The 61849-nt window shown below is 40.9% G+C and overlaps 2 protein-coding genes across 2 annotated transcripts in view; both read right to left on the bottom strand.

Annotated features, from left to right (window-relative positions):
• The window catches only part of LOC108795400 (claudin-10-like), a 12725-nt gene extending 6231 nt beyond the window's left edge, over positions 1 to 6494 (bottom strand). Inside the window, exon 1 of the mRNA XM_018566647.1 lies at positions 6198 to 6494. Coding sequence (XP_018422149.1) covers positions 6198 to 6417 — 220 coding nt within the window. The 5' untranslated portion in view covers positions 6418 to 6494. The remainder of the gene's footprint in view (positions 1 to 6197) is intronic.
• Positions 6495 to 16882: 10388 nt separating this feature from the next.
• Positions 16883 to 54799, bottom strand: STYK1 (serine/threonine/tyrosine kinase 1). The gene is made up of 10 exons (XM_018566646.1): positions 54572 to 54799; positions 40404 to 40502; positions 38455 to 38583; positions 32287 to 32529; positions 31761 to 31942; positions 27412 to 27495; positions 23998 to 24206; positions 18843 to 18883; positions 17595 to 17691; positions 16883 to 17344 (listed from the first exon to the last, which is right to left on the bottom strand). Exons 2-10 carry the CDS (start codon positions 40471 to 40473, stop codon positions 17140 to 17142), a joined length of 1260 nt encoding a protein of 419 aa, XP_018422148.1. The 5' UTR covers positions 40474 to 40502; positions 54572 to 54799; the 3' UTR covers positions 16883 to 17139.
• Between the last annotated feature and the right edge of the window lie 7050 nt (positions 54800 to 61849).

Genomic DNA, 61849 nt, shown 5'->3' with positions numbered 1-61849 from the left:
CTTTAAGGCATTTTGGACAATTTCATGCTCCCAACTTTGTGGGAGGAGTTTGGGGACGGCCCCTTCCTGTTCCAACATGACTGCGCACCAGTGCACATAGCAAGATAGCAAGGTCCATGAAGACATGGAGTGGGGAGGGGGGGGGGGGGGGACGTGAAAAAAGATCAATTTTTCTACACCCTGAAAGTTTCTGTTTAGTGGTAAATAAAACTACAGTTAGCCTTTACAATGTTATCTGAGCATATTAAAAAAAAGAATAAGTGGTTAAAAGTGAAGTTTATCAATTATTAAAATATCAAGGACATTTCCTGGAGAAAAATGAGGGCCTATGATTTACTGGAGCACAGTAAGAATTACCACCCATAATATCACCAGTTCACAAAACCATATTGAATGCCTTTTTTTAATTGCCTTGTGCTATTTTCTCACTTTAAGGCCCAAATAAATCAAAATCAATGAAAGGTTTTATGGTACTATTTACTCCATCCATGCTGTCAATTTACAAAGATTATTGCATGGGAATTGCAAGAAAGTGAAGTCAAGGGAATTCTCATTCACTTTAAACATTTACATGGTTATTCACAAAAGGGTGGAGGGTTTGGAGAAGGCAGGATAAGTGAACAATCTAGGACAACATAGCTGATTTGGAAAAGTTCTCCAATTCAGCTCACTTTCCAGTTCAACTATGTTGTCCTAGATTGTTCACTTCTGCCTTCTCCAAACTCTTCACCTTTTTGTGAATAATCCTTTTAATCACATGCAGGAGAGTTAAAAAAAAAACAGAGCTTCTATTACACATAATTGGATGGTTTGCTGTGAACTACAATTGCATTTATTTCACTGCACTTTGCATTGCTTCTCATTTTAGTAAGCCATTTTAATTTTCTCATTGTTCTAATTTTTTTTAATTTTATGGAAATGTTTTAGTAAATAATAAGTAACCACAAGTTGAAATAGAAACATAATTTGTCATAACATTACATTACAAATTGTTTCATGCATAAATTATTTAGACATATTTATTTAAGACCAGTGTAGGTTTCACATGACACGTTCTTTGTAATGACTGGCAGAAAGCTTTGCTGGTAATACCTCATATATTACTGACTTTTTATGAATGAAGTCAAAACTGTCACTGAAAAACAATACAGTTGGCAACTTAGCATTAAAGGGTTACTTCAATTGTAATTTTGTTTCCATTAATATTACAGCTTACAAGTAATAACAAAATGCTGCCTTCTGTTTTTAAAAATCATGTTGATTTTTATTATTGCTGCTCCCCCTCTCCTTCCCGCCTACATGGCAGAATGGACTGACCATTGGGTGCATTACCCCAGCTCATCATGATCGAACACTCTGCAAGGAGAACCCAGGCTGCCAAACTGCACGTGGGCAGTCCGCTTTCTCTCTCACCCACAGAACACTGACCTCAGCTGCTACTGTAAGAGAAAGCGGACTGTAGCGAGTTCACAGTGCTGTATTCTACATAGTCCTGACCCCTACACTGTATTTACTATGCTGTACAATATACTCCTGTCCCCTGCACTGTATATGCTATGTTGTACATTGTACTGCTGACCCCTGCACTGTATATGGTATATGCTATATTGTCCCTTAAAGTCCTGACCCCTGTGCTTTATATTCTATGATGTACGTCATAATCTTGACCTCTACACTATGTTGTACAATATACTCCTGTGCCCTGCACTTTATTCACTATGTTGTACACTGTGTAAACTATGTCGTACAATATACTCTAGATCCCTGCAATGCATACACTAAGTTATACATAATAGTAAGCTGGGCGACAGAATCCTAAATAGTTTTATTACTCAGGATTTTTGCCACTTACAAAAACCTTCAGCCCATCAGCAGACACAATAGATGTAGCAGCAAAAAAGGTAAATGGCAAATTATGTTTTCTAAATACTTTATGCCAAATGTGATTGCAGTGTAATTGGTGTTTATCAATGTATTCTCTGCAAGAACTGTTGGGTTGCCACACTTTAAATTGACTATACAGTTTAAAAAGTTGTAATTAGCAAAACAAATACATACATGATTTTACTCATGAACATTAATTGCCTTGGTTGTGTCTCTGTGCCATTAGTATGATACATCTTCCCGTATATACAGTGTTTTAAATTTAATTTGTACAAAGAGTAACAATATTCTGCCTCTTGTAGAACCACTCCCATGTTAAATGAATGCACTGCCCCTAATTAATGTACTTTCTCCACCTACAATGACTTGCTGGACACACAGCAAAAAAAAAAGGTGTCTCTGGAAATGTCTTTGAAAAGTTGGCAACTATGAAAGGGCTGTGTATCCAAGAGGCAGGAGGAGGTTCAAACAATAAGAAGATAAAACAAACCTAAATGTGTGCTAGAGTTAGAAATTAACAGACCTATTAAATGACTCACTAACTTCTGAGCCTCCAATAATCAAACATTTACTGAGAACGCTGGCAAAATCACATGCATTGTATCAATTTATGGAAATAATAATGATCTCATCCAAAGTTCACATTTTTTGCTTAATTTATCTGCATTTTAGTTCTTATTTTGTACTGCAATTTATAGAAAGTCAACAAGAAAAAAAGAAGCACTGCATTTTACATTTGTGCTGTAACACTTGGTTTCAGCAGATGACTCTGAAGATTAGAGCCGTATTTACCATGATGACACTCGTGGGCCAATGCCTAGTTATAACTTATTTTGTTGTACTCTTCTGTTCATCTAAAGTTAACAAACGAACTGTAGGCAGAAGGGGGTGTAAGACGTTTTGAGAAGAATCAGTAGTCTCTTTATAGTTCAGGAAACATGAAACCATCTCTACCTTCTCTTGTTTGGTGGCCTGTACAGTTGTAGACAGAATGAGATCTCCTTTATATGCTAAGCTGCTCTTCAATAGCATATTCTAGCAGTAGTTTTAGTTAAAATAATAACAAGACTCAATGGATTAGGCTTGTATGAAAGGGGATCATCATCCAGGTGCAAATCGAACAGCGTGATGTCTAAATATGGCTGTGATACAGTGACACCCAGGGCTGTAAGAACTGGACTAAATCCTCTGTCTTTCAGTGCTATTTCAGATCATACTAAGGAATAAATTGTTTTCTAAAAATTAATATTATGTTTACATAATAGAACAATAAAGGACCTAATGCCTGACTTTGGCATCAAATAAGGCTTGAACATCCACCTGGTAAAACTTAGAAAACATGTGAACAGAAGACCAGGTGGCAGCCTTGAAAATCGGGAAAACAGTTGCCTTATGGCAAAAGGCCCAAGGGACAGTCACAGATCTAGTAGAGTTTGCTTTTACAGGAAATGGTGGAACCCAGATTTAGACCATAAGCATGATCAATGATCTTTCTGAGCCATCAAGAGATGGTGGAGCAAGAAGCTGGTTCCCTTTTATGGGGACCATCAGGAATTACTTTTTCAAATGGAAGCAGTGACAGTCAGGTAAACCCGCACAGCACGAAATGCATCCAGACAGAGAAGAAAAATGTAATTCTGATGTACTGGAGCCAGGCAGAGAGATGGAAAAACCATGTCCTGGTTGACGTGAAAGGCCAAAAACATCTTAGTAAGGAAAGAGGCTCTGGGCCTCAAGATCACTTCATACTTTTGTAAGACCAGAATTGTTCTTTACAGCACAATGCTACCAGCTCAGACTTGAATATTTTAGCAATTTAACATGGTGTGTAGCAGCAATTTAAGTGAGTGGATCTTGGCTTTTGTCAATAATAAAGTGGTAATAAATTGTATTACACTATGCTGAGATAGGGCTTGACACAGTTGTCTACATACACAGAGTGACGGATTGTTTCATGGCACAGTAAAGTTAAATGTTCCACTGATATTATGTACTGTTACATTATTTTCTCACGAGATCATAATTTTGCTACAATTGTTTCTTGGATACTTTTCTGCAATAGTTTATGCACATAAATTTCACAGGATTAATGTATTTACTAGTATACATTTTTTAGGCTGTGCTTTATTAATTGTGTTAAATGTTTTGTATTACATTATTTCAACACTTTAATTTATACACTTGTTGAAGGATTCATCATATATGATTTTGCCTTTTCAGGGTGTGCTTAATTGTTTTGAGTTTTAAAGTGCAGAGAGAACCAAACTCAAATCCCACAAAGTCACAAGTGCTTGCACAGGAGCATCTAAATGAAAGGTATCCTGTACAAAACTATTAACTGAAGATTTGGAGGCAAGTGATCTTTGGACCAAGATTGCCAGCACCGAGATTTGCCCCTTGATGATACTCACGGCCAAATGCTGATACAAACCTGATTGGAAAAAGGTCATGATTCTTTCCATGGTGCATTTTCCAGGGTGAAAAGTGGGGGAAAGTAGCACTGAGGATGAGAAGGAATGTAGCTTTGATAGCATGGAGGAATGCACCACTGAAGATAAGAGGGAATGTGGCACTGAAGACAATGGAAAATGCAGCACTGAGGACAAGGAGGAATGTAGCACTGAGGAAAAAAGGGAATGTAGCACTAAGGATAAGGAGGAATGCAGCACTGAGCACAACAGGGAATGCAGCACTAAGCATAAGTATGAATGCAACACTGAGGACAAGAGGGAACGGAGCACCAAGTACAAAGAAGAATGCAGGACTAAGGATAAGGAGGAATGTAGCACTGAGGATGAGGGAATGCAGTACCGAGGATAAGGAGGAATGCAGCACTAAGGACAAGAGGCTATAGAGATCGAAGGACAGGGAAGAATGCGGCACTAAGGATAAGATGGAATGCAGCACTGAGGATGAGGGAATGCAGTACCGAGGATAAGGAGGAATGCAGCACTAAGGACAAGAGGGAACGGAGCACCAAGTACAAAGAAGAATGCAGGACTAAGGATAAGGAGGAATGTAGCACTGAGGACAAGAGGGAATGGAGCACCAAAGACAAGGAGGAATTCAGCACTGAGGACAAGGGGGAATATAGAACTGAGGACAAGGGAAATACAGTATTGAAGACAATAGGAGATGCAGCATTGAGGACAAAGAGGAATTTAGCACTGAGGACTAAGGGAAATTTTAAGGCCAAAGCAGGGGGGGTGGGGGGGTGCCGGTGCAGCCCTGAGAACAAGGAGGAATACAGCACTGAGAACAAGAAGGAGTGCAGCACTGAGGAATAGGAGAGAGAAATCAGGAACAAGGTCAAGTAGAGAAGCAGTAGATTGGAATAGGTCTGAGTAAATCAGCAGATAGGAAAAGCAGAAACTAACGTAGCAGATATATTCCAAAATGAAGAAATCAGCTTAAGATGGAGTCCCCTATGAGATACCATTGTCTATCTGAGATATGCAGGTTTCCTTGTAAAAAATATTTGCAAATGTAATGTTAGTTGTTTTTAGCAGTACATTAATAGCTAATCAATTTTACAGAATGTTTGTATATTTGCTTCACAGCATATGTGATTAAAATACATGTCTGGCCACAAATCTTAGAGCTTTCTGAACAATATTATATAGTGTGACTGAGGCAATGCTTCAAGCTTGCCAAATAGTTAATTGCTGTATGGCCTTGTTTTTATTAGCTAAGCAGTCGTGTTCAAATAGAAAACCCTTTAAATGTGAATTCTATTTAGTGGCGTTGGAATGAGTGGAAGCTGAGGATCTCACTAAGCTGTGTGCTCTTAATGAACTGTCATTATGTAACTTTAGTTTCAGTCTACTTCAGGCTCCCACTGCCAATTGTAAGAGATATAAATTGGAAAACCCTTACACTTCGGCAGAGTGTGGTACATTTGGCAGGACTTTGTAGTGGAATATATTGAAAACCACAATTAAACCTCTACACTCAGTTAAGTAGAGTCTACTAATGGGTATAAATGCAATTCTCAAACATACAACCGCATGAAGATGAAAACAAATTCATATATTAACATAGAACTGCCTATTTTCCTTGGCAAAGCACTTGAATGAGTGCAGGATTCTTCTACACTGTCATTATAATGAGTTTAATTTAGACTTATTACACATAATGCAGCAACCTATGACTTAACATCTGTATATTACATTAATGTCAATATTCCAATGATATGCAATAATGTCTATTTCTCTAATTGTGTTGTGTATATATATTTTTGTATTTGAATGTTAACTTAAACATTCTCATATCAGCTTTACAAAAGCCACATCCTAAAGGTCATTGGTTCTTACCTTCTAGAGCCAGCATAGAGGGGAAATCCTTACAGTTAGACACTCCGGTTGAGTCGGTAACACATGTTTTCCAAAGGTTGGACCAGAAGGTTGCAGTGGTGATAACAGTGCCGTCAATACTGGAGACCTTCCAGTAGTCCGTTGGTAAAGTAGAGCTTACCAATATCCATCCTGACACTGAGAGCACAAAAGCTATAATCTCAGTTGCCATGTGTGGCATGGTGATAGAACCAGATGGAAGCAGAAAATGTATAAAGAACAAACTTATGTAAAAAACAAAAAGAGGAACTGGTGATGTAAAAAAATAGATGTTCAGATAAATGTGATTTAAAGAAGAAAAATATTAAGAAAAAGTTTAGTTATGATAAAAAATCCCCCCAAAGAGTGAGAGATCTACAGTCCAACAGAATGACCCAGAAAGTGGTAGAAATAACACACCATGGTCATGAAAATCCCTCCCTGTTCCTTAGGTGGCCCTCCCTAATTAATTCACTTCATTTCCAGGCAGAACCTAAAACACGCACTGCCAACTTCTCGGGATTAATGCTTCTCACGGATGTATTGTTTTTATAAGCTCCCATGAATCTTGAGTCCTTCCTTAATTGACATCTGGAATAGCCATAGCTTGACATAATGGCACATTTAAAAGATGCTAAGTACTGGAGATTGTGTTGCCTTTTTAAGATACATGGATCTGTTCAGGAAAACGCATGGCAGCTTAGTGGCAAATTAATAAAACCTAAAAAGTGTAAAAACTAGAGGTATTTTTAATTTTTTAAATCTGTACTTTAAAATAAAATGTTCAGGTAGTACATGTAAATGGGTACAGTACATGGGCTTGTGATACATGTGCTGTATGTACACAGTTATACAGTTAGTAAGTATTCCCTATGTGTCCCATTCCCTAATTTTAAACCTAAACATTAAACCCCTTTACCTGAACCCTAAAATTTACAAAAATCCCAAAAAATTAGCCTTTAACAACAAACAGTCAAATATATTTATATATACACTCACTAGCCATTGTATTAGGTACACCTTGCCAGCACTGGGTTGCACCCCTTTTATCTTAATTTTAATTATTTGTGGCATTGATACTGAACCATTGATACAAGGCAGGATGGATCCATGCTTTCATGTTGTTTACATCAAATTCTGACCTCGACCATCCGAATGTCCCAACAGAAATCAAGACTCATCAGAGCAGGCAACATTTTTCCAATCTTCTATTTTACAATTTTGCTGAGCCCTTGCAAACTGTAGCCTCAGTTTCCTGTTCTTAGCTGATAGAAGTGGTACTCAGTGTGGTTATCTGTGGCTGTAGCTCATCTGCTCAAGGTTCCATGTTTGTGTGTTCAGAGATGCTCTTCTGCATACCTTGGTTGTAACGAATGGTTATTTGAGTTACTGTTGCATTTCTATCAGCTTGAACCAGTCTGGCCACTCTCCTCTGACCTCTGGCATCAACAAGGTATTCTTGCCGAGAGAGTTGCCACTCACTGGATATTTTCTCTTTTTCGGACCATTCTCTGTAAACCCGAGAGATGGTTGTGTATGAAAATCCCAGTAGATTAGCAGTTGTTGAATTATTCAGACCAGCCCGTCTACCACCAACAACCATGCCACGTTCAAAGTTACTTAAATCACCTTTCTTCCCCTCTCTGTTGCTCGGCTTGACCAAGTCTACATGCCTAAATGTATTGAGTTACTGCCGTGTGATTGGCTAATTAGTCTTTAGATTTACACAGCTCTACCACATGCCGCAGCCTTATGTGACAGGACAGGAGACTCAAGCTTTCTCTTCTGCACCTTACATATACTTACAGATCTGCTTCCCACACTGTGATGTTGAGAAGGGTTCTGAGGCAGTGTTTTCACAGCTACAGTATCTACAGCACTCTGTCGGCGCATCCCACCATTCATGATCTGCCTGCGTGTTATACAGAAGCTCAGGGATGACATTATTTGGTCTAAAATAAGGTATGAAATTAAAACTTAAATGTTTTATTTCATAATTTATTTTGCATGTTGATGAGAAAAGAAATGAGAAACCAAGGAAGACTAAATAGAAGTAGAGTATACTTAAACTTTAACCTTAACTCCAGAACTCACTATAACCCCTAAAATCCAAGATATTAGTCATTGAGCACTGTACCGGCTCTGAGTGTTACCAAGTCCTGTGCCCGATCTGACACCAAAACTGACTGCTTCAAGTATTCAGGCCAGCTTACCTATATAAAGCATGAAGGGAATATGAGAATAACTGCAAGCCTATCCCTGTTATGTAGAGCTCCATACTGCTGCTCTGCTTACTTTACCTCTAGGAGATGGAGCATCTGCTAATAAAAGCAAGGAAAAATAATACACTAATAGTAAGTTACCATACTAAAGGTGTATGGGAGTGCTTGACCCGCTTTTCTGGCAAAATAACTGGTAAATGTTTGAGTAAGCTATGTATCATTGAAAGATAAGTGTTGTTTTAAATTACATTACATTTTTTAACAGATAGATCTGTGTGCGTGTATGTACATTTCTGTATCTTATATGTCCTTCAGTGCAATGCAAGTCAGAGTTACCCCTCTATGTGGGCTGTCATATAAATCTTTTTTATGGATTACTGTTGACTAATGATCCTAGAAGTGCCACATTAACAAGTTAATTAGCGACTAGAAGGAGATGTGACTGAAACCTGTTAGAAAAAAAATACATTCTCTATGTAGAGAAAATAGCAAACAGCTAAAGATATACTTGAGTGGGTCTGACATCTATCACCCAGCTTGCACAGGAAATGAGGAATGGATCTTTCCAGAATCTGGATCACTATACCAATTGTATATTTTAATGAGTCTTTTCAAAGTTCTCACAGCTCCCTTCAGTAATCCCATTTGCAGCACACAGCAGATATACAGTATATAGAATGGGGAGTCCATTTCTAAAGCAGCAGTATGGCTTTACGACAGGGGTGGCCAGCTCCCGCCCCCTCTAGCTATTGTGAAACTACAAGTCCCATTAGGCATTGCAAGGCTGACAGCCACAAGCATGACTCCGAGAGGCAGAGGCATGATGGGATTTGTAATTAAAGTATAGCTGGAGGTCCAGAGATGCCCACTCCTGACTTACCGAGTATATGCCGCTGCTATCAATATAAAAGCGCAGCAAATTTATAAAGCACATCAGTGTGCATTGGGTCTTCCAGGCCAGAAGAGGGCTATTAAAATGAGTGATAAAAAAAAAAATCAAGAGAGTCCAGTTATGTGACGTGCCACAGTCATGTGACCAGCTCTATTCCAATGCTATGTTAAGCAGAAAGAAAAAGGCTCAGGCTCCACACCATAGCCTATATTTTATGAATGGGCCACAAAAGGTTGGCTGCAGTATGCAGGGAAATTATGGGCGATCATTGCTAAACCGCCCCATTGCCCTCAATTTTGTAGAAGTCTCAGCCATTTCAGGACTGTCTCCATTTCATGTCTAACATTATTTTAATGTAAAAACAAGTCTCAGCAAGTCTAAGAAATCCAAACTTAGTAAACATGCTTGTGAGGGGAATTTTGTAACGTCAGCGTCTCATATTGCCAAGGACATCCCCAGAGATCGAGAGCCACCAGATGGATCAACATCCTGTCAACCTTATCCTGGAGAATACATCTGATGTACCTGAACTGTAATTTTATATAAAGTAGTATTAAACTTTCACATTTTTCTTTAATAATGAATCCAGATCAACCAATTATACATTGATCTGCAAAGCATTTCTTTACATTTTTGTCCAAGCACTTACAGTCATGTTTTCAAACAACTCCAACTCTCTCAGCTCAGCTTCCCTAAACTTCCTGTCCAGTACAAGATCACAAGGGACTGGACACTCTACTAGCTTGGAGAAGGGAGTAGAAGGAAGGGGAGCAGGAAGGAGGAGAGTGGCTTTCCTTGCTGTGCCTGTGTTTTTGTGGACACACACACAGCTTAATAGCACACACAAGTGTGGCTCCATAGGACCCTGCAAGGGAAAGGAGGCACCCTACAACAGGATAGCAGGGCCAGTGCTCAGAAGACCAGCTGATTCTGCAGGAAACTAAAACTTATAAACATCAAGGAGAAACATCCATTGTAAGTGGTTTCATCAGAATTTGAAATAGCTAAAAAATCTGTTGACTTTAAAGGAGAACTATGGGGTTAAGTCTTTTCCCCATAGTACTGCCTCGCCTTCCCCTCCGCTTAACAGCTCTTCAATCTCCAACTGCGGCCGACAATTCTCACAACTCCTTCAGCCTTCGACCCTGGACCACTCGATCTTCCTGCAAGGCCGCCCCTCTCCTGGTCCCCACAAATGTAAGTGTAAGCACCCTTCTTTACACAATTTCCTAGTACATCTTGTCAATACCAATGTTTAATCATCCACCCTACCAGTTTTGCGCCCTGCTGTGAGTGTTTTTATGCATTCGGCAGTGTTATCTTAAGCAGCATTATCAGCCCTGCCCAATTCACTTCTCTGGACTACAAAACACTTCCAGACTAAGATATGGAGTTCGGGAGAGGTAGAAGATTTCTGACATGTCCTGTCCTAGGGTGACAGTTCAGTTCCTCTATAGAAGAAGTGCAGAGAGTGAGTGTTGTCACCCTAGGAAAGGACAGGATCACCAGATATACAATAAAGGTGTCAGGATCCAGAGCACCCCTAGGTGGCGCTGGAGCCAGGTCCTGCAGTTCCTGTGCTCGCCTGCGGTTGTCTCCAGCAGCCAGTGACTGTAAGGAACCTGCAGCTCCAGTACTCACCTGCGGGTGTGCCCCAGCTGTGAGTGATCATCCCATCACCTGGTGCTTCCTGGGAGGGTATTTAGGCCCTCCCTGCAGTCAGGAAGCTGGCTCAGTATTGTGTCGCCTGCACTTGACTGCTTCCTGAACCCAGCTTCCGGAACCCAGCTTCCTATCTGCAGACCTGTCACCGACCCGGCTTGTTACCCGACCACTCTTCTTGGATCCTGTTTCTGTACCGTGCTGCCCTCCTGTTAACCCTCCTTGTCACTTCACTGCTAAACCTGTGGGGGGTTGAGGGGGTTAGTAGTTTTGTTTGATGGTAACAAATAAACTGTGCATAGAACCCTATCCTGTGTGGGCATATTAATTTGGTCATCCTGCGTGGGTACCTGCATGAGGTGTGAGGACGCCTGTACACGGTACCCTGATAAAAGGAGAAAGTCCTCGATGGATATCCCCACATAAGCCTCTTCTTTCTCTACAGGGGAACCCCCTGTTCCCTCCGGGTTATGAACATCCCTCAGCTTTTCGTAAATGGGCAGCTCGATCTTTAGCTCAAGCTAGACATTTTTATACAACTGCAGGGATTGTATCATTCATGGAATTACAGGGGAAACACCAACTTACATCCAGAGATCTTTTCCAATTCATGCAAATTACACACTTTTTGAGGCAGTGCACTGGACCGACCAGGGACCTGACGGTTATGACCCCGTTTGAACAATTATTGACGCTTCAACCTCGAGGCCCAGATCTCATTTCACATTTATATACGTCCTTGATGGACTCTCTATAGACTGATCTTCCTCCATAAGCCCTCAAGTGGGAACAGGAACTGGGAGGACCTATTGGAGAGAACACATGGTCCCAAATTTGGAGCACGACCTCAAAAAGTTCTTCATGTGTACGGGCGGTGGAAGCGAGTTTTAAGATCCTAATGAGATGGTATTTGGTTCCTCTGCGAATCGCCGTGCAGTTCCCTCCAGATCCCCATTCTGCTTTAGGGGTTGCCAGACTGACGGGACCTTCCTCCACATATGGTGGGAGTGCCCCAAGATCAGGTGGTTCTGGTCTAGGGTGTATCAGCTAATTTACACGGTAACAGGTCGTTCCTTCCGTAAGGATCCAACTGAGGCGTTGCTCGGGAAGAAACCGGGTTCATGCTCGTGGACTCAATTTAAACTAGTCACTTACATACTAACAGAAGCCAGGAGAGTGATTGCACGCTCTTGGCGTACTACCTCGGTCCCATTTGCAGCAGTCAAACCAAGAGTCTCACAGATTATGTTCCTCGAGAAACTGTCGGCTATCCAGTCAAACTCATTGCCCAAATTCGAAAAAATATGGGAGCCCTGGGTTGCCTCCTATATGCCCCCAAATTTCCATTTGGATTCGCTCACCATTTAACTCTCCGTCAGACCTGTAGCCCCTGTCACCCATCCTGCTTTCTCCCACTCCTCCCTCTCCATCCCCTTTTCTTTGAACTGTGTCTCCTTCACAAGTTCACTGTGTTCAGGCGAAGCCTGAAAGGTGGTGTGACCACCGCTTTATAGTTTGTAACAGAAGACTGATTAACATACACTGTGTGACTAGCTGTGTACGGTTTATTTCCTGCGACATGCATAACACAGATTGTAATGTGCTTAAGTCCTTCTTGATTTATAGGGCTGTATGTACAGCCTCGATTTCATTGTTTATGATGTTTATGTACGCTGGAATTTCTTTATTTCTTTATTTTGGAAAACAATAAAAACTTTTGAACTAAAGGAGAAAGTCCTGAAATAACATAACTAAAGCCGCCACCAAGTCTAAGGAATGGTAAGCTGCAATAAATGATGTTTTTGTTCTTGGGTGTAAATGTGCTTTAAATTGTAGCAGTGTCACACTACACATGCTTTGCATACTGGGGCCTATCTACCAGCTGATGGCATTGCATGGTCTGACAGTACTGTTGTATAACCCAGTAGAGTATCTGATTTTTAGCAGGTCATCGGGCTGCACTTGTAGAATGCCTGCTGCCCTAAACCTCTACCTGTGTGTCAAATATATCAACCTAAGTTTGAGCATGACTAATTAAAAACAAATAAAAACATAACTGCATGGATAACTGTAACAGTTAACAAACAAAAATATTTTATTAAATATAACATATTTTAAAAAATACAGAAAATGTGCAACATTGAGTTTTTTTACAATATTTCAAGGGTAACTCCACTTTCAAAATAAAAAAAATCTTTAAAGCAGAACTCTTTAGCTCTTCTTGCATCTCTCCCCCTCTGCTGCAGCAGTCGAAGGTCTCATCACATTCTATACACAGTGTAGTGGACATGATGTTCCGACACTGCAGCTTTCCTTTTTAAAAGAAGCCCACCAGCTAGTTATGAAAAACCCAGACCCTCCCATTCAGAAATCAGTTTGGAAAGGACATGCTGCAGCAAACAGCTTTTTCTTCAGAACAGAAACAGGTAGGAAACTGCAACAAAGTTGGTTAAAATCCTTGTAATGTACAGTACATTTATCACCAAGAGAGGATTCATTTTTTTCTCTACAAAAGTGGAATTATTATTTAAAGGAGAACTATGGGGCCAGTGTTTTTCCCCATAGTTCTCCTTAGGGTAACGGGAGGACACAAGCTAGCATCCTCCCATTACCCTAAGCTCAGTATACCGCGAGCTACAGCTCGCGGTATACTGAGACGCCGACGTAGATGACGGGATCCGCCCAGCTGCGTGAGTGACAGCTGGCTCTGCCTATCTAGAGGCAGAACCAGCTGTACCCGCCCCCTCCCCCGTCCGTTCCGCCAGTCAGCGCTGGCAGATCGGAGGGGGGAGAGGGGAATCCAGCCCCTCCCCCTGTCAAGGCAGAGAGCCGTGACAGGATCGAGAGGTGAGCGAACCAGGTATGTGTTCGCTCACCTCCCAATCTACTGAGCCGACCTGTGACAGTCTCATTGTCACAGGTCGGCTAGAACTATGAGGTGATTGGAAATCACTCATTTCATAGTTCTCCTTTAAGCAGTCTGAGATTAATGTGCCTAAGATTGTGGTCTCTTCCTCAGCAACTGAAGTGGCATTAATCATGTTGCATATACATTTTAGGTATATGTAGTAATGTTGTTAGGTCTCTATTATATAATAGAAAGTATTCAATAGCTACTCAACAATGTTTTGGACTCCTCTACGTCAAAGGGCTCCCTCCTCTCATTCATTTTTGTATGTAGTGCCACCTGCTGGAGTATTCTGTAACTGCAGCTCCTCTGGTCCTCAGTGGTCCTTAATGTGTGGGTCAAGTGAATGGGGAAGGGAGGTCGCGACTAAAAATCAGAATCCCAGGCCAGGGCCACCATCAGGGGGGGTACGACCAGTCTTTGTGTGAGGGCCCAGGGGGGCCCGGGCTCCAATCAAGAATTTTTTTATTATAGATTACTATGTACAGTTGAATTGGTAAGGTGAAGCAGTGACTAAATTTTAAGGAAATCCTGAATACCCGTTTGAATTTTATAAGGTGCTGAATAATAAATTCCACTTAATTTAACAGTTGTAACATTATACATAACTTGATTTACAATCTAAATATGCTCACCCTACTTTATTGATGTGTTGCTGAAGGTTGAAGACAGCCATTTTGTGAGCATTTATCATGAAGAACCATAAAGAGCCAATCCATTCACAAGAAAAAGTGCCCATGTGCATTAGAAGGTAGGAGGTTTAGGCAAGATTCCATGACCCTTAGGACAACATATTTCACAAGTGCTGGAAAGATGGGGGACTGGGCAAATAAGCACTGAAAACATCTCATCTCAGGGGGGAATAAAAGCAAATGGAATAGGTTTTCTAACCTGCTTGGTCAATTTTTCCTCCCAGACAGTAGCCAAACAGCAGCAAAGCCATGAACTTCAACCTCTTCCTGCCGGCATAATGCATGCATGATGCAGCACATAGGGTGGGCCCTAACAGTGAGCATATATATGTGTCATATATATGTGTCAGCCAGTACTGCTGCTCTGTGCCGAGAGCATGCTCACAGGTGTGCTTCAAGCACAGTGACTGTGCTGTCACTGTCACCATTTAGGATCAGCAACTTGTGGGACAGCCTTCCAACCATGTGGCCGCAGTGGCAGCCACTCACAGTAAGCGCATGACTGGGAAACCTGCCTCCAACTAACTGCTTTAAGATCCCCTTAAAGGGCCCCTGGGAGTAGCTGCAGGTACTGTTGAGTAATTCATTCGTAAAGATCACAAATGAGATTCTAAGGTGGAGTTCACACATGCTATTTGTTTACATTAGAAGGTTGGCAGGCTACCAGGTTCCTGCTGCCAGATTGGGCAAGGGGAGAACAACTTTCATTCCAATGCCTCTGTTGTAAAATTTGAGGATGCATTGTACCACTGTGGCTGTGTCTACAGAGGTCAGTGTGGGCTTGATTTGACGCTTATGTGCTGCTTGTTAAAAAATATGTAACATTTTAAAATTTATATAACCTGGTTACAGCTTCAATTTAGGGAAGAATTGCCTGTTAAATAATATGTGCATAGTCTGATGTAAAATGGAAATAAAAGGTAAACCGAGAAAAAAAAACCTGACCTATATGCGATGCTTTTCATAAAAAGATGACCACTAACAAAAGCCCATTAAAGGAGTATAAATCATCTTACTGTTAATTATTCAAAGGTGTATGAAAACAAGGAGCTCATTTAGAAACATTTACATTAAAGACACATGATTTAATGTTTATGGACTTCAGATAGTAAAAAAATTAAAATTTTATTTCTTGCAGATATATACAGTTCAAGAGGTGTTCTGGTTTCCAGAACAATGGACCCCCAATTAAGATGAATTGTAACCAGACTTTTTTGTGACTTCCATTGAAGAAAATCTGCGTTAAAGTGTATGTAAACTATAACAATGAACTTCTCTTATTTGCTCCCTTTTGGTCTGCTACATATACCACTGAAAGTGCTTTGTTATATCTGTATGATAATGGCAAAAATACCTGTTGATGTTGACAGAATTCTTGTAAGCTGATGCTGTACTCTCATCCTGTGCACAAGGAGCGGCTATGGAGATAAGGAGGAGGTGTAGGGGGATGATGAGAGGTCTGCATTCTTTCTAATCCATCAGGAATCAGGTAGGCAGGGCTAATACCATGTGCTTTGTAAGAAAGATATGAGCATACTATGTTTCTGGCACATCAACAGTTATTTTTCTGTACTTGCAGGCTTTAAAGGGATAAAGCATAGGGGAACTTGCATGTATTGCAGAGATGAACTAAAGGTGATTTTTATTTTTGCCTTGACATAAACTTTAATGGGAAATGGTAGGCTGACATTGTTAAGCTTTTTTTCTGAAAATTGTACTTGCTGGTCTGTCATGTTGATTTGGTGGCTTCAATATTTGAATATTTTCTTAATCAATCACGTGCTTGTTCCAACTTCTCTCTGACTTCACCGTCTGAGTGCTGGTTTTGGGTCCATTAAAGCCAGTGGGGGCCAGGCAACTGGCACACAGTCATGGAAAACTAATTCCAGTATATAAAATTGTCCACAGGACAATATACATAAGCAGATGAGCTGTTGTCAGAGAAAATGCCTGGGGGGACCTCTGTTGCGACAGTGAAGGATCAGGTTCCAACTGTTCTTGAAAGTGCAAAACACTTTTAATTATTGTAGTCTTTTATAAAGTTTAAAGCAAAGCTTTCCACGGCTCTAAGACAGGAACATCATTGTAAAGCAGGTACGTCTGGTATATACCAGATACCAGACCAAGCTTTTTTTTTTTTTAGTTTAGGACAGCTATTGTTGTTTTATAAACGCTGTGGAAAAGTATAAAAAATAAAATATTTTTGTAAACAGAGATAAGAATAAAATAAAAAGTTACTAGAAATGTAACAGTAGAGTGTAGTTGTATCCTCCGATCAGCATTCGTGGTGACAGAGATTTTTCAGAAGGGAGTATGGTCTTTTCTTCACTGCCCAGGGACCGTTGGAAAAAAAGATTAGAAATGTTAATGTAACATTCCCATGATTAGATCAGAGTCCTTTTTATATTTGTCTTTCTTATTTCATAGTACATAAAAATATCCCTTCATATATTAAAAAGAAAAAAGAAAAAAAAATGATGATTCACGAAAATAAATAATTTCAAGTCATTTTGTAACCAGCCAGGTCAATCTCTGATTGGCATTGCTGTTAAAGAACAGTGTAATCAGTCTCCATTTTGACAGGTTCAGTCCCAGCTACGCCCTCATACAGCTCGTGAATCACCAGCTCAGGGACCTGCAGCACCGTCCTATCATTCGATGTTTTCTTCCCATTTTCTAGGCGTTTACGTAGTTCAGAAAGGGAAATTCTGTCAGATACCTTCCATGCCCAACAAGACTTCATAATGTTGTATCTGCAAAATAAATTATAAGACAATGGCGACATGAAACAAAGAATGTATAACAGACAAACATAGAACAAACAGACCCAGTTGTCATTCTTCTAGACCAAATTAGTAAATGAAAGCTAATTGGCCATCACTGAATCATCACCACCACATTCTCTTACATTTTTTTCTATTTGCCTGATATATCAAAGACATTAACATAAAGTATATGTATTTAAAAACAATAGTAGAAGGGAAAAAAAAGGTATTCCCTTACAAATTCTGTTTACAGCTGGAGGGCCTCTTCATGATGTTACCACGCTGCAAATGCTGCAAGATGCTGGAAGGAGGAACCTCTGGGAATGGAGGAGCACCTAAAAAAGAAGAGCAAGAAGATATGATTAGGCGCATATTTATCAGTTAAACATTCACTGCGGCTAAAACTTCCAGGTACACATAAATCAAAATGTGCCACACTCCACAGACCTTTACCAAAGATAAAGTATTTTTTGTAAGACAGATACCTACTGTTTTCTCTCCAGATAAACCTTAACCTCTAACACGTTTCACCATAAGGGCTTCCTCACATGAGTAAGCAGACATGGTGAAACACGTTAGATGTTAAAGTTTATGTGGAGAGGAACAAGCAGTATTTATCTGCCTTATAAATAAATATTTTATCTTTGGTAAAGATCTGCGGAGTGTGGCACATTTGGAATTATATTGCTAAGGGCAACAACGCACTTCTTTGCAGCCAGAGTGACTTTTTACTTTGCTTATTAAATGAGGTTAGGTTCTGCTGAATCATGTGCTAACAAAAATGCTGTTTTTGGTCAAATATGGTAAAAAATGGTATGATGTTAAGAAGGTTCATTTTTGGCATTATTGACCCAAAACAAACTTTTACAGATATTTGCAGGGTAAGGGTACACTGCTAAGTATTTATATATAGACTCCTAAGTGTATTTTCAATTTATTTTATGCTACTACCATGAGACAGGTGAAATTCTGTGTAGCTTTTATTTAACCCAAAAAAATTAAGGGCTGGTAAAAATAATGTGAAAAAGGATAAAGGAGATTAACTGGGATGTAAATTATACAAGGTTGCAAAGGTGATTCATATTAAAGTGGCAGCTAAATGCACTAGTGATTACATTCCCTTCCAACTACTTTGTAGTTCTGTATTGACCATGTTATAATTTACATCCCTATTTCCTGGTTGCAGCTTCCTATGTCATCTGCATTCCTTCAGCCTCCTCAATTGACCAATTAGTAGCACAGTAATTCGATCACATGTGCTGGAAAATTACACCTGTAATTTTTAATGTAAACTGGGTTGCTATGGCCAGCACAGACACTTTTCTTTTTCCAGTTTTTACACATAAGATAGTATTTATGCTCAAATTGGTAGTAATAATAATAATAATACTCATAGTAACAATAATAATTACTAACACTATAGCTATCACAATGATCATCATAGCTAAATCTACAAGTATCTTATTTTACAGACATCAACACTTACCTAAAGTTACCAATTCATAAAGTAGAATTCCAAAGGACCATCTAAATAAATGAGAAGAAATAATTAAAAAAATACCCTTTATATGAAATATTAAACAGGCATCAGTACAAAACTAAATTAATAAAGATTTAAAACAGTTTATAAGCAATACATGAAATGGTATATACTGTACATCTGACCATTGACCATACAACCATTCACGTTCAAGATTTAAAAATTTCCATAAAACTTTCTATCTATCTATCTATCTATCTATCTATCTATCTATCTATCTATCTAGACAAACAGAGGAGGGAAGGGTATTGTCCGTGATTTCTTGGATGGTGTCCCATTCTACTGAGAAGTAAACAAAAAGTAGATAATGACAGTAAATATATCAATGCTATTCCCTTATATAAGGATTACAAAACAGAAGATGTGATTTCATAACCAACCCCCCTTGGGTGTCATGGACTCACTTCCCCATCCCATGTGAGACTTCCTTACACCCCAAAGAATCCACAAGGGAAATAAATAGGCCCAATCATCCATGCAACCATAACCAAGATAACAATGAACAAATTCACATATTGTTTCTACTAAGAAAGGAATATAAAATTAGGACCCAACATCTGTAACCACTTGCCACAGAATTATATGGGTAACTCCAGTTGAAGTAAGTCTATTTGCAGCATAGTAAAGCTTTGTCCATCAAGGCTATTTATATAGAGAGCTTGGGAAGATTGGGAATATAGTGAAAAGCAATTTCTGATATAAAACTGAACATCCAATAATTAAAGCTGAACTCCAGGCAAATATTAAATCCACAGATTAATGCAGCTCTGTATTCAATAATACCTCAATAAACCTGAACTCCAGAGAAGGAAAACCTCTAACTTGTAGTGGCCCCACTCCCTACTTCAAGGGTTGGCTGCTGGTTTTGCCTCGCGGATGCGGAATAAGGTGGCATAATCCCCTTATTCCTTGCTCTCCCAGCAGCTGATGCTCTCTTTCATTGTCCCATACTTCAAGGTTATAAACAGCATCCTATCACACAATGCATGACTGCTGGTCCTGCATTGTACAGGATGACGTCAGAGAGCTGCGACCAGTCGGACAGTGAAGGGAAGAGACGTCGGGGGACAGGACTCATGAAGAGGAGGAAGCCTGCAGGAGCAAGGAATAAGGTAAGCATATCACCTTATTCATCGTCCCCTAGGCAAAATGATAGGTTAACCCTTGCAGTGAGCAAAGTGACCCACTGCGAGGGGAACATTTCATTTTCTCCAGCTTTAAATGTATTTTCTAATGCAGGCAGTGTAAGTACCTGAGTAAACAGAGGGAAGGAGAAGCAGCACAAGGAGACAATCAGTTGTGCTACAGTGCTAATGTGCTAATAGAAGAAGAGAGTGACAACGAAATGAGTTTATCGATCTGCTGCATCTCTCTTCACTGCAGCCTCTTGTAGTCTACTGTACAGTAGGGTTTAGTGAAAGGGAGGGAGAAGCAGCACAAGGAGCCAATCAGGATGTGCTGCGGTGCTCAGCCCATGCTGATAGAAAAACAGACCTTCAATAACCAGTCACAGAGTGGGGTTGGAGAGGAGAACTATAAGTAAAAGTGAAACTCCATCAGAGAAAGATCAGGTCTCCTCCCTTTCCAGCCAAAGCTGCGTAAATCTCAGAACTAGATAGACTGAAATATAACTCTTTTGGCAGGTAAAACAGATTCCTTATATATAATGCAAATGAGTAGTTAGTTATTTTGCCTGGAGCTCAGCTTTAAGCTATAACGTCCACAACTCTCTTCCACTTTAACTGTATCTCAGACCAGGTAAATCCCATGTGAACATTTTATACAAATATTTCAGGGTACCATTAGTGTAATCCATTAGATGCTATGTGCATGAGGTTCTATAAATTCTATGTATTCATTTAACTAGCGGCAATATAAATGTAGATTCCAGTAAACCCCATGTTATTTACTTCTGAATACATCTATACAGTCAAATTAATGGTGAATTTCATACAGATCAGTCATTATTGTGCTATGTTGTTTAACAGGAAGTTTTAAAAGAATGTAGTTTGTAAAGTTCAATTTATGAGTGTTTTTCATGTTCCTCTTGACAAGCTGTATACATTGTTATCACAGGAGAGGTCAGGTAGTTACTAACAATGATATTCAGCATAAATATTTGTATGCTATCACAATAAAGAAGAGATATTGCGTATCTGGGTGGAAGGCTGATGTGATGGAAGATCTTGCTTCAGGCACTTTTTTATTATGGCACACCTAGAAGATGGGGACACGGTGTTTAAAGAGAAAGAGTGGTATGAGTGCCAAGATAAACAGAAATGGGCATAGTGAAACAGTGTGTGGTTGGCAGCGGCCAGCAAACAGGTGTAAGGTACCAGATGGCAGGCGGGGAGGTCAAAGAAAGGCCGAGGGCAGTAAACCAGATGATAGCATATCTATCAAAACTGATTTTTCGGTGGGGATTAGGTCGGGAAAGCAGGCTGGGAGTCAGTATTGGGTGTCTAGGTAGGTACAGCACCAAGCCATAAGGAGAGGTTGTATCCAGATGTACAGATTACAATGAGAGTAATCTGTAGAGTAGACAGAAGAGACTTAAGCTGGCCATACACTGGTAGATGTTCGTATGAATGTTCCTACAAAAAAATCTCTTGAGAACCTTTCCATAATGATATCACAGTCCTTTTTTCCATCACTGCAGTTGAAAATGATCATCAATTTGACCCCATTAACTTTTAGAATAATCGACCAAACGTCCAGAATACAAATGTTTTCCTGCTGCCAAATGGCCAGCTTAAAGGAGAACTATGAGGCGAGTGATTTGCACTCATCCTCATAGTTAGAGCCGACCTGTGACAAAGAAACTGTCACATGTCGGCTCTATTGCTCGGGAAATGAGCGAACACATACCGTCGCTCGCTCACTTTCCGATCATCTCCCTACAGAGAGCGGTGACTGTCAGTCACTGCTCCCCACAGGGATGTCCTCCCTTCCCTCTCTGATCCTCCAGCGCTGAGTGGAGAAACGGACGGGTCTGCCTCTAGATAGGTAGAGCCGGGTCTACCTATAGGTAGAGGCAGCTGGGTCTGCCTCTAGATAGGTAGAGCCAGCTGTCACTCACGCAGCTGGGTGGATCCAGCTTAAAGGAGAAAGGAGCTTAAAGGAGAACTATGAGGTGAGTGATTTGCACTCATCCTCATAGTTAGAGCCGACCCGTGACAAAGAAACTGTCACATGCCGGCTCTATTGCTCAGGAAATGAGCGAACACATGCGGCGCTCTCAGTATATTGCAGGCAGTAGCCCGTGATATATGTCCTCCCGTGACCCTAAAGAGAACTATGGGGAAAAACACTTACCACATAGTTCTCTTTTAAGGAAGGCAGGCCAAGTCAGCAGCAGATACTTGCATGTTAACCCCTTCACGACCCATGGCGGGATAATCCAGCTGCTGCCAGATCGCTTTTTCACGATCTGGTAACCAGGCCGCACCACCCCGCGCTTTGTTTCCCCTGGGCTCCGCTGCCCCTCCTAAGGGCCCAGGACCGGCTTGCTGTGTGTCGGCAGGAAGCAGGGGAGGAGATCGGTGAACGTCCGTTCATCAATTTCCTCCCCGTACTATGGGAGCAACATGTATTGCATCACTTCTGGTCCCATAGCTGTCATTGCTAAGCTCCTGAAGCTCAGAAATAAGCTATTGAAGTGTGATCTGCACTTCAATAGCTTATTTAGAGTGTAAAGATGATACTAGGGGTCTTTTGGACCCCCAGCATCACCTTAAAGAGTACCTGCCACTGCCAATATGCTATCACATCTGGTTCCTTCCTCAGGCAAACTCTGACCAAATTGGGTTCCGAAATGTCGCCACACATTGTGAGACCTAATAAGATGTCAATAAAGGATATTTGACATTCGTGAACCTGGAGTGCCGGTGATTTCTTCACTTTTCACGGATTTGCTGCGGCGCCATCTGCATTTGCTGCAGCACGCTCCTCCATTTTATTTGTTTTTTTTTCCAGTCAGGAGTGCAAAGGGATATGGATTGAATAGATGATTGTCCCTGGATGCATCTTTTCTGCGTCCAGGGACAATCATCTAATCATGTACGATTACATCCGGATAGCATGTGGTAATATCTGGGTTTCCGAAGGCGTTCAGTGCACACAACGTGGATTTATCTGCTTTATGGCTATTGAGGAATATATTTAAATAACAGTGTTTGTGCTGGGAGTTTAGCTTTAAGATATTACATGTTTGTTTCGTATAAGCTGTCAAGTAAAAAAAAGTGTTTTGCTTAGGCCAGCTGCCCTTTTCTTTTAGTTTCATAAGATTTTTATAAATTTTTTCCAAGTATAGAAATACAGCTAGTACATACACTCCAACGTAGAGTGCATCAGCTGCCCTTTTCTTGTACTTAAAGTGGATCTTTACCCATAAATAACAACAAACACACTTTTAGAAATGTCTAGTAATGACAATCTACAAACACATACTTCTAGATAATTGCCGGCTTTGTATTCTTTGCATTCCTTATTTCTCTTTTCTTTCACAGTCTTCTGACAGTGTCAATGTTTACTAAGGGCAGGTTACTAGCTCTCCATTTACTTCCTGAAACTCTGGCACATGTGACTAGGACATGTGACCATGCACATTATCTCAGGGGAGAAAAATTCCTTTCCCTAAGATCTCATGAGATTACAGATGAGATTTCCCAGCAATGCTCTGCTGATGTAACCTTCCCAGGATGCAATGCTTGAGCACGATTACATAATTTGTGCCAGAACTGGACCAGGAAGTGAATGAACTCTATTTGTAAGTAAACAAAAAACAAGTTTAACTAATGAATGGAAGATGGTTTTAAATCAGTATGCAGAGCTGCATGCTGTTGTGACTTTAAGTGAAAGGGGGTAAAGGTCCACTTTAAGGAACAGGCCTTTTTTTGGAGGCACAAAGTTCATTCAGAAAAAGCTAAGTGACATTCACACTGTTGCTTTAAATGACATTTGCAAGAATATATTATCTCAATTTCTCGATGAAGAATGTAATAGCAAGTGTAAGAACATGTAGGCTTCATTGATTGTCTTGAAATATTTTCTCCTTCAATGGCTTAGTGATAAAAAAAGGACAATATTATTGAGAACTCACACATCAGATTTGCTGGAAGCAGACAAATGAAGGAGGCGCTCTGGAGCCATCCATTTTAGAGGGGTAGGTCGCCGGATGGGAAAAGATCCTCTGGAGTGCATTTCACAGGCTCCTCCTAGTCCAGTCAGTTTAGTGGTAAAATTATGCTGAATAACAACATTTCGGGCTGCTACATCTCCATGCACAAGGTTACGCTCTTGTAGAAATTCCTGTGGAGGAACCAGAGTGGTTGTGGTCAGACATGTTAAACTTGAGGTTTATTGATTTTTTTTTGTGTGATACAACCCCAGGGACATAACTTACCACTAATGAGATGCGTCCCATGTACTGATGGCGGCTGCTTATTGTAGAAATCATCCCATGACTGCCGCTGGATGCCCCCTACAGCACTGATCGTCCAGTACTGTAGGGCTTAACAGAAATCACTGCTAATGTGAAAGAGTCTGCTAAAGTTGCGACGCTCGCCTGCCCATCCGGTGCTTCCTCCTCTGCCCTCCATTTACAGAAGATGTACAATGTAAATGACCTGTGATTGGAGGATGGGGAGATGAATAATAGACTCTACCTCCTCAATTCACAGGTTGCTTTTTATTGCAGAAACTAATAGCACAATTTCTATTACTAGAGGTGAGAAGAGGAAAGGGCAGGCGAGCAACTTTTGCAGACTCTTTCACACTGGCAGTGGCTTCTATTAACCCCAGCAGCACTGGACGTTAAACGATGTAGGGGTTATCCGGCGGCACTCATGGAAGGTTTTCTGCAATAAGCAGCAGCCACCAGAAAATGGGACACACCTCATTGGTTCCAGGGACTCCATAGCAAAAAAAAACCCTAAACGTCTGCTTTAGCACTTCTGCCTTGCAGCACTGGTGATCCCCGGTTCAAATCCTGGTCAGGACAATATCTGCAAGGAGTTTGCATGTTCTGCCTGTGCTTGTGTTGGTTTCCTCCCACGGTTCAATACACATGCTGGTAGGTTAATTGGTTCCTGTCTAAATTGTCCCTGTATGTATGAATGTGAGATAGGGATCATAGATTGTAAGGTCCTTGAGGGCAGGGACTGACGTGAATGTGCAACTATGTAAAGAGCTGTGTGAATTGTCGGCTTTATATAAATACCTGTAATAAACAATTTTAAAAATTGGGGCTATCTCAACACTGCAAGGGTTAAGTGCTCCTTTTGGCCTATGGCAGAAGAGGGGAACCTCCGGCCCTCCAGCTGTGGTAATACTACAAATCCCATGATGCTTCTGTCTCTGCGAATCATGCCTGTGGCTTTGAGAATCTTTCAATGCATCATGGGATTTGTAGTTTCACCACAGCTGGAGATGCCCCACCCCTGGTCTAGGGTATAAAAATAAAGTCTAAAATAGAATATCCTAACCTGATCCTTTGTCCCATCTGGCTGCTAGAACAGTCCCTGCAGCCTCTTCTACCCCGGTCTCCGGTGGTCTATGCATCGCTGACATCATCACATCTATGCGAGGTCCATTTGTTTGTATTAGATGTGAGGACGCCTAGGGACATACCACGTTCAGAGCAGAGGGGAAGAGAGGTGAGCGGTCACTGCTCAGGCGATCAGGTGAGTGTATTTTATTTTAGATCTTATTTGAGACCTTTAGACCAAAACGGGGGTGGGAGACAATAGCCCAACTGCGAGGGTTAATTTTCTAAATGCCTGGTGTTGATCTTTAACCATATTACAGAGCATCAGAGAAAAAGGCAACATAATGAAGAAATCTAAATACTGCATAACATCAAGAAAGCACAGTATTTTACCATCGGACTGTCACAAACCCACAAGCAACACCATTACACAAGCAACTGGCAGCATGCAATATTATAAACAGTTGCTACTGACTGGCCTCGGTTATTCCTATATACAGTATGTCCTGTCTGCATTATCTCTTGGCAATTAATATGTCCAGTACTGCAAATCAATGCCTAGTGGGAGTACAATGTGTCTAATCTACTTCACTAATCCAATCTACTGGTTCTAGTAACATTGTTTTTGTATGGCTCTTTTCATTAAAAAGTGAAATGTATATCCTTATTGTGGACAGGCGTAGCCATTTTGAGTTGCAATCTGCCTTGTTAAAACGCTGTGTTTTGCAGTATACATATACATTTAATACACAGCAACAGCACCACATATTTAAAAGAGTTTATATCCATAGGACAGAGGGGTTTGCTATGCACTGTGACTGGTACTTAACAAGCAAACATCAGTAGAGAGTGTAATACTAAAGACAATAAGAAATGTACCATGCCATACCTTTGAGGAGGACACCAGGGCATAACCACAGATATAGCTAGCTAAGATCAAAGCTAGACCCAGTCAATTTCTTAGATGGACTGTAAAATTGCTGGATAGAGATTGAGAAGTGCAGACTTTTCCAGGCATTAATCACACATTGGTCCGCCTGTCTACATCGGCTTGGTACATAATACAGACTGCACAGCAACAACTCATGAGGTGAAAGCAAAGTTTATGATCAGCTCCACCAGAATCAGAGGACTATGGAGTGGCTAATTTAGTCTGCCAGGCTACAACTGGTTAGTGTACAGTTACAGTGACCCCCTAGTGTTAAGTTAAAGGATATAGATAGGACCCCGGTAGGGGTGCATTATAAGTTTCCCATCTCTGATCACAAGTTTTAAGTGGGTTGAAATAGTGGTGCATTATGGGCCACCCACCTCCTAGCCAGCAATGTTTTGTTTAGGAGGGGGGTCATGCTGTTTTTGGTGTATTCAGCTCTGTCAGAGCCTGCTGTAGAAAATTTGATGTGCTCTGTAATCTATTTAGTATAGCATTATCTTCCCTCTGCACTGTGCTTAAAAAAGAGAACTATGGGGTAACCCTTTTTGCCCATAGTGCTCTTTAGGGTCATGGGAGGACATATACTAACATCTTCCCATGACCCAAAACTCAGTATATAGCGACAATACTGTTGAGATCCACCCCACTGGCAGATTGACAGCGTGCTCTGCCTATCTAGAGGCAGAGCCAGCTATGCCCACCTCCTCCCCTGTCCATCCCACCAGTCAGCGCAGGAGGATCAGAAAAAGGGAGGGGGAGAAATCCCTGTGGGTAGAGTGGCCGGAGTCACTGCTCTCCGCAGGGAGATGATTGGGAAGTGAGCAAGCAGCGGTATGTTTTCGCTCACTTCCCGATCAATAGAGCTATGTGTGAGTTTCAATGTCACATCTTGGCTCTAACTATGGGGATGAGGGTAATTTAATCACCCCATAGTTCTCTTTTAATGACATACACACACAGTGCACAGCAGTAGCACATACTGTATAAAAGTAACATTTTTACATATCTTAGGGCTAGCCTTGGTTTACAGTGTGTATGGTTATGGTATAATGATGGCAGAGCATAAAAAACATGCCATCTACAAGTTTATATACCAGTGCTGACAGGATCTGTAGAGCGATAATGTAAACTTGGCACTCTGTAATGTCATAGAGGATTCCATGCAGTGACACAACATCCTGAAAGATAAAGATAACATGGTGAAATGATCATTTATGACACCTACTTAAGCACTCTTATAAGACAATCATCCTTTACTGTCTACGTGCGCATAGCAGGGGGTTTACTGAGGATTATTACATTCCAAATAAGCATAACATTGTGATATATAAAGGATAGGAACTTTTTCATCATCGTCTGATTTCTTTGCACTTTAAATCATTATTCTCAGCATAACTATGTGCATGTTGTAGCTTCCCTGGGGCATGTACTTTGGCTTTGTTCTCACCAGCCATGCTGTCATGCATTTTGTTGCCTTTTTTTTTCTTTCAATACATTTTTAATAAAGTTTAATTCTGTGTAACAAATAAACAGTAACAGCATACACAGAAGGAACAAATAAATTAGTAGAAACATAACGAAGGTGAAGAAACAGGGATGCAGGCCTATTATAGTGGGACACGCAAGTGGATATATCAGTGGGAGTGGTGTTCGGCATCTTAAGGAACATTAAAAAAAGATGATGGTGCAGGGTCCACGGGCAGTGACCTAGAAAGCAGACCAAATCTAATCCAGGTGTGTTAACTTTAGCATTAAAGTAGAGTATGTGTCCCAAAAGCTAATAGAACGAAAAAGAGAGGTACAGAGAAAAGAAAAAAAATTGGTGGGTATTGAAGAGAAAAAGAGGAACAGTGGAAGAAGGGAGGGAAAGGAGGGAAAAGGTGATGAAGAGTGGTTAGGGAACCAACCCGATTCCTGAGTCGGAGGCTGAATCCACTATATAGTATGAAGCTCAGATAATTAGAGCTTCATGAGGGCTTGAGTAAATATGTCAACTGTGGTTCCCAAATGCGTTTGAACTGGTGGAAAATATTTTGTTGCCTTTTAGGATACACGAAATTGAGAAAAGTAATTGCTGGCATTGGACCTATTCCCATCAGAGTGCTTGGTTGCTTTGCATTGGAAACAATCCTGCATGCTGCATTTTGAATGTGTTATTTTAAGTTGTACAATTTAAGTCAATTGAACTGGATCCTTCTAAAACACAGTGCAATGCATGTTGCCATAAGCATTCTGGTGAGAATGAGAGCTAAGTCTCCTAAGTTATTTGTTGTAAGAAGATTGTTGTATACAGAGCTCAATAGCTCAAGGTGAAATTTGAACAGGTGACTAACCCCCTCCCTTCATGAGAGGTTTTAACCAGAGGTCTCAGTGCCTGACAGAAGGTACTGCAGTGCTCTATCTTAAGAAAACCAGTGGTGCTCTGAGAATCCAGTTCACAATAATATTGCCCCAAAACCTTTATAGTTTCTCCTTAGTTTGCCAAAATACATAAAATACAGAACTCATTATTACTGGTTTTTCGCTAACCAAAGTATTAGAGGGCATTTTTTAGTACTGTACATTCCTACTGCATAGATATATGGCCCTACAGATAGCATATTTGCATAAAGCTTTGTAATGAATGCTGCGCTGTCATATAAACAAATTATATAGATATGTCAGGTTTGTCTGTTCTGCATGAAAACAAAAGCTGTAGTACCTTCATAGCTGTTACTTTTGTACTACTTCCCACAGCGCCAGGTTATTGCTCTGTGTAGCACTACCATGAACCAGTCAAAATCGTATTTTCTGAAGGTCAAAAATAGCTAATCATGCACTGATAATTATTATTATTGCAATTATGGTGAGCAATGTCATTGTATAGGCACATGACAATCCTATTAACACAGAATTGTCTAGTCTAAATGCAGCACTGTCTCTCTATAAAACCCACATATGAAAGTTGTGCTTGTCCTGTAAAGCTTGACAAGGTGTGGTACTGTTGGTTATCCACAGATCATTCCAACATTACAATTCCAATAAATTTCACATTGCAAATGTTTGTTTCCAATTTGTGGCTTGGGAAGGCTGGGCATGTCCTTCACACACTGGTTAAATAGAGATGCCCTTTGGTTTTTTGAAACTGAGGAGTGGCTGGAGTGTGTTAGGCTGCATCTGGGTTGGATTGTAATTCTCACATGTAAGTGATTTCGATTTCATCTGACATTAGGCCCACTGTGTTTTTGAGTCTATGTTTGGTATTAAAAAACATTGTTCACTGGAACTCTCTAGTACCCCCCTCAATGAAAGAGTGGCTTATCAAACTTGATCATTCAAGGTTAATGGAATAATTGATTCATTCACTATAGGATCGCTCAAATAAATTTGAAGCAATATGGTAACCTTGGCTCAAGTTTAAGGAATCATCTCTATATATGCAGATGGTGTACTGAATCTGTCTCAGATAACTGCATTGTGACCACATTACATGCTATGCTGTTGCTGTTTGCTTGGGAACTGCTTGGGAATCCGTATCCAATTTACCTGCCTCCATTTGGTTATTGTTACTTGCACTTCTTTCTTTTTGCCCATTCTCCATACTTCCTTAACTACTTCATTTCCTGTATGCTTGTCTGGAATCTATGCTTTTCGTGCCTTGCTTGCTGGAAGGATAAAGGGGGGGGGTTGTAGCTAAGACTGGCCATACACTAGTCAAGTCCTGATGACTTGGTCACAATTGGACCAGTGTGTGGTCCTGTCGATTAAAAAAAAAAAAAAAAAACTGCTCCCAGCACATATTAGAACAAATATGATGATATGCTCAATAACAGTATCCCAATTTGGTGTCTGTTCCCCACACAGACCCCATTGTAATTCCAAAGTAACACCACTGCAGAAGAGTACACAACACAAGTGTAATATTTATCTTCTTAGACACAGGAACATTTGCAACATTTATTATACACAAGCTAACCCTAGACAAGTAAAAAGGTATATGCTGTAGGTATTAAATAGGACAAACCCAGAAAGACAACACACTGTAAAAATAACTCTTGAATACACATCATGGACTAGTATATTCTAGTATATTTATGGCCTCAAGCTTAAACAAAGAGAAGACATTTTCAAAATGTAGCATATTGGTATTCACTGTCTGTAACGCTGTGATAAAAAAAAAAGGGATGAAATTCTTCTCACTTCTAAGGGCTAGTGGTTATAATTTCTTCGCTCATAGTTGGTCTCTTTTACATATACACCCTGGCATGAATCAGTAATACTGGTAGCTGTACCACTGAATGTAAACCATAATATCATGGGGGTGTCAGTAGCCCCCCTACAGTGGACTTTGCATGTTGGCAAGCGTGGCTTTTTTCTATCATGGAAGAGATCCATGGCTTGATTTAACAAGGTCACTTTGGGGGACATGATGTGGGGTTCATTTAAAGAGGCTTCTGGGGCATGTGGTCATACAGGGCACTATGACAAAAATGGTCTACGGGGCCATATAGCTGAAATTTTAAATGTATGTCATTGTTATCACACTAGTAGCCAAGCAAGTTGGAACACTGTTACTAGCTAAAAGATCTTTTAAAATACACAAAGAGAGCATTTTCCAAACAAAGGGCATTTGTTTTATCAATGAGGCTTGCTGTGTTGCTTGATGTGTAAAAGGTTTTTTATTTCACTTTAAAATAAGCACCTTATTCATAATGGTTGTAGTTTGGTTATGAGACTTCTAAAATTAACATTATTATTAAAAAATGTCTACCAATTGTTACAGTATTTTCTCTATATGTAAGGAAGAACTCCGGGCATGCAAAAAAATTAATCCTTGCAGTGGGGTTACCCCCACACTACAAGGGTTAAGTGCTCATTTTGGTCTAAGATCTAAAATAAAGAAGATACATTCACCTGATCCTCAGTCCCACGTTGGTAGCCACACCTCTCTCTCCCTCCGCTCTAGCTGTTGAATGTCCCTTTGCATTCTCATACCCAGTACAAGTCAGTGGACGTGATGACATTACAGATCCTTAGACTGCCAGAGCCCAGGAAAGAAAAGGCTGTGAGGACTGATCTAGCAGCCAGGCGGGACCTAGGATCAGGGGAGTATATATTTTTTTACTTTAGACCCCCAGATAGAACAAAATGAGCATTTAACCCTTGTAGTGTGTGTGTGTGTGTGTGTGTGTGCACCTCCATCCCTTATTTACATAATTCTTTAATCTTTCACAAACTATGGAACCTTTGTAGTTAAAAGTATTGTAAGTAGTGCAATTCTTTTAGCAACAAACTTACTGTCAAAGGCCCATAATTTGTGGAAGATGTTTGTATTATTTCTAATATCCACAGCTAAAAAGACACCGGGGTAGTGAAGAATCTACTGCAAATAAAAAAGGTTACATGTAGCTTGCAAACTGATTTAGGTAGTGAATACATAAATAATATGTTTTGTTTTCCTCACCCTCCGACAGTCCCAGAGAAACTGCAAAAGTGACCCGGGCTCCACACACTCCAGCACCATACAGAAAGGCTTCTGTTCAGAGCAACACCCAATAATATCCACCAAATGGGGATGTGTGCCCAGCCAGGCTTGAAATGCTGCCCTCTGCAGGAAATCTCGGACTTCACTTGGCTCGGCACTGTCTGAGAAATCAGCAATAAAAAAGGAGTTAAAATATACAGTTGTAAAAAATATAACAAATGCTTACATTGCCTTTAAAATTACCTTTATACTTGCATACAGGTACCATAATAGTACATTTAATTATAGGTACACATTGTTTAAGTCACATGCGTACTGGATAGCCTATAGAAGGAGGAAATGTAACATGCTCTTAGAAATATCAACGCATTTCTAGATAGGATCCACCTTCTTCATTCATGAAAGCAGTGTGTACCTGTGTGGATCTTTATGGACTATATTACCTTACCTCTGCTCTACATGTAATTATTCTGTAAATTCTCTCTGTGGTTTTGCATACACCTACCTTTCAGTTGTTTGATGACAACTTCTTTTCCTGGTACAGCATCTTGCTCCCTCAGCCCTGTCTTGTAAAGGGGACCAAACCTCCCTTCCCCAATCTGTTGCAAGGAGGGTTGCCTGATTCTCTCCGATGGTATCTCCAAAGCCAAGAGTGAGGGGTCTTTTGTTCTCAGCACATTCTCCAATGACGGTTCTTCCAAAGAGATCCCTGAGCTCACAACCCTGTGGCTCTCCTGCGCCAGATGGCCTACATAAAGATATGGTAGAAAAGTCAGTATCGAGTGAAACAGGGTATCACTGGTTTTACCTACAAAATCTGGGCACCTTGTGCATGATGCTTGTCAGGGTCTTTGCTACACTTTATTTTAAATGTTTTTTGTGATTTGTAGCTAGAATTATGTGCACGCCAAAGAGGCAAAAGGCCATATAGTGTATTTTATTTGGCAACCAGATCCTGCTCTTGTCCTGCAAGATGCCAAATATCTTTAACTTGAAAAATCTCTCTTCATCATGGACTCCGGTAAAAGGTAATACTCTAATTCCTCACAGACTACCAAAATGCAGAAAAATCACCACTCTAGATAGTGCAGGTAAAACACCTGTTACTAAAAAAAAAGGAGAATAAAGATACACTTACAAAGTGACAACTTGAGCAGGACTTACAACTAGGTAATACAATTCCCATCAGGTATCTGATCACAATTACAGATGCAAAAGTATCTCTTCACAGAAGTCTGCAGAAGAGATAAAATGTGATGGTAATGTGCTGTGAAGGACACTGTACATCCTGTGAAAATAAATACCACAACCCACCTAGATGATGAAACAGTGAATGAGGAGCGAGCAAGCAGCCTGGGAGCAATGCCTCAACATCACATGAGAATCTCACGAAGGAGCAGGACCCCAAAACATATTTTAGTGGAGTTACATTGCTCTGTCCCCATTCACTGTATTGCGATCTGAATAAGTTGTGGCATTTCTTTTCACAAATTGTCCAGTATCCTTAACAGTACATTACCAACATATTTTATCTCCCCTTTTGCTGGCTTCTGTGAAGAGTTACTTTTGCATCTATAATTGCAATGGGATACCTGATGGGAGTTGTATTGCCTGGTTATAAAACCTGATAAATTTGTCACTTTGTAAAAGCATTTTTATTTTTACTTTATCTATTAAAAGGCGTTATATCTGCACTATCCAATGTGTTTTGTTTTATTTTATACTCCAGTTATATTGCTTTTTGATATATACGGAGCTGGCAAGAATGAACTGTTTGCCCTGGCATCTGCGAAGCACAGGACATTTGAAGGTTTGTAAATCCACCCTAGTTTCCATTTAACGATCTAGGTATGCACTATTGCTCACTCACATCACTAAGAAGTACAGAAGAAAAGCAGAAAAAAGGAAACCATAATTATACCGAGTAGGGAAATGGGATAGATTTATTTTTATTTAATCTAATCCAAGATTTAATACATTTGGGGTTTTCATTAGGAGGGGGTAGCATTTTACAGCTCAAAAAGACATTTCTGCATTATTCTGCTTTGAATTGATTTTTTGGCTAGACAGGCAGATGGATATTGAGGGGCCCATTTATACCACTTGCTTTGGGTTGTGTTGGCCAACACAGCCCTTAGGCAAGCACAAGGCAAATTGCCTTGTTTCTAATTACCACAGTTTATATCAACGCACAGTGTTATCCAAAATGGCGCATGCCTCTAAACGTAGCACAACATGTTATGTTTACTTGCATAAATAACACATTTTAGAAAAACTCTGCAGTGCTTGAAATCGTCTCCCTTTTCACCCCTTTATTCCTATAAATGTGTATAGAATTTTTTGTTTAAAGTTGGCTTAAAAGCCTGGGGCAGGTTTTGGCAGTCTCAGTGGTACGGGGACTGCGAGTATAATGGGCAGATCTTTCATCTCACGTTCACGCTGCTACTGATAAGAGATTTGTCCATCTGTGGCAATTACTACTTTGTCTAAGCAGGCAAGCTTTCATACCTTAGAAATAGTGCTGAGTGGCGAAAACATTACCTTTTTTTTACTGGCTTATCTCAAATTTCATCAGATCCTAGCAAGTTTACAAGCCTTCATTACATATTTACAGATTTTTCAAATAGGTTTGTTTAGCCTGCAGATTAACTACTTTATGACTCTTACCACCATTTAAAGGACCAGACAGGATGGCTGTTATGGCTCCCATTATTGCAGTCGGTCATTGCCTGGCACCGGAAATCTGTGCTAGTTATAGGGCAGAGCACATCTGTGCAACACAATGGCGTGTCTGTCCTAGAACCAGCAATGGCCAATGACAACCTGCATCACCGGATAGGATAACCACCATCCTGACACGTCCCTTAAAAATGGCATTGCAGCAGCCACTGTAAGCTCAAATGCTATTTTAAAGAAAACCCATACTGACAGAGTATGAACCTGCCGTTGCTGACCTCTCATTTTAAAAGTGCTGGTTAGGCCGCTGTCACACTGACCTAATACTTTCTGAGCTCATGACTTGGAAATGACATAGCTGACATTTCTCTACTAAAAACGTACTTTGGGGTATTTGAGTGATGTTTTAATGTTTCCTCCATTCCCTATAATACAGTGCCTGGTGTTTGGGAAACATGTTGGCCAAAACTCTGTCTCTATACTAATGACAAGTTTGGCATTTGTATGTGTTTTTTGGGGGGCTCCAGCAGTGGATGTAGAAAGCAGGCAGGAATGCTAAAAGTAAGCTGTGGTTACAGCAGTGGTTGGTATGCAGTGGGGGCATTACATTTGCATTTCTACATGACAGTTGTGCTTTAATATCTGGGTGTTCTGGTAGATCATAGACTCAATAATAGCATGCAATGTCAAGCTGCAGTTTCTAAAGCAAGCAAAATACTTTCTTGTATTAAGAGGGGTATAGACTCCACAGATAGAGACATAATCCTGCCCCTGTACAGAGCATTAGTAAGACCTCATCTGGAATTTGCTATTCAGTTTTGGGCACCAGTTCACAAAAAGGATGTTGTGGAACTAGAGGAAGTGCAGCGAAGGGCGAACAAACTCATAAGAGGCATGAAGGAGCTCAGCTATGAGGAACAATTATCTGATCTGAATTTGTTCTCTCTGGAGAAGAGGCAATTAAGGTGGGACATGATCACCATGTATAAATACATAAATGGTCCATATAAAGAGCTTGGTGCCAACTTATTCACATTAAGGTCACTGCAAAGGACAAGGGGGCACTCTTTGCGTCTGGAGAAAAAGAGGTTTAACCTTTGCATACGAAAAAGGATTCTTCACAGTTAGAGCTGTGAAAATGTGGAATAGACTCCCCCAGGAGCTAGTGCTAGCTAGCACTGTAAATTGTTTTTAAAAACATCTGGATGTATTCCTTAATGCACAGAATATTACTGGATATTGAGTTATTATAGATATTTTAGGCATCAGAGATTGTTGATCCAGGGAATATCCGATTGCCTTATGGGATCAGGAAGGAATTTTTTTCCCCTGTTGGAACAAATTGAACCATGCTTCATAGGGTTTTGTTTTGCCTTCCTCTGGATCAACGTTGGGTAATTGTGGGCATAGTGTTCTGTTTAGGCTTTTCTTCTTTTTTTTTTTTCTCCGTATCTCAATAAGTTGGACTTGATGGACTTGTGTCTTTTTTCAACCTGACTAACTATGTAACTATTTTTGCATCAATGACAACTACTACATCCACTATCTACCGAATACTGCATCATTACAGAAATGTGTTATGCTTGTTTCTATACCCGTCAAACAAGCTTTTGAGAGTAAGACAGCAACATTCCTTATTTCCAGAGTCATCTTTCAAGTTATAAAACAGGCAAGCCTTCATTTACATAACTCTCAGGGTACGCAAATACTTTTATCCCTACTTACAGCTAGATATGCTTCTCCAGTGAGAACTGTGATGTACTTTCACAGTGAAAGTTCCTTGTTCCTGCACTTTACATATTTCTGAATAGATCAGTTTTTGCCTTTTTCTCAAGAGCAACTGAGCATGCAAACCCACCTCCACAAAGTCACTAAATACTGATTGTATTTATGATTGTACAGCGTATTCATTTTTATTTTTCCAGGGCAGTCTCATCCGGTCTATGGCTAGATGCCTGTTCATGTCAGTAGTACAGTGTAGCAGTCAAATCACTGTTTCATCTCCCACTTCAAGGCTCCACATTATGGTCATCAAAACTTTACCCATGCACAAGTACAATACTTTATTACTATCATTGTGCAGGCACTGTCAGCGTACTTTTTTATATTGTACATAATAAACATAATTTCTGTTTGAAGGTTTTGGGTCATTGTACTTGTTACCTTGCTATCTGCTTATTGCTAGACCCAATTTCCCATCATTGTCATAAGCCTCATAATATCATTATATAAGCATACTATGTTGTGACAGCCATGTCTGCCAATGTGAGTGTATTTGTTCTTTTTTGCAAAAAGTGGACTATGACTTTTAGCCTGCAGCAATCACAACTACCTTTGCTGAAATTTGGATCAGTTTTTTGGTGCTATTACAGGATCAGTTATCTTTTACAACCACCCTGATAAGATATGGTGCTTTAGGGGTTAGTTTAGCATTAGGGGTTAGCATAAGGGGTAAAGTAAAGTTAGCAATTAGAAGGTTAAGAGTTTGCATTATACTTAGGGATTTTAACATTAAAGTCACTCATGCCTTTGCTTATGGAGGGAACTCTGCCCCAGTTATACTCCCTGTGACGGACCCCCGTACTCAGGATGAGTATGTCCGCCGCTGTCTTCTTCCTTGCTGAGGAGATATTGGACCCCGCTGATCTGTAGCTCCCAGTTTCCCCAGTCACTAGCCAAGGCTCGAGTGTAGGGTAAACAAACTCTGATTTATTGAGCAACTGCACAAACTTATATACAGCAAGTGATGAAATCAGAATATAATCCCATCACATCCACCCTCCCCTCCCAGACCATCGGTCTGCTCAACACCACAGGTGTCCACCTGCTAACGAGCTCCAGACAGCCATAGCAGGAGCCTGGCCAGAATGTCATTGTTCTGAGCTCCCTCAGAGAACAATGGGAGATAACGAGGGATGGTGCTGATACTCTTTCCATAACCAGGTCACACAGCATAACGCACTCAAACATAACTCAACCCCAATACACATTTAACTTATAAACTGATCACCATGTCGTCACACTCCCCATGCCAGCTTGTGCCTTGAAATCAAAGGTGTCAGCTGGTGTCAAACACTGAGGGTAGCAGCCATATGACAGTGCTGGGACCAAGTGACTGGCTGCTAGACCTGAGCACTGTCAAAAAGGATGAGCACTGTCAAAAAGGATGAGGTTTGTGTGTAGGGGGTCACATGCTCCCCTACACACAAAAAGGCAAGGTATTGTTTCCAGCTGCAATGGAGGCAGGACCTGATAAGGTGAGTATACAGGTGTGTGTGGGATGGGGGTGCATTTTGCAATAACACTGTCACATTTCCCTGAATAGTAAAGATGACATTGCCTGCAAGCAGTTTGTACCCAGGTGCTGTCGTCCACAGGTAAGTGCAGCCTGTGCAATTGTGGAGGAATTCGTTAGACTCTGTGATCTGGCCCTATTCTCAGGTGTGAATGGGGTCCTAACTCTCGCCTCTATAGAAGCATTTTTTATTGGTCCATTCAGCCATCTGGAGTGGGCAAAGAAAGCCCTAGGTAAGCTGCAAACTGACTTGCCAGAGCTAACACAAGACTATGGACTCCGTTCCCAGCCCCATCTGACACTGATGTGTTGATCACAAGGTGCCTAGCACTGTCTACTATACATAAATTACAACAATTTTATAAAGTGATTTATATAGAATTTTTTTGTATTCATAAAAAAATATGTAAAAATTTCAAGAGATTACCAGATCTAGTAATATTTACTCATTTTGTTCTCAAGCACAAACTTTACTTCCTGTCTGCTGAACATTGCAATGGAAAACTACTAACTTATTTTGCCTCAATTGCACCTCAGAGTAATAGGATCCACAGCAAAGTGATATGCATGTCAAATATTTCTATTTTTGTAAAGGTACGATTTTTACTTTAATATATTATGCATTTTTTGCTTTGGGCTATGTGGTCCTTTACTGTGGCTTTCCGGGGGAATTATTTATTTCATGGCAGAGAATAAAATTACCTTGGGGCTGTTTCCTCCTGGATTTCCATCCTCGATACCGAAGCCAAAGAATAATGGCAAGCAGAATAATAGTAACCCCAACTAGGAAGACAGGAACCACAATCACCTCATACTCATAAGTTCGGACCTCTGGAGAAGAAACAATGAGAAATTCAAATGGTTATCTTTAGTGAAAGATACCATTTCAATCTAAGAAAGAATCAGGCCTCAGTACTAAAAGACAGTTCTTTTTAATATATATCTACCTATATGCCACAGTGTGTTGGTTTTCCCTGGCCATAGGCTTAAAGTTAAGCTGTGTTATGCTCATGCAGAGCAAAGAGACAGGTTCATCTAAAGTGTATATAAATCCCAAACCAATAATATAATATATTCAACCTTACTAGTCCTTAGATGTGGTATCTGCAATCCTTTTCTCTTTCAGGCTTTTTTTCCAATATATTTTCACCTGGTCATAATTGCAGTAACACCCTTCCTGTCCTAGAGTGACAACGCTTTCTCACTGTACCCATGGAGTAGCAGCATTCTCACCCTAGGCTGCTCTCCTGATTTGGAATACTAACACCTTTCCCTCTTCTCACCTCCATTTAATAGGGAAGAGGGGCTGTTTAGCTCCCAGATGTCAGCTTGAAAAGCTGATATTTCTGGTCATGTAAGTGCACAGGAAGTTACAAGGATGTCATTGAGGATCAACAGATATTTTTCTGTTCACGCAGAAAGAATGAAAAGTGATCAGCTGCAATATATTGCATTTTTGTTTCTTGAGTCTAGATATTCTTTTAAATATAACTAATCCCTCATCCCCTGCATACACCTTCCATTTCTTTCCCCACCACTCTGTTCAACCACATGGAGAAAAAAAAAACAGTACTTCCAGGTATAGGGAGCATGAGTCTCTCTCTCCTTCCTCCCACATTGCAGTGTTGAGTCAATGAGCATCCAGTCGTTTGGTCCCAGTGCTGCCATAGTGTACTTTACCCTGTGTAAACTCAGAGCTTATAAAGAGTTTCTACTCTGTGCTACCAAGGTCGGCATGGCAAAGAAGAGATGAAACGTATATGACATTTATGCAAAACTGTTGCTTTGGACTTCATGGACAATGTTCAGATTCACTGTAACACCTAGCCAACCCACCAATACTTAATACTAAATCCCTAAACTATCACAATTCATCCCACAGCAGCATGAGTGTTCTGTGCTGCACATGCAATTCTTCACTGCTTAAATCCTGACAAAGCAAAATGATTTGTATATTTTTTTATACATCTTTAGTTATACTTTAAAGTAACATAAGTGTAGCTAATTACAGTATTGATGTAACATCAGTTTGTTAAAGTGACACTAAAGTCAGAAGTTAAATCTTAAAAATGTATTCAAGTACCTTAACTATTAACAAAAATGTATCTTATTTGTGTATCACTCGGCTGTAGATCCTCAAATCCTCTCAGAATTTGTGCTGACACTGTCCTTCCTTCTGGAGTCCCAGTGTGTGTTGTAAAGTAGCCACCGCTCCAAACTCACTCATGTGATGGAGTACAATCTCAATACAAATTAGTAAACTAAACGTGAGATTGTAGTCCATCACGGGAGTGAGCTTGGAGCGGTGGCTACTTCACCACACACGCAGGGACCATGGGAACAAAAGTAGCCCCCCTCCAGAAGGAAGGACAGTGTCAGCACCAAGTCATTTGAGGATCTACAGCCGAGTGATACACAAATAAGATACATTTTGGTTAATAGTTAAGGTACTTGAATGCATTTTTAAGATTTAACTCCTGAATTTAGTGTCACTTTATGCATTTATAACATACCAACACATCTCTGTAGCTCCATAACTGTCTCTAACTGTACTTTATTGTGTTATTCTAAAATAACTCAAAAGATTGCAATCTACAAATCTCTAATTAAATATATAAAATATGAATTCAAAGCAAAGATATCTAACTTACTGCAGAGCTGGTCATCGTTGGAACATTCCAGTAGAGTTCGAGCTGGAGGTCGCATCTTTTGGTCCTCCATCTTTGAATGCCTGGGTTACTGGTTACAGCCTACAAAGTCACAATAAAACACAGAGTGAACACAAAGCACTTCATAGTTTGAAGTTACATATCGCTAAGAATGCCATTTACTACCAAGTCCCTCCATAGATTTTAGAGATAAATGTCCTGTACACATGAGAATATTCCATCACAATGTCCTGTTACTGGTAATTAGCTGTCTGCATTTAAACTGACCATGTAAGATAACAAGCAAGCAAAAAGGCAACATCTGTTCTGTGACACAGACAGTTGTTTATAGAGACTCCTCAGAGTCATATACTGTATATATAAAAAGGAACTGTATGTGACCCTTGCTCTTCAGCATTTCATAGAGAAGAGAAGGTTTGAATGAACTAGTAACAAGAAAGCTAACTCTGCTTCATGGAACCAATGGGTTTGTTCCTGCCTTGCCTTATAAGTAAGTGCCAGGGAGCCAAGAAACCAGTCAGAAACTTAAAATGCAGGTTTAAAATATAAAAAGAGTTTATTGAAAACAACAATAAGCATGCATCATCGGAACCAAGTCTGGGGTCAAAAACCACAGCAGGTAGTCAGACGAACCAGGTCAGGGAACACTGAGAGCAGGATGAAGTAAACAAAGCTGGAGTCAGGAGCCAGGAGATCAATCAGCCAGGGTCATACACAGAAATCAGGAACAACAGCAGCACTCTTGGTTGATTGGACCAAATGCAAGGACTTAGACTGAATGGAGAAGCTGGAGGTTAAATAGTGAGCTGGTGTTTGTATCATCACTCTGAGACTGGATTTTGTCAGAAGTTTTGCCAGACTAGCAGAATGATGGTGTAAACGGCTTTGAGCATAAGAGGGCACCAAAGAGGAACAACGGTGCCAGAAACACTTCACAAGCCATGCTGCAAGCAACTGGAAAAGGAAGGGTAAGAAACCCTGACAGTAAGTCATGGAAAAATTGGGGGGGGTTTCTTAATTCTGTTCTGCCAGTCATGTAATTCAAACACTACTGGTAGTAGACAGACCACCCAAGTCCTCAACCCCTACTGCAGCAACAGCACAGCTTGGCCAAGAACATACCTGCAGATTGGACTATGGAAAACCAGAAGCATGCTGAAGAGTCATGAGCTCCTTCCCATTGTCAGCACATGTGTAGTGCAACAAAGCCTAATTGGCTCAGAGTTGCATCTCACTTTCCCAATCTGATGTCTACCATGTAGAGAAGAAGAAGAGACGGATATGAAATGCTAGTTTTTATATTTACACCAGATGTATTTAAAATGAAATTTGATGGATTTTTATTGGATCCATAATTTCATTATTTCCTGTTGTTTATCTCTTACTAGAGATTTCAGACTGGTTGATATGAGTTGATAAATAATATTGGGGTTGGTTTGAGTTATTAAATAATATTGGATTTACTTTAGACAGGGCCGCCTTTAAAGTGGGGCAAAAGGGGCAGTTCCCCCGGGCCCAGTCATTGTTGTGGGGCCAAGTACAGCCATAAACTACTACTAGTTTACTGCTACTGTACTACCCGTCTTTATCGCACTACCCCATCCCGACCACTAGAAGGTTGCAGCCTCCTGTCCCTATGTGCATGTGCAATCTCTGCACCCCAGGATGTCACCTCTGACTCAATGGAGGAGGATGGATTGTTCCCTGCACACTGCTGCATGGTCCCAGCCTCCCCCCTCCATTGCTGCAGCCTCTGCTGCCCCTTTCATGGCTGCTGGGATGGGTCTCTATCGCACGGAGGGGTTGTCATAGAGGGTGGGGTGTGGCATCTCGACTGGGTGACGTCACATGATGTCACTGCAGCTATCACAACAGCTCAGGGTGGGATGTCATCCCCATCATCTAATGTGTCACCATACCCCATCTTCCATCATAGTGGCTGTCTCTGGATGTTCCATAGGGACATGGATGTGACATGTATGACACTGTTGGGCTACGGCATAATGCTGCAGCTGATTATTATTATTATTATTATGATGATGATGATTATTATTCATAATATTAATAATAATAATAATCGCTACACCAGGGGACATTCTCAGGTGTCATTATTATTATTCTATGCAGTGGAAGTGGCAGGTGGCAGATTATCCACACATTTAAAGTGAAAATACACTCATCCCCATAGTTAGAGCCAACATGTGACATTGCAGCTGTCACATGTCGGCTCGATAGATCAAGAATTGAGCGATCACATACCAATGATTACTCAGTTCCTGATCATCTCCCTGCAGAGAACTGTGACTGTCAGTCACCGATCCCCACAGGGATTGCCCCCTCTCTATCTCTGTTTTCCTACACACAGAGGGACAGATGGGGGAGTGTGTGGGTACAGCTGGCCCTGGCTCCAGAGAGGTAGAGCCAGCTGTCAATCAGGTGACGGGATGAATCACTGACAATATTATTGGCATCTTTTCTGGCTGCAGTGCGGCTCTGTGCTCTCAGCATATGGCAGGTAATATTGCATGGTGGGGGCAAAATGTAATGGTGGGGTGGGTAGGGGACAGAATTGGGCAGGGACGTGGTGGTAGGGGGCGGGGCATGGCAGAGGGGGCCTAAGAAAATGTTTGCCCAGGGTCCAATCAATAGTAAAGACGGCCCTGACTTTAGAGTGTATATACTGTATAGTGTCATTTAAACATGAAGACATGCTGGTATACAAATAACATAAATCACATAAACAAATGGAAGATAGGATATGTACATTTATCCAATTTATATATTAATCTTGATTAAGAATGTTGAATGTTTGTCAATATTTCTCTTTCACACATTGTAAGATTGATTATTGTTCTGATTTATTCATACTAAAAGAAAATCGCTACATCATGTCGACACAGTCCAGGTATAAGCAATATTATTAAACTTAAAATACAACTTAGTAATGCCTTGTAAAATATCAAATGACTTGTTCATACTTAATAACTATTTAACAATTCCAGTCATACATAAGCTCATGGATTGTTTATCCTTAAAATATGTCTACCTCATTTCTTACTGATGTTATTAATTGCTAGGGAACTTTGTCTCACATGCAAGCCAAAAGCTGATACCATCAGGATGTTTTTTGCTAATGGACCTGTAGGAAAATGACTTTGGGCACCCAAATTAACAGCCCTCCAGTAGCGTAACAAAGGGGGAGTGATATCTTCTGCCCCATGTGCTCCAAGATGGAGACTCTCATAGTTTAGAGTTAGGACCGCACTATAAGAGGTGCCTTGGCGCGGCAGTGCGGCTTACACATCCTTTGCAGAAGACGTGTATCCAAACCTCTGTCATTGTCCTTAGTGGTGAGACAAGTTGTTTTACATGCTAGTTTGTGAGTGTGCCATGATGCCTTTCTACTGTTCTACAATTGGAGGGGTGACACCAAAATGACTGACAGTCATTTTGGTGTCACCCCTTATGAAAAGTCGGCACTCAGTAATGGACCGAGTGCCCGACAGTGTCAGGAGAGAGGAGGGGACCCGACGACATACCTCATCCAACCGGGTGAATGTCCCCTCCTCTCTCTGCCGGTGTCCATCACCAAGATGGCCACCAGCAGGCGTCAATAAGATGACTGCGCATGCGCTATGACGCCATCACATGCATGCTGACCTTCAACTTGTTCAACAGCCATGAACCAATGGATCTAACCTTATTTCAATGAAAAGCATCATCCCACTGTTTCTGATTTCGCTTGGGTTCAACATGACTCATAGTTGTCCAATGGGACCAGCTCAGTGAAGTTTAAGAAATGCTGTTCAATGAATATCTGCTTCCATTATGTATTTTATGTATTTCATGTATTTTATAAAGCAAAGATCAATGTGTAAACTGCAGCTGCCTATAGCAGCTAATCAGAATTCATCTTTCTCTGATCTGAATAGTATTTGGTTAGTGTTGGCTGCTCTTAGCACTGCATTAAATTGGCCCAATGTGTAGATGACTGAAACTAAAGTAATAATTGTGTTTCTTATGAGATCTTCTTTTATCAGCCTTGTATGATATGGCAAGTCCAGGTAATAAAACTATAACATGAAATTGATACTAGAATACTCTAGCTGCAGCAAAAGGACTTTGATTTCAAGCCTAAAACCATGAATAAATAAATCTATATAGCCACTGGTAGAAGGCACCTCATACAATATGCAGAAGTCAGGTTCATGTTACAATGTAAACAGCTCATGTGTCCAGAGTTAAACCACTCAGAATGTCTTGAAGTCTTCGTGAAGACAATTTAACAGTTCTTTTTCAGGAAGTTATTAATATTTAATACCCCATATAGAATAAGTGTACAGGGGACATGCCTACAAGCTATCAGTTTACTACATGTTTTACTTATAAAGGTTAATGAAAATGTCACAATGCCAATCTACAGACATTACGTGACCTTTGACACTTTCAGGAAGCGCATTATGTGGATCTACCTTTATTTGCACAGTGTCAGCCGATATTCTACAGGAGGACAGGTGTTAAAATAAAGGCAAGTTACAGGCTGTACTTATAAACAAAAGAAACAGACACAAACATGTTCCTGAACAGTTAAACCCCTGATTTTGAAATATTTATTTTGTGATGTGCTGGTAATAAAAGAAATTGAAGTAACCAATGCCTGCCAGTCAGCAATTATCTTTTACTGCAATGACTGCTCCAAACTGACAAAAACACCAAGTTAACAAACCCTAAAGCTATACACTAATAGGTCTTTTCCATTAAGCCTAAAGGCTGAGTGAAAAAAATCTAACAGATTTCTCCACTCGTATTAAACACCATGGATGGATATATCTTCCGCTGCCAGGTATTGTGCTCCAGTGGCTGCTTAATACCCAGACAGTGCCTGCATTTGATTGGATGCAGGCATTGTCCGGCTGAAAATATCTGAGCTGACTCATTTGACAAAAGTCAATTGAAACATGTACTGCGTTTAGCAGAGGATGGCTTACATGGCCACCCATGGCCAAGATTTGTTTACTGCATAGGTATGTATTTTGGTCCATATCTGACCTACAGATTTGCTTGATCAGACTGTTTTGTGTAGTATGTACAGTCATGTAAAAAAGTTAGTACACCGGATAGTAGAGATGTTCAGCACTCCAGCTATCTCTCAAACTGTGCCGTCAAACACAGGAATCCCTCCTAATTCCTTATATATAGTAACAAGAAATCTACAAGTGTTGCAGCACTCAATCTTCTGTGTTAAATTTTACAGGTGTGTGGTTAAAAACTGTTGCCCTCTTGTATCATGTTACGATCATGATTATTTTTTGATGAACAAATAAAGAAGACTGCAACACCCGGACATTTTTTGTTACTATGTACTATAACTACAAGTACTTGTCCAAGTACTCACAGGTACAATTACTGATATATTTTTGTTTAGTGTCATGTGACAGCTATTCTAAAACAATACAGACTAATGATTTCAGGACCGGGTGGAGCGCCAGGACCGCTGCAACCTCTGTGACCTTGGTAGTTCTCGTGAAAATGCCAAGTATCGGCACTGGTATCTGAACATCCCAACTGGATAGAAATTGTTGATTATTTCAACATATTTGAAGAGGCCAACATAAAATCCTGATCCAAATAATGTCTACAGATAAACGTAATATACCTGAACAAATGACATATACAGTATAAATGACAAAGTGTATTCATTTTCATGATCGAAATTAGCCTCTCAAGAGACTATGCAGGTGGAACCTGCCTTATTTAAAGCTTAGATATCATCGATCTGGAATTTTCTATGCTATTGATATTTGTGGTGATAAGATCAACAAAGCACTTTTAGCCCTTCAGAAAGCAGGCTGTCAATGCCTATGAATCTGGCAAGACATTTAAAAAGATCACCAATATGAAATCAATAATTCCACTGTAAGGAAAATAAACTACAAGTAGCATAGAATTCAAACAACTGCTAATTTGTCCATGAGCTGACAGTTTGCTGCTAAAAGAGGTCTTCAAGAACCCCGCGCTTTCATCATGGGGTGCTCAGGCAACTCTTGCAACAGTTTGGGTCAAAGTTCAAGCATCTACTATCAAAAAAAATTGCACCAATTTAACCTACAGTATATGAGAGGTGTGTTAAGAAAAAGTATTTGCTGTTCAAAAAGAACATTAGAGCAAGATTAAAGTTTGCGATTGAACATATAGCCAAAAGCCAGGCCTTCTGGAACAGTGTGATGAAGAATCATTGAGCAAAGATAGAGTTTTTCAGGAGAAGAACCTCATAACAACTGTGAAATATGGTGGTGGAAATGTTATGGTTTGGGTTGTTTTGCTGCTTCAGGGCCCGAGCAGCAGTCACTGAGTCAACTATACATTCCCCATAATACCAAAGTGTGCTTGAGGAGAATGTGAGGCCATCTGTCCTAAAGTCAAAGTCGAACAGCAAATTAATCTTTCAACACTATAATCCAAATCTAAGGCACGCTAGCAAATCCACCATGGAATGGTTTAAAAAGAACAAATAGAGGGTTATGGACTGCCCTAGTTAAAGCCCTAGTTTGATTCCCATTGAAAATTTGTTGGGGGGTTTCACACAAGGAAATTCACAAGCATCTTGCAACTGATGGAATTTTTCATAGAGAAGTATGTAACAAGTCAGTGTTGGTGGGCAGTTAAAAAAAAGTTATTTTTGCTACAGGGGGCAATACCAGCTTTTCATGCCAAGGATGTAACTACTTTTTCCATGGTACACCATTACATCTATTGGCATTTTTGTTAAGCGCATGATTGAAGAGGTACATTTTTCTTGTGTTCTTTTTCGAGTATACAACCCTTATCTGTAGGCACTGTTTTAATATATTGTTTAAATATATTGAAAACATCAACAATTTCCATTGAATGTACAAAATGTCGTAAATGACTGTATATGCATTCGGTATGCAAGTTTAAAGGGTTATGTAAGAAGAAGTAAAAACTGGCAGCTAGTTTTATATAGTCGGATTAGTAAAGATAGAACAGCACTTTACCCATCATCAATGCTCTTTGCAGTGCCTTGTTACAAAAACTAGTATCCAACCCTTTCAGCTTCTGGATCACAGGATAGATAAAGGGCTTGTTCACACCAATACAATAAAGCTAAAGAAAAAAACTAGTGCACAACATTTAGCTCATCTCGGTATGAAAGGTGCCCTTGTGTACAAAGAGGCATAGTGATATTTTGCCCAAAGACCACAATGAAATGAAATGATGGATTCTGCTACATTCTTTATAATGTAGAAAAAAAATAAGCTGAAAGTTCTGGTGCCGAAGAAAGACACCTTTCTTATGGCCTACTGTAAGTACAGAAAAATCTTACTCCCAGAATCTCTAAAAGATATCAGACGTTAGTAGGTAAAATATAATTGTTGGACAGTGTTTCACCTTCATCTTTAATGCACCTGAACTCCTCCCCATACCTGGCCATAGCTGGGCCAAATGAAATCCATATTCTGGGTCCAGAGATTGCCTTAGAGGCAGGCAGGGACGGATTTCCCACAAGGCCAACCAAGGCCCAGCCTCGGGGCAGCAGGGATTAGAGGGGCAGCAGGGGTGTAGAATTCCTATTTCCCGATGCCCGGGCGGGTAGTTGTTTTCTACATTTAGCCCTGCTTTGGGAAAGCAGAGCTATATGTACAGTGGAGAAGCCACTGCTTGTTTTGTAGAAGTGATCTCTTTTTTTTTGGGTAGGGGGCACATTGAGGAACCTGGCCTTGGGGCAGCAGAGAAAGTAAATCCGGCCTTGGTGGCAGGAAGAATATCCAGGTCACTGGTCTGTCACAATTTGTGTTAGTTTGTGTTCTGCCTTTAGCCCCTGTGCACCTATTACAAATTATTACAACCATGGTCCTGGTACTTGTGCTTTAACTACTATTCCAACAACAAATGCCCTACTGTATGCTATGCAGCTAATAAAATGCTGTAATCTGCTATGACACATATAAAATAACAAACATTATCAAGCGTGCAAGTAATAGGGTTGGAACCTCTGGCATGCCAAATATCACAGAACATGTGCTGCATATCAAAAATAATCTGCTTGTATGTCAGACTAGTAAAATATTTTTTAAATGTAAGAATGATGCAAAATAAATGCAACGTATTACATATTTGAATGGACCAGATTTTCATTGTTAATAAACGTGACGAGTGTCAAGGGCAACCCAAACTTTTTTTCCACTGGATCCAAAGAAAAGTTTTGACTCTGAACCAAACTCCAGTACAAAATCTAAGTTTATCCCAAGGTCACTGTGTGTAGAGCCTGATGATTTACAGAACCTTAGAAAGAGGAGTGGGAGATAAGCTCCAGAGACCGGTGTAAGAACAAGCCGGCTCAGAGGATCAGGTGAGTATAACTTTTTTTGTAACACCTAAGCAAAAATGAGAATTAATCCTTGCAGTGTGGTGGTAGCACACTACAAGGGTTAAAAAAATTGGAGTACTGCTTTAAACTAAAATAACAACTTTGCAGCAGTGTGGCTCTGGTGTCATTGCCCAATGCAATGAGTAAATAATTTCTGTTACACCAGTATGGTAAAAGTGTCAATGTACATTAGTGTCTTGTGGAAGCTATATTTTAAATCAATTGATCCTTATGCCTGAGGCAGACCAACATATAGGTTAGTCCCAGAGATAGAAGCAGAGATAAGATGGTAATTCTAAATGCAGATCCGGATTTTTCCTGTCAAAGTTGAATTGGGCTCCAGAACATCCCTGGGGTGTGTTACTGATCCATAGTGAGCATTGGGAGATGTAGGATATGTGATAACAACGTTGATGGGAAAAGTAGATGTTTGCATGAATCCTAGGTTAACTGTATCTCTGGATGTACAGATCGATTGACACTCACAGGGCTATTCATAAAGGGTGAAGTCTGGAGACGGCAACCCGCAGATGCTGCAGTGCCGTCCGTCCGTTTTTTAACTACGGGCGGACGGCAAGAGGTTAATTGGAGAATTTTTCCAAATCAGCTATTTTGTCCTAGATTGTTCCCTTCTCTTGCCTTCTCCAAACTCTTCACCCTTTTGTGAAAAACCCTGATGGTGTTCACTAAAAATTAGCTTTGCTAATACATAATACATCATCAGCATAACAAAGTACCCCGGTTTGTGACAGGTATAAATAATGTGTATCTAAATAAGACCCAAAAATAAATATATTTCAGCTTACCAGTCCTTGAATGTGGTGGTTGCATTAGTTTTCATTTTTTCACTTTCTGTAAGAATAGAAAAAATACCTGTTGTTCCTTCCACAACATCCAGGATGCTTGTAACCTTCTGCTTGTTGAACTGAAATCTCAATCAGTGTTGTCAGCTCTTGCTAGTTCTCTTTTGTGAACTGCAGAACATTTTCCTCACAAGATACAAAGATAAAGGGGAGAGGGGGAGATGTTTGTAGTCCAAATCAGGAGAGCAACTTAGAGTGACAATGCTTCTGTTCTATAGATACAGTGCAGTGAGTAAGCGTTGCCACCCTAGAACGGAAGGTGTGTTACTGGCATTGTCACCAGGTGAAAATTAAAGAGAAAAATCCAGAATAAAGAAAACTAATTCAGCCACATCCAAGGACTGGCAAGCTGCAAAATAGTAAAACGGTGTAGCTTTGCTGTTAGAAAAGACAGACATGTTGCCAATGTTGTTTACATATAAATATATGCTGACGTACAACATACATAAATACTGTAACAAATGCCCTGCTAATAGTAGCACATGCCTAAACACATTTCTAAACAAGCTTGACCAGAATCGTAAGCAGACACTGCACGTGCCAAGCTGGTTTAAATCATAATTAGTTCTCCCTATTTATAGACAAATCCATTATAGTGCAGCAATGTGTTGTAAGGAATATGATGAGCTATGCTTCAGGATTTTGTAGAGTAATTTTCAGAACGTGTTCTTAGTTCACACAAATACAGTGATGATTGTACGCTCCTCCCAAGACCTCCTGCTCTCAAGCTCCCTTGTCAACTCCTCCCATGCTCGCCTCCAGGACTTCTCTAGAGTCTCCCCCCATTCTTTGGAACTCCTTACCCCAACCTGACCGTCTATCCCCCACTATGACTGCCTTTAGGCGATCCCTTAAGACTCATCTCTTCAGGGAAACCTATCCCACCTCAACCTAAACACTGAAATATCACTTTCTCAACCAATTCATCCCCACGAAGCTACCACCTATTGTATCACTTGCCCCTCCCTTTTAGATTGTAATCTCTCATGGGCAGGGCCCCCCTTACCATCTTGTCTTGATTTTGTATTGTAACCATAAGGTCTTACTTATATTGTAAAGCTTTGCGCAAACTGATAGCCCTCCTTACCATCTTGTCTTAAATTGTATTGTAATTGTATGTCTTCCTTATATTGTAAAGCGCTGCGCAAACTGTTGGCGCTATATAAATCCTGTATAATATTAATAATTATCTGTTCATCGCTGATACCTGGGGACATGGCTGAACTGGGGGCCAAATACAGCCAGACCAAATAAAGTAATCATACTTTTCATGATTGTTGACCTCCTTATGAAAATGTAGGATGTTTAGACTGTGCTTCCAAAAGCTCTTTCACCCCTCCTTTCCCCTTCATTTAATGCCCATTAGTGAGCAAATACAAAGAATTTTACATGAATCCAGCAACATGCTTAAATATGAGAACACTAAAGACACAAAGAACATGAACACAACGTGACCTTTCAATATCAGGATGAATCTTTTTTCCTTTCAATTCCAGCAAGTGCTAAATAGGTGAAAAGTATTCTGACTGCCATGTAGCTCCATCGTTATGACTTTTCTTCCACTTCTCAACTATGCCCCCTTCTCTAGATACGTTTACTTTACCAATCACTTCTACTGTCTTTCCGTTCAGATTAAAAAAGCGGCCTGAAATATTATAATCATCTCTATCAGCTAAGAGGAAAGGATCAAATATTTTCATTGGCACATGTGCCTGATACCATCACTGTTTGTTGCCTGCCCTAATAGTCTCTGCTTTGTTTGCAATTATATCAACACAATACATAATACAAAATGATCTTTATGACAACTACAATTTTACCTGGATAATGTGTTTTATTCAATTTAAAAAGCCAAGAGTCAAGCACAAAGTAAATATTTATTTGGTGATCATTGAGAATATAATGTTATCCTTTCTGGGCTTAAAAAATTGTACACTGTGCACAGAGCTGTTTAAAGGAGAACTATGGGGTTAAGGCTTTTCCCCATAGTTCTCCTTATGGTAACGGGAGGACACAAACTAGCGTCCTCCCGCCACCCTAGGCTCAGTATACCGCAAGCTGTAGCTCGCGGTATACTGAGACGCCGCAGCTGAAGCGGATCCCGACAATTGTGCCGGGATCCGCCCAGCTGCGTGACTGACAGCTGGCTCTGCCTATCTAAAGGCAGAGCCAGCTGTACCCGCCCCCTCCCCCGTCCGTTCCGCCAGTCAGCGCTGGCGGATCGGAGCGGGGGGAATCCAGCCCCTCACCTGTCACGGCAAAGAGCCGTGACAGGATTGAGAGGTGAGCGAACGCCGGTATGTGTTCGCTCACCTCCCGATCTACTGAGCCGACCTGTGACAGTCTCATTGTCACAGGTCGGCTAGAACTATGAGGTGAGTCAAAATCACTCACCTCATAGTTCTCCTTTAACCATTCAATGTAAAAGCATTGTCCATGGAGACAATTGCTGTCTTTGAATATAGGGGTAAACACTAAACACTTAATACTGGTGAACCTAAAATATAAGCTTTGGGTGGTGAGCTGTGAATCCATGGTTATTGATAGCTGTGACTGCCATAGAGAACAACTAAATGTTGATGATTTTACAAACTACATCCAGCAATTACTTAGATAAACCTAAGTAAGGGTGAAATCTTATGAGTACTAAAGCATTGAGTAACTTGCCAATCTTGGTTACACCCAGATCTTATCACTCTCTATCTATTCTATTCAATAGAGACAAGTGAACTTTAAAACGTTCACTCCAGTCCCAGTTTGCAACATATGAACCAGGTGCGTCTGCAAGTTTAGGCCTGCTAATTCATCCATGGCCATTCAGCAGTGAGATCATACCATGTTGGTATGTAGTTCAAACCCACTTGGGGATTAATTTACAAAAGGCAAATATGCTGTTCATTTTTCAATGGACTTTCCAATGAGTTAAGTGAATGAGGTGAAGCTCTGCTGACTTCCATCATCCAATCATGTTCAAGTCAAAATGCTATTAATATATCTTCCTGGCACACGTACCACTCACCTCTGAAGGAGCCGCTGGATGAACGGGTCTTCCATAGCCTGTCTAGGGGATTTTAGCAACCAGCTGCCCCAATAGCATCTACCTCCTTCCTCTAATGACCGACAAACTGAAGATCCAGGCCATAGATATTATGCTAATGAAACTTTCATTCGTGACTTCATAACTGGTAGAGAGTGCTTAAGACATCCATGAAAAAATAGACAGACTCCAGACTCACCAGTCCCTTTCAGTATTCCACAGTGCAGGATCAATAGGAGCACACACTGACACTGGGTATTAGAGCAACAGCTGGACAGGGATAGGCATGAGATCTTCAGCAGGAGAGACATCCGACTTGCTCCTGAGGTCCATTTCAGTACCAGACACCTCCAGCAGTCATCATCTTATTTGGTTCTCCTCCTCAATCAGCATCTGAGGCCTCATCCAGGCTTAAGGCCTAGCAAGATATTTCCCGCACTTGAGCATTCCCACCCCCAGGGTAGGCTGGACTGAACCCAGCCTGGTCTGGACTCTACACTAGACTGAGCACATGGAAATTCCCCTGAGTATACTGTATATACACTTCCCCAGCATGCACCACTGGCCATGAAACCACTAGTGATTGGCTGGTGAGCCACACACACTCACAATGTCCCCCCATTGGCCGCATGCAGCCCTAGAGCTACAGGTTAGGCAACAGGAAGCATATTGTCCAATTAGCTCATATAGCCAGCACTATCATTAAAAAAGAGTTTGTGTATTACAAATAATTTGCTTAAATGGTGACTTATGTGCCAGGGGTCAGAAGACAGTTGTCGTAAATTTGTAAATTGTTCAGGCTCCATTCACACTGGAGCGGCTGTCCGCACGTATTCGGTTGTACAGATACGCGTGGAGCCGTTCCAAACAGAAAAAACAAAGCATTTCAATGTGTATTATGCAGACTATTCCGGAAACCGCGCAGTTTCGTACCGCGCGGTCTCTGCAATAGTCCCCAAAATAGTGCAAGCGCGATAATCCAGCAGATTCCACACATTCGCAGCTAAATAATGGCCGCAAGCGAGCGGAATCCGTGCAGTTGTTTCACATATTGCGTTTGCGCAGAAAACCGCGCTGGAAAAGCAAATGCTATATGTGAATGGAGTCTAAATATATCACCTAATCAGTAGTTTACGTACACATAGGCATTTGTTGGGTTTGACCAGTGTTTTTCTATCAGATATACTCAATATATTAGGTCCTGCAGAGGAGGTAAGTCAAAGCATCTGCATGTTATTGTCAACGTTTCAATGGAGCTCAGTCCAGCTTTATCAAGATATACAGTATATATAGTACCAGGGGTGGCCACCGCACTCTACTGTCCGGGTGCTTATCCACAAAAATATCCATACAAATCCAAAGTAGGTAAAGAGGTACACAGGGGTCTTGCAGTGGAGATAAGTCAAAGCATCAACATTATACTGTCAACGTTTCGACAGAGCTCAGTCCATCTTTAACAAGCCCCTCTGACCGGGTAAAGATGGACTGAGCTCCATCAAAAGCTGGCATGAAAACGCTGATTCATTGACATATAATACAAACACATAAAAAGCGATATATTAAAGAAAAAGCACAACGAAAGCACTGTATAAAATACATCTATAGTATCAAACTTACAAAGATATAGGATATAAGAACCCAGTTCAATCCATGCCAGCATGATCTGAAATCAGTGTATTATAAAACTGAAGATTTATTAGTGTTCAGCTTCCACTGTACACAGAACAAGACTCATACACTATCGCTATGTCCGATACGTTGGCACCGCCTGTAACGTATCTGTGTCTGCTCCTTGTATAGCTATGTGCTCAGCACATCACTGAATTCTTTCATTTTCACTCTTCTCTTGCCAGCCTCTTACCTTCTCCAGGTGTCTGTCCCTTCCTGGGAACCATGTTTCCCCAAAGATAGATCTTTTCTGGCAATAGTTGCAGTACAACCCAGGTGTGCTCTGTGCTCGGTGACTTTGTACACTGTAGCTCTTCAGACAGACAGGAAGGTCCCAGGATACACGTCTATGATCAGATTTCCACTGACTTCACACCTGTCTGACGGGTCTTTCTGGCTCTGATGTGTACTGACTGGCTCCCCACCCCTGCTCTGTGTGTATTACAGACTGTTGCTGCCATCTACAAGGTGCAAGGCAGGACAAGTGCATTCAATTCAACTCAAACCACAGTATAGAACACACCAAATCCAACATAAAGAACGTTGAGACTAATAAAGAAAAAAAACAAAACTCAGGAACAGTATTCTTGTCCAGCCAATGGGGTTGATTTATTATAATTATATAGGCTGTGCACTTACTGAAGTGAAAACGTAAGTGAATGTTCACTGAGCTTGGTAAATAGGTTGTGCCTGTGTTCACGTTTTTTCTTAAAGACAGTCTACCTTTTGAAAAAAAAAAAAAAATGCACCCACATTAATGAAAAAAAAAAAGGGTATTAAGTTAACTTTTTGCGTATGATCCTGCAAAGCGTTGCGAGCATAACCCATGGATGGCGGGTGAATGCATAGGCTCCTGCAATCTATTGATACAGCAACAGGGAGATATGGGGTTGGAGGAAGTAGTCAAATGTGAATTAAATTATGATTTGCATTAGAGCCTGCAAAGAGTTGCAAGCTTAATTAGTGGATTGTGGGTACAATGCGCAGGCTCCTGCAAAATACTCCCCGATCCCCAGATATGTCCAGCGATAGTAAATTATGGGGCTGGAGTAATTGATCAATAGACTCAAATTTGCATTTAATAATATTTTGCATTTGTGCCTACAAAGCATTGGAAGTGTAATTAGTGGATAGGCAGTGCAGCACACAGGCTCCTGCAAATAGGGTTACCACCTTTTCTGCAAACGAAACCCGAACACTCTAGCGACACGCTGACATTTTTTGGGAAGAATGAGTCGTGGCTTACTCATATGTAAATAGCGACATCCATCCATATGTAAGTATATCAGTTGAGGCTATTTTCAGTGGGGGGGGGGGCCAGTAGCCCCTATCCTAACTTTGGTTGCCCCTGTCTGCCTGACATCATGTGTTCGGGTTTCTGCTGCCATGAAACCCGTACGCAGCATTCAAAACCCGGACTGTCCGGGTGAATCATGGACAGGTGGTAGCCCTACCTGCAAACTATTCCCCCCGTCCCAGTTCCATACAGAGGTACAGACATTCAGTAATGGTGCTGGAGGAAGTTTTGAAAGGACTACAAGTGTGGCAATGTCATCGCACTTGTGCTCCATTGAGATCAATTAGTCCCTCTGCCTCAGTCCAGATGGGACTTGTAGTCTTTCTGTTCACAGATCCCTGTAAATGAAACACGCGCTGTGTGGACGGAGCTACGCACAGCCGTGCTCAATTCAATTATACACAGGATACTATAGGGAGAAACACCCTGCAAATCAGGTACGTGGGGGATGGTTTGAGTGTGGGGGGCTAGGGAATGTGACCATGTTTTATGTTACACCCTAAATATGGGTGTAACATGAAACATAATCACAACAGTGGAATGTTTTTTGAAAAAAACTTGCTGCAAGACTTCCCTTTACAAAATGAGAGTTTGTTTTAAGGGTGATATTTTGGGGTTTTCAGTAGTTTTGGGGGTATATTGGTTTTCAATATTAATATTGATAGGACCTTAATTTTTAGTAAAACTGCTTTTTTGCAGTCGGGTTTGGTAAGAGTCAGTTAAGAAACTGTACTTTTATGTTGCAAATCTTCCTTTAATACAAAAGTGGGTTTTTATTTCAGGGGTGGTATTTTGGGGTTTTCAGTTCTTTTGTGATTTTTTTTATTTTATGTTGATAATATCTTTTTTTAAGTTTGGGATGCTCAAAGCAGAGCATTTATTTACTTTACCTAAAGGAGAACTATGGGGTTAGGGCTTTTGCCCATAGTTCTCCTAAGGGTAACGGGAGGACACAAACTAGCGTCCTCCCGTCCCCCTAAGCTCAGTATACCACGAGCTACAGCTCACGGTATACTGAGACGTCACAGCTGAAGCGAATCCCGACAATCATGTCTTGATCCGCCCATCTGCGTAAGTGACAGCTGGCTCTGCCTATCTAGAGGCAGAGCCAGCTGTACCCGCTGCCTCCCCGTCCGTTACGCCAGTCAGCGCTGGAGGATCGGAGGGGGGAATCCAGCCCCTCCCCTGTCACAGCAGAGAGCCGCGACAGGATCGAGAAGTGAGCAAACGCCGGTATGTGTTCGCTCACTTCCCGATCTACTGAGCCAACCTGTGACAGTCTAATTGTCACAGGCGGCTAGAACTATGAGGTGAGTGAAAAGAACTTACCTCATAGTTCTCCTTTAAAACTGTCTGTTCTTGAAGCTAACTTTTGTTTGCAGTATGCCACTGTCTTCATTTGAAAGAGGAAAAAAAAATAAGAGCAAGAGCAGTGTGCACCTAAACCATCTCACATTATATCATCATTTATCGCACCCCGCCACCCCCATACAAAAAAATAAATAAGTTAAGCATCCTACTATTGACCAATTTTATACTGCTGTATCATCTTCAGTATCATAAAGCCTAACTCCAAATTAAAAATGTTCCCTCTCAGTGGGGCTGCCCCCACCCTGCAAAGGTAAATTGGTAAACTGCTAATTTATGCCTAGGGGACAGAAAAAAGCTGTTTTACTTACTTGAACCCTGCTCCCCCAGTCAGCGCTCTCCTTTTCTCCCCTCCTTTTCCAGCTGGCATCCTCACATACAATACAGGGCTATGGAGTTTGTGACCAAGTCAGTGGTCATTAGTGATGGGCCGATCACCCCCGTGTTCGGTTCGAATTCGAACTTTAGAAGATGGAAAACGTTTGAATTCGAACTCGAACTCTATGTAAGTCTATGGGGCCAGAACTTTGAAAATGAATTGTCCCCTGAAGGCTTATATGCAAGTTATTGGCCATAAAAAGTGTATGGGTGGATGCGGCAGTGGAACAACAAGAACTGCCCAACTGGTGGTGGCGGAACTAATGATTCTGTTTCATAGGGAAAGGTTGGAGGAGGAGCAACAAAGAGATTGACGGACTCGTTTCTTCTCCCGCAGATGGAAGAATTTTTTTAGTACAATGTTTAGTGCTTAGGAAATCACCCGACTAATAAAACCTTTTGGGTATACTACATGGTACCTTAATGCAAAGCTTTCAAATGACCTGGGGGGCTTGGAAATTCCTTCTGTTAACTAACAGCATACTTGTTTTTGAGTAATGGAGGCGGAGCTTTGTAGATCTGTTAAGGGGGGCGACCAGCACATGGGGGATAGGGGGGGGGGGGGTTTGTATATGTTGGTCCTAGGAAATGGGCCTATTGTATTTGGTATATTGTTTTGAATATATGTATCTCTTTGGGCATAATTGTATGACAAACCCTTGAAGACATATTGGGGGGGGAAAAAAATGCAATAAAATATGTTTTTAAAAAAAGAGGGCTTGTCCTCTGGTGGCATGGAGCAGAGAGGTTCCCTTGCTATCAAAGTGGCAGTAGCAGTCTCTCTGCAGAGGTCTGCCACAACCCCTGCTGAGCAGACTCTGCAATCAGCAAACCTCAAGCTCCCTGACTCACTAATGGGCATGTCAGACCTCTAAAGGCTGGCCGTGCACCTGTGGATCTGCGGATTTTTTGTGGTCAGACGTGGGGGGTGCAGCGGATTCCTCCGTCGGCGCTGGGCTGTGTGAATGGAGGAGTCTCCCACTGGGCCGGGCTTGAATGTCTTGCTGGTCCACCCCGCTGGGTGTCAAAGTGCCTCAACGATTTGATTGGATGCAGGCATTGTTCAGGTGTTTTGAGGGCCAGCGGAACCAACTGGCGGGATGCTGGATGCGTGGCCCGGTGTGGGGTTCCTGCAGCCGCACGGTTTGGTGTGGATGGAGGATTCTGCTTCACTTTTTGCGTCTGACCATGGAAAATCTGCAGATAATCTGTGGGTGTATGGCCGGCTTTACCCAGGGATCTTCTCTGCGGCATGCTGACAGGGGGCAAGGCTTTTCTGATCAGGCACCATCTCCACAGAAAAGAAAAAAAGTGTATGGGGATCCGGGTACTGCCCTGGCGGACATGTATCAATAAAAACAGTTTTTTTAAAAATACAGTTTTTAAAGGAGCAGTGATTTTAACATCTCTTAAAGGGAAACAATACAAATGAACAATTCCTTTAAATATCATGCCCGGGGGGTCCCCTTAAACTGCCTGTAAAGGGGCAAATCTGTACGATGTATAGAACCTGCTGCAACAAAAATGACATTCATAAAGAAAGAAAAAAAACATTTAAAAAGAAAAAAAAAAGTGTGCGGTTCCCCTTCCCAAACAATACCAGACACTTTAGGTCTGGTAAGAAAGTTATGAGGGACCAAAATTAAAAAAAAGAAAACAAAGGCCCCCCAAAAGTCCTACCAGACCCTTTAGGTCTGGTAGGAATTTTAGGCAGGACCCCAATTTACAATTTTCCCCCTCAAGGTCATACCAGGCCCTTAAGGTCTGGTAGGAATTTTAAGGAGGAACCCCAACCACAAAAATGGAGTGAAAAAGACGTGGGGTTCCCACTAAAATTCCCAACTAGACCCTTGATCTGAGCACAGGCCTGGCAGGGCAGGAAAGGGGGGGATACGATACCAGGCCACATGCCCTCGTCACTGGCATGGTGCTTTTCAAGGGGCGCCCCTGGAAAAGCACCTTGTCCCCGTGCCAATGGGGACCAGGGTCTCTTCCCCACAAGCCCTGGGCCGTTGGTTGTGTGGGTACGGGCAGGGGGGCTTATTCCCATCAAGTTACCCGTTTAATGAAGGGGAACCCAGATGCACCCCCCCCTTTTGAATGAGTAAGGGGTACTTTTACCCCTACCCATTCACGAAAGGGTTAAATCAAATTTTAAAAAAAGAGGCCAGACTTTTGAAAAAATCCTTTAATTGAAAAAAAACAAAAGACAAGTTTTTGACGTCTTTTATTTAAAAAAAAAAAATTAATCCACCAACGTAATCCTAGCTTCAATCACAACGCCCAGCGTTGTCCACGACAACTCGATGAGATAAAACATAAAAATAAATAAAAGTAATAAAAAAACAACGGCCACCAACCCGTCCTCTCACGCTGTACTCCCGCCACAGAATGGCATTCTGACAGATGCAGGCAAAATATATACAATTGAGCAGAGCTAGCTGTGACAGCTAGCAAGCTCAGCCCAACTGTAAACTTGTGATCAGGTGCAAGGCTTTAGCCAATCAGGGCTGACAAGGCACTGTGTGGTGCGCAGTTCCTTGTGGGGCGCTCGGCGGGTGGACAGCCCGCTGAACGCCCTGACAACAATTTGTGTGTTCACTGCACACACGAACTGCCGATGTTCGAGTTGAACTCTTGCTCGACTCGGACATCGGGCCCGACTCTAGCAGTCATTAGATTGTCAGAGTGAAGGGAAGAAGAGGCTGCAAGGACCAATCTTTCAGCGAACAATCCCTCATTGTAAATGTTCTGCTTGAGGAAATTTTATACATCTGTATCGTCTGCGGTTTCTTAATTCTTAATGAGTGTTTCACAAAAATTGGTCTGCAGCAGGATAGCTTTGCATCAGCGTTAACAAGAGCAGTGACAGCGAACTAATAGCCATTTTCTATCTGCCAGCCAAACTGAAGTGAATCAAACTGGGGTGCTGCTGCTGTATGTGAGCCAAGCTAATTGTAAAAGAAAAAAAATTATTCCAAAGCCAAATATGCAATGCCAATGTTTGCTGTTGCTGAGACTATGAAAATTGTTCTGTTCCATAATACCAATTACAGCTTTAAGGCATCCCCCAAGCGTGTTATTTAAAAGATGTGTGCATTTTCAATGTTGCCCTTGAAGATCTTCTCCTGTCATATTGTATTTTTATTTTTTTGCACTGATCCCACATGGCATGTGCTCAGCTTCCAATGCTTTTGGTAGTTTGCCTATTAGCAATAAGATGTACCCCAATAGACTTCAATGGGATTTGATTCCAAGTTTGGGTTGCCGAATTTCAAAAAAGTCTTGCTATACCCTCGGGGAATCAAACCTGGCCAGATTCACCCATCAATACTCAAGTTAAAACTGCTGACTCAATGTGACTATCAGCTTTGTGCTAACTAATACTACATATAAACATATATCAGCCAAAATGAGCTCCAATCTTTATCAATATAGAAATAAATATGAAACAGCTTTTATGTTTCAATATAATTCACATTGTTTTTGCATATTTTCTATTACTGGTGGATACTGGAAAGTAGTGGAAAATGTTTGCACTAATACAGCATTTGACATATATAATACTCTTGAATCTTGTATGAGTAATAACTTTCACATAATTGTAGCATGTTCATGATAAATAATTGGTATAAAGAAGCCAAAAACGTACAATTATAGTATTCCAAGAAAGTAACTGGTTTGTTTGTATTTGAATATGGTATATTTTAAACAAAGCATCCTTAATGGACCAATTACATCTGAATACTTATGTAGTGAAATGTTATCGTTCCAAAGTATGCAATTTATGCAATTAGACGCCAGGGTGGTCTCTGCTGCATGAAAGGGACCATTTAAAGTAAAATAAATTGTACATCACACCCTCACCCTCCCTCATTATTCAGAATCGGAGATTGATCTCCATGTAACAACGATTTGTGGCGACATTCTCTAAAGATACAAAGGATCATGGAGCTCTCCTTTGGGGAAATGATATTGTTACATGTGTATTATGACTGAACAGGGACAGTCATATTTGTTACTTTCTTGTTCCTTTGTGCACCTTTACATCATTGTTAGTCTTTGAAAAATGATCATATCCTGTGAAGACAGGTGCACCTTCACTTCTTTACCTTCCAGTTCAGCTTTTACAGGTTGCCATTATTCCTTTGCTTTATATAAGCATCGCATGTAATACATTGTATTACGTTTTTGCCTGCAGGGGTTGCCCACAACTCTTTCCATTAGCTGGGCTGTAAGATTCCAGCAAACCTTGATAGAATTCTGCAACTAAATTAGATGATAGATATATAGATAGATAGATAGATAGATAGATAGATAGATAGATAGATGGGCTGTCTTTTTGGTAGATTTTTCAATGAAATGTCAAACCCAAAACATGAATTGCTATTTTTTACATTCACAAATCTGTACATAACGGAAAAAAGG

Source organism: Nanorana parkeri, unplaced genomic scaffold, assembly GCF_000935625.1.
Source record: "Nanorana parkeri isolate BGI_ZX_2015 unplaced genomic scaffold, ASM93562v1 scaffold965, whole genome shotgun sequence".
NCBI classification, from domain to species: Eukaryota; Metazoa; Chordata; class Amphibia; order Anura; family Dicroglossidae; genus Nanorana; species Nanorana parkeri.
Note: the sequence above shows the minus strand (reverse complement) of the source record. Positions and strands in the feature narration are given on the sequence as shown.

Bases quoted from the DNA above. Each gene is read 5' to 3' on its own strand.
- STYK1 (XM_018566646.1), bottom strand. From the start codon at position 40,473: ATGGAGGACCAAAAGATGCGACCTCCAGCTCGAACTCTACTGGAATGT. The intron at 24,207-27,411 runs GTATATAAACTT...GTTCCTCCACAG, and splicing joins TACAGATCCTGTCAGCACTG to GAATTTCTACAAGAGCGTAA. The intron at 17,345-17,594 runs GTAAGGGAATAC...TTTATTTTGCAG, and splicing joins TCCAGCTGTAAACAGAATTT to ATACAACATTATGAAGTCTT.